The sequence below is a fragment of the Hoplias malabaricus genome, chromosome 2, assembly GCF_029633855.1.
Source record: "Hoplias malabaricus isolate fHopMal1 chromosome 2, fHopMal1.hap1, whole genome shotgun sequence".
In the NCBI taxonomy this organism is placed as follows: Eukaryota; Metazoa; Chordata; class Actinopteri; order Characiformes; family Erythrinidae; genus Hoplias; species Hoplias malabaricus.
In genome coordinates this window covers 50,696,634-50,761,939 of record NC_089801.1, presented here as the reverse complement: position 1 = coordinate 50,761,939, position 65,306 = coordinate 50,696,634, and the positions used below count along the sequence as shown (strand labels likewise).

The 65,306-nt window shown below is 36.5% G+C and overlaps 3 protein-coding genes across 5 annotated transcripts; 1 reads left to right on the top strand and 2 right to left on the bottom strand.

Annotated features, from left to right (window-relative positions):
• Positions 1–23,285: 23,285 nt before the first annotated feature.
• Positions 23,286–31,544, bottom strand: qdprb.1 (quinoid dihydropteridine reductase b, tandem duplicate 1). 2 transcript variants are annotated; one of them, XM_066660036.1, is made up of 8 exons: positions 31,431–31,544; positions 30,432–30,546; positions 29,702–29,794; positions 29,007–29,103; positions 26,935–27,075; positions 25,895–26,003; positions 24,919–25,002; positions 23,286–23,865 (listed from the first exon to the last, which is right to left on the bottom strand). In XM_066660036.1, the coding sequence occupies exons 2-8, from the start codon at positions 30,522–30,524 to the stop codon at positions 23,766–23,768; spliced, it is 717 nt and encodes a 238-aa protein (XP_066516133.1). In that variant the 5' UTR covers positions 30,525–30,546; positions 31,431–31,544; the 3' UTR covers positions 23,286–23,765. The 2 variants fall into 2 exon arrangements, with proteins under 2 accessions (XP_066516133.1, XP_066516132.1); XM_066660035.1 differs by lacking the exon at positions 31,431–31,544 and having other exon boundaries at positions 30,432–30,613.
• Positions 30,630–60,432, top strand: gtf2e2 (general transcription factor IIE, polypeptide 2, beta). 2 transcript variants are annotated; one of them, XM_066660034.1, is made up of 8 exons: positions 30,630–30,676; positions 35,626–35,789; positions 51,826–51,917; positions 55,892–55,999; positions 57,286–57,468; positions 58,179–58,272; positions 58,545–58,660; positions 60,039–60,432. In XM_066660034.1, the coding sequence occupies exons 2-8, from the start codon at positions 35,627–35,629 to the stop codon at positions 60,156–60,158; spliced, it is 876 nt and encodes a 291-aa protein (XP_066516131.1). In that variant the 5' UTR covers positions 30,630–30,676; position 35,626; the 3' UTR covers positions 60,159–60,432. The 2 variants fall into 2 exon arrangements, with proteins under 2 accessions (XP_066516131.1, XP_066516130.1); XM_066660033.1 differs by lacking the exon at positions 30,630–30,676 and adding an exon at positions 31,516–31,651.
• smim18 (small integral membrane protein 18) lies at positions 38,487–48,669 on the bottom strand. Its single transcript, XM_066661521.1, has 2 exons — positions 48,548–48,669; positions 38,487–41,701 (listed from the first exon to the last, which is right to left on the bottom strand). Exon 2 carries the CDS (start codon positions 41,693–41,695, stop codon positions 41,495–41,497), a length of 201 nt encoding a protein of 66 aa, XP_066517618.1. The 5' UTR covers positions 41,696–41,701; positions 48,548–48,669; the 3' UTR covers positions 38,487–41,494.
• Positions 60,433–65,306: the final 4,874 nt, after the last annotated feature.

Below are 65,306 nucleotides of genomic sequence, written 5' to 3'. Positions count from 1 at the left end.
CGCTGCTGGTGGTATATGCTTGGTGGACTAATCTCAGTCCAGCAGTGACATTGAGGGCTTTAAAAACTCGAGCCACAAAGCTGTGTCTGATCCGCTTGTACCAGCACAACACTCTAACATCCACATAATTTCGGTGTCTCTGCAGCGCTGAGAAAGATCCACCACCCAAATAATACCTGCTCTGTGGTGGTCCAGACCATTGAAAAGCAAGGTTAAACTGGGACAAGAGCGTATGCAGAGAAACATGTAGACTACAGCCTGCAATTGTAGATCTACAAAGTACTCCTGTATGGTCAGTGGAGCTGATTAACTAGAAATAAGTGTAGATAGAAAGTAGATGTTCCTAATACAATGATCATTGTATATATTTGAAACCTTCACTAGTTACTTAAGTGTTAGTTAAGTTTTTGGCAAACATTCTGTTTGATCCTGCCTGCCCACTAGAGCTTTGATTTTAAGGGGTTAAGTGTTTAACATTACAGATGACACACATCTTTGGCCTACTCATATCTAAGTGCAGAGAGCTGCAGAGTTGACACCTGTAACTATCTACTCTGAATGATGTGCTGATTTCATATACCAAAACTAACACTAACTAACTGTTCTCCGAGTCGTGTTACATCGGTCAAATCAGCAACTCTCCTCATTTCTAGTGTTTAAAGCAGAGCTAAGTTCAGTAAGCTTGTTTGTTTATTCTGATTTAAAGATTAGATTGTAAGATTGGATATTTAAAGTATGGTGATGCTGTTGCAATAGCATCACTGTTCCTTTTATTTTTCATTTAATAGCAGGAGACTAAATTTCAAAATTTGTTACAAGAGATGTTTACAGTGTTTTGTATTTTTCTGTTTTTCAAAAAGAAAAATGGACTGCTTATACATGGTAGTTTCATATGGTGAAACTACAGTAGCAAGATTTCATTGCGGAGGACCAGAATTTCTTCTTGTTAAATTATTTACACAAGGAAATACTGCATAGTTTCAGAAAGAAAAAAATAAGAAAATAAATGTCTCATTTTTAAGGCTGTTGATTGTCAATTTATTCTATAATTTACTGTAATTAATCACATTGTCTCTTCTTAAGACTGAAGCCTTTATTAATGGATATTCATATGTAAAATAATGAATCAAGGTAAAATCAATACCGTAAAATTAAATTTATATTAATAGTATCTATCAATTAAAAAATGTATTCACAAATATATAGTTAAAATGCTAGTACTTACATGTATATTTTGGGAGGGAGATAAATGTGTAGTGTTATATGCATGACAAACTGGCTGAAGGAAATATTCTTTGTTTATTCTTACTTTATTATAACATATGAGGGTGGCGTGCTGGCGCAACAGGTAGTGACGCTGTCACACAGCTCCAGTGTCCTGAGGTTGTGAGTTCCAGTGACTTTGATGTGTCTTCTGGGTGCTCTGGTTTCCACCCACTGTCCAAAATCACACTTTGGTTGGTGAACTGGCAACTAAAAAGTGCCCATCGGTATGTCTGTGTGAGTGAATGTATTAGTCTGTGCCACACTATGGAGGAATGGCTCCTCTTCCAGGGTGTGCTCCTGCCTTGCACTCAGTGATTCCAGGTAGGTGCGGACACATCACAACCCTGAACTAGATGAGCAGTTACACACAATGAATTAATATAACATATCAGTGTAGTCTGGATAACTTTCAAAATGAACTTCTCTTAATTTGATAGGTAAAAGTTTATGAAGAACTTTAGGTTCAGACACAGACGAGAGAGAGGAGTATGGGATTTAATACATATTTCAGCATAAACCGACAATGATGTTCCAGCAGCTTCCAGTTAATGGATTATCATTTTCTTGGGACAGTAAGACATCCAGAGTTAAAAGGTCTTAGGCAACGAGAGGGACAATATGAAGAAATAAGATAGCAGAGATATGTAGGAGCCACACTGTGTAGAGCCTTAAAGGTTTGAAGAATAATTTAGTACCCAGTAGCAGTTTGGGCTTTCTTCCTACTTTGGCACAGTTAACACAGCTTTAACTAACTGGTACTTACAAACAATCGTTTGATCTTATGATCATGAACCTGTAGTTGGTCCCAGCGATGTTGCTGACATCAGTTATTGTGTCTTAGATCTGCATCTCTGGGCTTTCCCACTGTAATATGCAATGGTCAATCCAAAAAGTGCCAATCATTCTGCCACATTTAAAAAACAAAATAGCTGCAGAACTAATTTAAAGCCAAAATACTTTTATGGCATACATGAAAGAAAGAGTAATGGTTTCAGGGATGTTTCCTTTAGCAAGAGTTATGCCTCATACAGCTATGGCAAGCTGAATGTTAATATGTATCAGAATTTCATTTGGCAACACATGGCAACTGTGAACATCTCCAAATCAGGCAACAATTCTTATATAGGCTAAAGCCCCATGTCACACAGCAAAATGAGAAATGCACTTCCTTGTAACGTAAATAACGAAATGGCCAGCCAAGAGTCCTGATCTAAACTCAATCAAGAATCTTGCTCTCTTGCAAAATGATTAATGGGATTTGTCAGATAATTAAGGAAATTAGTAGCAGGTGCCAGATAGACACTGATTACTCAGTTATCCCAAAGTGTTTTCTAATTTTGATAAAAGAATCTTTTCAAATGTAAGGAGTTCATATGGTAATATAAAATATTTTTAATTATGAAAATTCAACTTTATCACTTCTATTCATGTTAAATTGAATAAGTTTAAAGTTGAGCAATGACTTTGACGTATAGAAAAATATTAGCTTTAATTGGTCAAAGTCAAGTTCAATTGACTTTGAATCAAGTGAATATTATAACAAATGATGCAACTATGCCATGACAGGAGAATACAGGAAAGTAGGATGAGTAAAGGCAAAAATTCAGCAGCCTATAATCCAAAAATGTAAGAAAATTCATTCATTGTCTGTAAACTTATGAAATTCAGGGTCGCTGTGGGTCCAGAGCCTACCCAGAATCACTGGCTGCAAGACAGGAAGACATCCTAGATGGGGTGACTGTCCCTCAGTCAGATTGTTACCAGTATAATATTCAAAAGGTACTATCTCTCATAGAATGAGGGTATTTTAATGCCCATAGCATGTGTAATTGTACATCTGTGAAGGCACCATTAATAATGAAAGATTTAGAATTAACTAGAATCAAAGAAGAATATTTGAAATCAAATATAAGCTTCTGGGGTCTTTGGAACTGTGAAAAAAAATAAGTGCAGACAACTCCGAAAAATGGAAAGCAAGCCTCCTGAACAAATGTACAGAAAACATAGTGAAGACAAACAGCGGGCACATTAAATACTGAAAAGATATAATATTTAGAGGATTCTGTTTACATTTGTGTAATTTCCTGATTTTTTTCATTGAAAAATGGATGACCACCAAAACAGAGACTTTAAATTGTCTCTGACTTTGGAACATTGCTGTATTTAAACATTCAGTTTGTGGTTTCCCAAAAGCTTTGCAGAAATAAAATCATTGTTAAACAGTAGAAATAGAATTACATTAGCATACTCTATCAGTTAAGATGATCTTAATACTATGACGCTTTAGAAAATTACGCTCAGTATTTATTTGTAGTAATTAAGCTTCTCAAACCATTCTAGATGCTAGATTCTAATCTAATATTTGTAACTGAATTAATATTATTACTTAATTATCATTCATTTAAATAAACTGAGCATTTCTGGGGTTGAGGTAACAGGTATTTATTTGTTTATAATGGACAAACTGTGAAGGAAGCTGTAATTTACTTAGTAAATATAGTAAATAAAGTATCCAAAGCTATAAATAAAATATTTTTATAGAACCACTGAATTGGATGAAATCTTGGATCTTGGTTGAATATACAATCATTAAATATATTTGGATTTGGAAATGATCTGTGCTACTAATCAGGACATATCGTAGCATTATTTGTTATAAATCACATGCACTTGAGTGGACAACTGTAAAAAATGCACTGCTCACTTTGTAGGTTTATTAAAATCTTCTGACACTGCTGTCTGCTTTTCATTTATGTGTTAACATTCAGACAGCCCTTGACTTAACCAAATATGCTGATAAAACCAATCTATAATCTAAGTTTTAACATTTTGTAAGTGGAGTTCCCCAAGGATCTACTTTGGGTCCTGTGCTGTTTACGTTACTGAAGTTTGCAGATTAACTAATAGCACAGATTATGATAATGACAGAATATTTTATTCCCATGGGTTCTCTTGCGACTCTTGAGCACCAAATTTTACAAAAAGAATTACAGCAAATATTGTCTCAGGACCTCAAACTGTATCTGAAATACAAAGCACAATGATGTTATTTTACCATATTTGCATCCTGGTATTTGAATGTGTGACAATGTGCAAATATTTGTTTGAGTATGTGGAGATAGAGAGACAGCTCTTAAACCCTACAAGTAAACCCTACAGTTGGGATGCTAGGCAATATGTAAATAAACACAGAATGCAATGATGTGCAAATCATTTAAACCCTGTATTTAACTGAAAACATTCATTCATTCATTCATGTATTGTCTGTTATCCAATTCAGGACTGTTTGAATGTTTATGATATGCAACAGTGTATTTGGGTATATGCAGCAGATTTTGAGCTCTTGAACTAATCATATAACATATATACCTGACCACATTAAATGTGGCCAAATGCCTTACATAAATATTCCAACATCTAGAGTAAAGACATTCCAGTAGATTGATAATAAAGGCTGATAATGAAGCAATGTTGAATAACTGGTATCTGCAAACATTTAGCCATTAAATGTATGTTTACGAAGAAATATTTTTGGTTACATTTAAACAATGATGTAAATGCTGCCTTCATATTCTAGTTCTTTCTTCCCAAATGTCAGAATTACGAGCATGTCAAGTTCAAGTGCTTTGTTGTCTAAGTGAAAACTGTGCACAAGTAAACACATTAGCTAATGTAACGATAATAACTTGCACTGTGATAGAAGTCAATTTACTATGGATAGAATGATAAATAAAATTGTTCTATATCATATTAGATGCACATATATAAACAATGTGCATAAACAACCATTAACAGTGGCTGTAATGTTAGAATAAATAATTATGTACCATCCAATACTGTCTTTTCTCCACCATGTTGTTAAAAAATTGAAGGATACCTCAGCTCAGGTAATTATCTCTAAATTTCCCTCTTTTCCCACACAACTTAAAGGGCGGCATATGAGCAACTTCCAGTCAGAAACTCATATTTACCATAATTTCAATAGCATATTAAGGTATACACACACACACACACACACACACACATCTGGCTCTAGACAGATTTTTTTCCTTTCCATACATCATACCTTCAGGCTCTTTTAGCACTTAGTTTTACAGTTAAAGTATCTTCTCATCATCTTTTCCTTTTAATCCATATCAGGGTTGTGATGGCAACAGGGTGAGCAAAGACGCCCAGGCGTCTCTGTTCCCCAAAATTTCCAACTTTTACAGTTATTACACATAAATTATAAGAGTGTGCAAACACTTCAGCATCTATGATAGATACTGGATATATGAAGGAGTTTAACTGTAGTTCTACACTGAAGAATCACTTGATTATGAACACCTACATTGTAGACAGATAATTATTGATCCCAGAAAGAAATTCCAGATGAACACTCATTGTCAATTTTATTGGCTCAACTGACTGTACAGTAGCACTTTGTAGCCCTACAATTATCTGTTTTTCTGCATGCTTTCTTATGCCCATTTCACCCTGGAGTGAAATCAATGGTCAGGACCCACTGAGCAGGTATGATCTGGGTGGTTGATCATTCTCAGTGCTGCAGTGACACTGATGAGATTGTTTTGTGTTAGTGTGTATATGTTGATCATACACATCAGTGCTGCTGGAGTTTTTAAACACTGTCTACTCATTGTTGACTCTGTTAGACACACTTACCTCATTTGTCCACCTTGAAGATGTAAAAACAAAGACAGTAGCTAAACTGTTGCTGCACAATTGGCATTGGTCTTCTAGTCCTTCATTAGTTGACACAGGACGCTGCCCATAGGATGCTGTTGATTGGAGATTGGTGGATGGTGAAATATTCTCAGTCCAGCAGTGACAATGAGGGCTTTTAAAACTCCTGACCACTAAGGAACAGGGTGAAAGAGGGCAAAAAATATATGCAGAGCAGCAGATGGACTACTGTTTGTAATTGTAGAACTACAAATTGCTTCTGTGTGGTTAGTGGACCTGTCTGTAGTAATTTGTTACTTTTTAACAATGACCTCTCCAATCCATTTGTAGATACTACAAATTACCACAGTTAATCTATTTCAGTAATGTAATTCAAAAATTGAAACTGAAAATTAAATATATTATACAGATTCATTACAACCATGCATTAATTCATTCATTCATTGTCAGTAACCACTTATACAGTTCAGGATCGTGGTGTGTCCAGCGCTTACCTGGAATCACTGGGCGCAAAGCAGAAACTTCGTTATCCATTGACAAATAAACGTAATTCCAATGCATTTTTTGTCTGTATGATATGACAGTTCACATGTACACAATGTCTTTCAGAGCAGTTGACAGCTACCATTATCATCTAATAATGAGCTCTGCACTAATCACTCAGCAATCAGATCACAGGATACACACATTTACTTTTGTTTAGCAGCTTGTCAATAAATGTAAATTCTATATTGATGTACGTATAAATCCTGCCAACTTCTACAACAAAAACCTCAATTTTTTTTTACTATCCAGGACACATGGCTTTGAAGATTTATTATTATTTTTTTCATATGCAATGTTGGTAATGATAACATAATTGTAAATCTGAGTAAGTGTTTTGGGGGTTACTGCTATGTCTAATCATGGCCTGCATGACCCTCTCTACTTAGTATATACATAAAATAATATCTCAGGGATCAGGCAATATATTTATAACCATTTCATGCAATTGTGTTGTGTGAGGACGCTTTTAGAGGTTATAAACCCTTTAAAGGCCCGCCTCATATCACTGTGATCAATTCTGACTCAAGTTCTTTTTAGAACTGAGCATTTCACATCAAACCACTCTGAATGATTGTGACAGTTCTAGCCATCATAAGTGATAAAATGGTTAGGTTTAAAATAGTCTTTAAACTAGCATACGTTGTTTCTTATAATGTATGACAACAGTTGAAACAGATAAAAAAAAAGGCAGCATAGCAAAAAAAAACAAGACAAAAGTTTGTCATTATTTTTGTGAATTTTAATATCTTAGCTTGTCATTCAGTGTCAGAAATTTTACTTAAAGGAGTATATCAGCTTTAAACTAGAGTTTAATATTATTAGGTCTTTACATATCTTATAACTACTTATAAGACCTAATGAGACACCATCAATCGTTTTATATAATTTCCATGATTTGTGCTTTCTCACAACACGCAGTTTTTAATTATGTAGATATATCTCACAATCAATGGTAATTGCTCGTGATGCTAAAATAATCATGAAAGCTTTTGTAGAGGTAAATAAAGCCAGGCAGCATTAGTGATTATCAACAAAACTATCAATATTCAGCCCCCAGGAGAAAGAAAAAATACAAACCGGATTCCAAAAAAGTTGGGACACTAAACAAATTGTGAATAAAAACTGAATGCAATGATGTGGAGATGACAAATGTCAATATATTATTCGTAATAGAACATAGGTGACAGATCAAAAGTTTAATCTGAGTAAATGTAACATTTTAAAAGAAAAATATGTTGATTCAAAATTTCACAGTGTCAACAAATCCCAAAAAAGTTGGGACAAGTAGCAATAAGTGGCTGGAAAAAGGAAATTGAACATATAACGAACAGCTGGAAGACCAATTAATACTAATTAGGTCAATTGACAAGATGATTGGATATAAAAAGAGCTTCTCAAAGTGTCAGTGTCTTTCTGAAGCCAAGATGGTAAGAGGATCACCAATTTCACCATTGTTGCGCAGAAAGATAGTGCAGCAATACCAGAATGGTGTTACCCAGCGTAAAATAGCAAAGACTTTTAAGTTATCATCATCAACCATGCATAACATCATCAAAAGATTCAGAGAATCTGGAACAATTGCTGTGCGTAAGGGTCAAGGCCGTAAAACTCTACTGGATGCTTGTGATCTCTGGGCCCTTAAACGTCACTGCACCTCAAACAGGAATGCCACTGTCAAGGAAATAACAGAATGGGCTCAGGAATACTTCCAGAATGCATTGTCAGTGAACACAATTCAATTCAATTGAAGTTCTTTATGGAACACTGGGACGCCATGTCATCTGGACCAGAGAGGACAAGGATAACCCAAGCTGTTATCAACGCTCCGTTCAGAAGCCTGCATCACTGATGGTATGGGGTTGCATGGGCAGCTTGCATGTCTGGAAAGGCACCATTAATGCAGAGAACTATGTTCAGGTTCTAGAACAACATATGCTCCCATCTAGACGTCATCTCTTTCAGGGAAGACCCTGCATTTTTCAACAAGATAATGCCAGACCACATTCTGCAGCAATCACAACATCATGGCTACGTATGAGAAGGATCCGGGTACTGAAATGACCAGCCTACAGTCCAGATCTTTCACCTATAGAAAACATTTGGTGCATCATAAAGTGGAAGATGCGACAAAGAAGGCCTAAGACGATTGAACAGTTAGAGGCCTGTATTAGACATGAATGGGAGAGCATTCCTATTTCTAAACTTAAGAAACTGGTCTCCTCTGTCCCCAGACATCTGTTGAGTGTTGTAAGAAGAAGGGGGGATGCCACACAGTGGTAAAAAATGGCCTTGTCCCAAATTTTTTAGGATTTGTTGACGCCATGACATTTTGAAACAACATATTTTTCCCCAAAAATGATACATTCTCTCAGTTTAAACTTGATCTGTGATTTGTGTTCTATTCTTAATATAATATTAGATGTTGGCATCTCCACATCATTGCATTCAGTTTTTATTCACAATTTGTTTAGTGTCCCAACTGTTTTGTAATCCGGTTTGTACAAACATAACTAGGGGAGCCATGATTGGTCATCCTAATTTTAACATACCTGTTCAACACAGAAAATAGAACAGGCTCTAAATATAAAATTGATGCAGCGTCAATCAGATTTGGGCTCTGTGTGAAAGACAGCATTAATATACGTTGAGGGGCGGCTGTTGCCTGTAAAAATATGACTTGTGTGAACAGGCATTATCATGGTCCAACTCTTCATCAAGGAATGTAACCTGAAATATTAATATACAAAGACATAAATAAATTCTCTGTAGAAATACCTGTGTTCTCTGGGGCAAAGCAAATCTCAGATGGTCTCCCATATAGCAGGCATGTTTGGGTCTAATCTTTTACTATATAGGCCTAATCAGTTAGGGTACTGGAAAATGTTGTGTGTGCTGGACATTATCTGCCAAATGACATGATCCTGGCTTGACTTGGAGTATGGAACATGTTGTGAAACAGATATGGAGCAGCTAAAATCTTGTATCAAGAAAGAATTGGCAAAAACTTTACTTGCAACAGTTAATATCCTCATTTCCCATATAATGAAACAGCGTAATTACAAGAAAAGTGACTACCTCTGTACCATCTTTTTGGAGTGTTCCAGGCATTCAGATTTAAATGTTACAAAATAAAATTAAGTTGTTCAGTGGAAACACTGTGATCACTTTTCTTTAACTTTTTGTTAATTTTTTTGTTTTATAAATGTTCATAAAAAATTACAACTCACTTTTTTTATTCACCTTTACTAAATATCCCAGATTTTGGAAAATGGGTTTGTACTTGGGAGTTGATAATTAACAGTGGCTATTAATTAAAACCGGATTCCAAAAAAGTTGGGACACTAAACAAATTGTGAATAAAAACTGAATGCAGTGATGTGGAGGTGCCAACATCTAATATTTGATTCAGAATAGAACACAAATCACAGATCAAAAGTTTAAACTGAGAGAATATATCATTTTAAGATAAAACTATGTTGTTTCAAAATTTCATGTCGTCAACAAATTTGGGATGCTCTCCCATTCATGTCTAATACAGACCTCTAACTGTTCAATCGTCTTGGGCCTTCTATGTCGCACCTTCCTCTTTATGATGCCCCAAATGTTCTCTATAGGTGAAAGATCTGGACTGCAGGCTGGCCATTTCAGTACCCGGATCCTTCTCATACGTAGCCATGATGTTGTGATTGCTGCAGAATGTGGTCTGGCATTATCTTGTTGAAAAATGTAGGGTCTTCCCTGAGAGTGATGACGTCTAGATGGGAGCATATGTTGTTCTAGAACTTGAACATAGTTCTCTGCTTTAATGGTGCCTTTCCAGACATGCAAGCTACCCATGCCACAAGCACTCATGCAACCCCATACCATCAGTGATGCAGGCTTCTGAACGGAGCGTTGATAACAACTTGGGTTATACTTGTCCTCTCTGGTCCAGATGACATGGCGTCCCGGTGTTCCATAAAGAACTCCAAATCATGACTCATCTGACCACAGAACAGTCTTTCATTTTGCCATACTTCACTTTAAAAGACCCCTGGCCCAGTGCAAACGTCTGAGCTTGTGGAGCTTGCTTAGAAGTGGCTTCCTCTTTGCACTGTAGAGTTTCAGCTGGCAACGGCGGATGGCACGGTGGATTGTGTTCACTGACAATGCTTTCGGGAAATATTCCTGAGCCCATTCTGTTATTTCCTTGACAGTGGCATTCCTGTTTGAGGTGCAGTGACATTTAAGATCACGAGTATGCAGTAGAGTTTTATGGCCTTGACCCTTACGCACAGCAATTGTTCCAGATTCTCTGAATCTTTTGATGATGTTATGCACGGTTGATGATGATAACTTGAAAGTATTTGCTATTTTAAGCTGGGGAACACCATTCTGGTATTGCTGCACTATCTTTCTGCGCAACAATGGTGGAATTGGTGATCCTCTTACCATCTTGGCTTCAGAGAGACACTAATACTCTGAGAAGCTCTTTTTATACTCAATCATGTTGTCAATTGACCTAATTATCGTTAATTGGTCGTCCAGCTGTTTGTTATATGCTCAATTTCCTTTTTCCAGACACTTATTGCTACTTGTCCCAACTTTTTTGGGATTTGTTGACACTGTGAAATTTTGAATCAACATATTTTTCCTTTAAAATGTTACATTTACTCAGATTAAACTTTTGATCTGTCATCTATGTTCTATTACAAATAAAATATTGACATTTGTCATCTCCACATCATTGAATTCAGTTTTTATTCAAAATTTGTTTAGTGACCCAACTTTATAGAGCAAGCTTATAGAACAAGCAAAATGCTGACTATAAATATGTGGAGGCTAAAGAAAATACAACTATTTTTAATGATATGCAGATGCAGAGCCTCAAACTCCCCCACTGACCTATGGAAAGGCCTTCAGAACAGCTCGTTATACAGCTTTAGATCCTGAATGAGGTGCTGGAACTCCCTGTTGTTTTTCTGTAGGACTGGGTGAACACAGTGTGTGCATTTTTTAATTGCTGTCTTTGAAAGTAAAATTATAAATTCATCGCTGCTTCTGCTACTCAAGGAATCTGTTTCTTCTCCTCTTCCTGCGATTTAGAACGTTTACACAAATAACATATCAGACTTGGTGTGAATGTTCCACTACGTTAAAATTCACATCCTATAAAACATCATTGTGAATAGGTCTATAATGGTTTTCCTCCCAAATTCACGAGTTTATATTCATCACAGTAGCATGGCGGTTTCCCATTCAGTTCTGTGTGAGGGCTTGAATGTTATGCTCATTTAACAGTAGTGTTCAGTTTTGCCCTACACCAACTGAACTTACATCAAATTCCCTTAATTTTTCACAATATTGTGTATTTTAGGTGATGAACGGACTACATTCTTTTCAATCTTGTATCTTATTCATTTGTTTTAATGTCACGTTCCAAAATGGTGAAACCTGTATATTGTATTTACCTCTTATCTGCTCTGCTTATTTGTAAGAATCAAATTCTAAATTTGTCTACATTTATAAAATACAATCACATTGGTCAGTGAAAACATTTGACATTTTTTGTACTATTGTTCAATGATGAGGTAACACTTTAAATTACAGCCCCTTAATTACTGGGTAAGTACCTGTTAAGTAAGCCTTAAGATAATATAAGTACTGAGTAAGTAAAGGGTATGATACTAGAAATGTGTGGTTATTATTGGGTGTCTTACTATTTTGAACTGACTGTAATTATAGATCCTTTATGATTATTTACAGTGCACATACAGGGAAAGACATTGTCAGCTATATTCATTACAGGTACTAGCAGGGTTTCATGGTGCTTTGTACTCATTAGGTCCAGGACATGTGATTTAACATTATAATCATCATCACATAATTCTGAAATATTTTATACTGTTTAGCCTATACGTATTAAGACATATGTACATAGCTGACTAATGATGAAATGGATGTTTCTCTCCTGCTCTTCTTCCTTATTTGTAAAATGTTTGTAAGGTACCCAGTAATAACCACATATTTCTAGTATCATATCCTTTACTTACTCAGTACTTATTTAACTTATGGCTTACTTACTCTGTACTTACACAGTAATTAGCGGGCTGTAATTTAAAGTGCTACCAAAATCACATTCACGTATGAACTATATAGTGTATCAGCCATTTTGTCTTGCTGTTTGAAATTTCAGCTGTACATTTCACTCCTATACAGTTCACTATCAAATATGTATGGCAAAATATAGTGTACAAACAATGTATGCTAGAGTTTCCAGTGTATACCATAATGCAAATCGATGAATTCTTACTCGCGATTAAAGGCTGTGTCTGAATCAACCTGAATGCCGTCTACTAACGCAGTATTCTGAGGGAGTAAGGCACAGAGTTGCATCTGAAATGAATGCTTGTATAAAATGCTTTTTGCTCAACTATCAGTGTTGTAATTATTCTAGACACAATGCCAGCTTTATTACAAATATGAAAATACGTTTTTTTTTACTTAAATAAATATCATGCATACATCAGTGAATTGACAGCACCTACTTATGAAGTTACTTCACAGTTGTGTTTGATTTGTTTATGTGACAGAATATCAATAAGGGCTGAATGATATGGCTAATATTTATATCACAATATATTTATAACTTTTAGTCGATATAATTCCAATATCAATATAAACAACATAAAAGCCACAGAAAAACTGCCCAGAACAAGAAAGATGACATCACCATCAAACATAAACTTCTTGGCTTAGTCAATATTAATATTTTTAAACTAACTTTAAAACTGAGGGCAGTGAACTGGGCTGTGCCCTGTAATGAATGTCAGTCAGTGACAGATACTGTAAATAATCATTCATTCATTGTCTGAAAATGCTTATCCAATTCAGGAACCCACAACCTCCAAATCCCTGGAGCTGTGTGACTGCGACACCACCTGCTAGCCACTGTGCCACAGACTGTATATAATGTATATTGAAATATTGAAAGTGTTTAAAAATCATAAAATTGTTATTGAGGAAATTTAACTGAATGTAGTGTGCAAGACTTTTGGTCATCCCCTGCTCAGTTCACTTGTTGTAAAGTGAATACTGAATGAGTTAATGAATGAAGCAGCAGTAGCCATTAAACCAGAGAATCTCACTGTAGAATAAGAAAGTGTCCCTTTAACAACCCAACATAGTTTGAGATAATAATGTAATTTCTAGACGTAAACTGGAGTAAAAATTTGACATAAAAATTTAGGCTGACCAAGTATGCTTTTACTCAATTTTGCAAATGTGAATTTTGGCTGAGCAAGTAGTTTACAGCTATGTAATTTACATACACAAACTAATTAGCCATAATATTAAAACTAGGGATGCACCAATATTTTATTTTTTGGGCCGATACGATAGCACCTTAGAGAAGCCGATACCGATATTAATAACGATAATTTTATCTTTTTTTATTTAAAGCAAATTCACATTGGATTAAAGCAAAATAATTTTTTTATATAGGTTACCAAGAGACAAAGCTTTTCTTCAGTATTTGCACATTTCTGTACTTGATTTTATCTTTTAAGTATATTTGTTGTAGTTACAGCTGGTTCCACATGAATGGTTTCTAGAGGGGCGCTAATTAGTGCAGCACCAAGCTTGTTTTGGAGACCAACAGAGAGTGTGTTTGAGCGAGTGTTTATAATCTTTTATCATCATGTTTCAGTAATAAATTAAGACGCCGAATGACTATATCTCTTTTCATGTATTTTATAAAAGAATGGCTCCTGCACTGTGGTGGTTGAGAGTTCCTTTCTGTCGTTTAACCTGCTGTGTGTGTGTGTGTGTTTACTGTGCTATCTGTGCGTGTACTGAGCGTTTCTGATATTAAACTAGTTTTCACAACGAAGTTTAATCCCAGAAACTTGTTTCTGCAGAAACTGTGAAAAATGTCCACATGGCAGACATAGTTATCCGTTGTAATATCAGCTAAAATTCTAATATCAGACAGATAACAATCATTTTAAAAATCCACATATCAGCAAATAATATATTTTCCGCTGATATACCATGCATCACTAATTAAAACCTCCTTATTTCTGTGTCCATCCTTTGCTTTCTTTAGGTAGACTTTCTTTGTTTTTTAAAAAAATCTGCAAGGATCATTTTCAAACCTTTAAAGTTTAGTCATAGTGGTTGCACTTTCTGCTTCTCACAATCCACATAATCCCAAACAAATTCAGTGATGTTGAGATCTGGTCTCTGAATCAATCTGAGACAAAATATTTGGTTGCACTGCACAACATTGGTTAATTTTGTGCCTATGTACTTTTCTTATTAATGGCTTGTTATGAATGACAGCAACACCTCCTTTCAATCCAATAATGCAAAGTTGTTTTCTTACACTGGCAAACTGGACAGGAATGGCTGTGGATTTGTTCAAATCTGAAGCAGAACTTTTTTTTCCCTAAATGGGGTCGGCAACCATTTGGACCCATTTCACACAGTAAAAACACTGGGAGCCACAAAACCCTTTTGAAATTTTAAATGAAATAACACTGCGCATAACAAGGTTTTTTGCCTTTGTGCTATGTATAAACAAACTATACTGTGTTACATTTATGAAATCAATGAATGACTGCAGAGAAAATGAAATAACATTTCTGCTGTTGGGTTGACGGTTAAGTAAAATACTCAATGTCTGTTTGAGTCCTTGTAGTAATGGAAAAAAAACACGCCGAACTTAAATTATCCACTGGCAGCAAACAAAAATGCTGTCCTCTCTCTCTGCGTGCCGTCATTATTTTACTGGCGCCGTGCAGTCAGCTGTCAAAAAGTTCAAGAAACCGTACTCTGGCGGGTGTCGCACATTGGAAGTTGTGACATGTATTAAGAGCGACAAAAATATTTTAAATATTAAATAGTAAAATATTTTAGATTTTACAAGATCGCCATAATCTTCATAGAATTATATTTTGAAAATGAACGAACTAAAATATAATAAATTTTAATTAAATACTTATTAATTATTTTCAAAAGCTTAGCCGCATCAGAGGGATCAAAGAGCCGCGGGTTGCCGACCCCTGCCCTAAATGAAATCTTTAAGTACTGTTTATCAGATGGATGTTGGTGTTGCACAGTTCTTAAGAGTACCAATCAATGATGCGTGATGATATGAGAATTATATAGATATTTGCGGAAGATTATTGGCATCTGCGTTTTCTATATTTCAAACCACATATATTTTATGCAGGAAGACTGGTTGACACTTGTAGGAAAATAGAGTGTTGAACATGTAGGAAAAATAGTTTGGCTCAGATTCTTCAACATCTGACAGTATGAAGAAGCACAGAGACAGTGCTGAAACACTCTTATTGTAGAATTAGTGTATTGCTGAATAGTTACACTGCTAAATGTAAAGACTGTTTAAAGGTGGCACCAGTCTGTTTAAGGACCAGTGAGCTAAATAAACATGTAAATATATAAATAAATTACTTATTTTCTTGACATTCCTGTCATTGTGCAAGTGGTCATGCTGCCTGTTATAAATTTTCCATTTTCAGAATTGTTTTATATTTTAAGTCAAGACTTTAGTATCTTGCAGTGCCCCTTTGCAATGAGGCTAGAGTCTCAGTTGGCTTTTCCTTCATGAATAAAGGCTTGAACTGAAGCAGACTTGAACTTCGTCATAAAATGGTTGAGGGAGTGTGCACGGAATATTTTTCCACCGTTAACATTTTACAAAAGCTTGAGCACTTTCAGAAGCCTCACTAGCAGAGAGCGAAGTAAACAACAATGTGGATGTTTACAAATAGGAGTAAACAAGAGTAAAAAGAAAACAAGAGAAAGAACCCCTGCAAGTGCACACAAATCAGCTCAAGAGCTCTTCATACATAGACAGGAGTGCACGCAGACACACAAACAGTAAAAAGAAGAAAGACAGTGGCAGAGAGAGAGAGAGCGCGAGAGAGACGAAGGGAGAAATAAACAAATGTAGGACTGAAGCGCGCCTCGCTGTACGCTTCTACCATTCACTGTTCTTTAGATGTGACGTCGCCATGGCAACCTCAACTCGGTGACCTCGTTCTTTCAGCTCAGAAATTATGGGCTGCCCTACCCGATAACAGGGAGATAGGGAGACAAGGGGGTGGAGGAGTGTGGTGATGGTGGAGGGGGTGCAGATTTCCAATCCCGTTAATGTCTTTTGCTATAATAACAATGTATCAATCTGCTTTTTTTAAACACACATACAATCTATAAAATATTATGGGAATACTAATAATATGTGATTGTATATTCAATCTATATAACAACCTTTCATACTACAGTGCAACACAGTACTGTGTGCTGAGAAACATTTGTATATGCTATCACAAAGAAGTGTGAAGAAACACAACAGTCCCACAGTTCAGCACTTTATTTTGGATTTAACATATATAATATCATATAAAACCCAAATTATACTTCAGAGTCATTACATAGTTCATGATTACGTTAACAATATGCATTTCTCATGGGTATATGTAACAGCATCTTCTTTCTATAACTGCAGAAAGAAAACAGTACTTCACTATCAGCTTAGCCTTCTCTTTCCCAGTTCTACAATCTGTAGGTCATGCAAATGTGGTGGAGGGGCCTTATGTTTTTCAGGATCTGGGCTCAGCCCCTTAGTTCCAGTGAAAGGAACTCTTAATGTTACCAACTTTGTGGGAATGGTCCCTTCCTGTTCCAACATGACTTCGCACCAGTGCACAAAGCAAGGTCTATAAAGACATGGATGAGAGGGTTTGGTGTGGAAGAACTTAACTGGCCTGCACAAAGTCCTGACCTCAACCTGATATGGCACATTTGGGATCAATTAGAGCTGAGACTGTGAGCCAGTGTCTGATCTCCTTGTAGAAGGATGGTCAAAAATTCCCATAAACACACTCCTAAACCTTGTGGAAAGCCTTCCCAGAAGAGTTTAAATTGCTATAGCTGCAAACGGTGAGCTGATTTCATATTGATGAGCAAGTACTTTTGGCAATATAGTGTAGATCTCACCAGTGTTGTGGAGCAGTGGAACTGTGTATTCTAAAAAATGTGCCAGACTTTACTAGTTCTCTTGTGGCTAAACGTTCTCTGTTCCACACAGCAGTGATTTGGCTTAAAGTCTTCCCAGAATAGAGGCTGCTACTCCAGCAAAGGTGGGACAAACTCTTAGTTAATATATTTTATATCATAGGATGTTGAAAAACAGGTGTCCACATATTTTGGCCATTTATGGTGTATTTATTTAAATAGAGAGAACTCCAATCGCTGAAAAGTATGAACCAAAATGAGGATTGCACTATTTCTGCTTCATAGGTGGGTAATGACTTATGTTTGCACAAATTTTACACCTCATTCACATACAAATAATTGTCATTTTTTCTTACAGAAATTACAGAAAACCCGAACCCCGCATTTTGCGGGGTAAAAAGCACAACTTATGTAATCAGCTTTATAATTCTTGATTGTCTGAATGCGTCTGTGAGCTCCTTATACTGTTAGAAAGCGCAGATTCTACAGTTTCTAAAAATAGCGCTCTCATCAGTGCTGTGAAGCCTCTGGGAGTAATCCAGTGTTAAAAATCACATAAAAATCAAGGCACTCCTTCAAAATCTATGTGCTATGTTCTTCTCATTAAGGATTCTAATCATATTACACTATAAACATAAATGAGAACTCTGCAAAGGGACAAGAAAGACGATGTTTACTTTCAGTTTCGTTTTGACTCTCACGAGTCAACCCACGCTGTCTCCGGGCAGAAAAAATATGAGTCATCAGTAAAAACATATTCCTATTATTGATTTATAGTTTTTAAAAGTTTTTGTAGGTTTCACATCAAATAACACTGCATTAGATCAACAAATATAAACTAAAAAGCTTAAATAATTCTTCATTGTGTGTATTCTAAATAAACAAGTATTATTTCATCATATTTTTAAAAGATAATAATAATAATAATAACAATAATAATAATAATAATAATAATAATAATAAATGTTATTATAATAAGCAGCTGAGAAATCTGCCAATGTACCAAAACATTTTTTATTTGTTGGGATATTGTCCATATTTGCCCTGAACTAAATTCCTGAAAGTCTGGGCCTGCTGTGACTGTTAGAACTTTATCAGTCATACATCCCAGAGCTTAGAATATCAAGAAAAATAAGTCCGTCTGATGCTACAAATTTATTTTGTCACAGTAATATGCCATGTAATAAATTAGCATCAAAAATGCTTGCTTTCAACTAACAGACACCTCACACTAACAATCTGTGTCAAGATATCTGATGTGGGAGTATGATTTCAAGGCTGTACATTGAAAAATATGAAAAAAAAAAAAGCAGGCGCTTGGCAAAATTTTGGCCAAAACATGATCAATTTCAAGAAAAATGTATTTATCAGTCAACATGAAAACCTCAAGTGATTACATATTTGAGGACTAAGGGTGTTTAGAAAATAAAACAACATATTGAATATGGCTATGTCACATAATTTCTGTTTAAATACAAGGCACTGAAAAAAAAACGGAATAGCAAAATAACTATAGAGATAGGGTTCTAGGGTTCCCAGAAGCGCAGAAGGTATTAATGTTGCAGGCAGGGACAATTTCCATACTGATATATTTTGATATTTATTTATATTGGATGAGCAAGTGTCCATAAACTTCTGGCTATCCATGGCTTGCAGTCACATAATTTTATTGGCGTAGGTACCATATTGAGGACTGTTTGTCTGGTTTTAGGGCACAGCAGTAATGTAAATGAATGGGAAAGACAGATACATGTATTTCATACACAAGTCTTCTCCCTGTACCGAGGAGGTTCTTACAAGAGACAGAAGTCCACCACCAGAGGTGGAAAGAGTACTACAATATTCTACTCAAGTAAAAGTATTGTTATTTTGATGGCATTTTACTTAAGTAACATGTAAAAGTAAAAAGTAGTACAAGTAGTTAAATTAGTTGCTCTTTTAACAGAAGTCTCTCGTGTAGTGCAAAAAAAGTTTTAAAATTAGTTTTAATTAATAGAATAATTTTACAAATAAAATGCTCATAGGGAGGCCTGAAGATATGAATATGATCATTAAAATAGTTGAAATAAGGTCTATGCTATATTCAACATCATATTCCTATTAAAGGGATATTTCTGTTGTTACGATGTCTGTATGTATGAGGTACTTATGCCTAGTCAGTGTATATATATATATAAATTATACCAACAGGGATATGCTCATGTACAGTGAAGTGTGATAAAGACAACACGTCCCCCACTCCCAACTTTGAAAATCTGATTTTTTACATTGATACCATGTCTGTGTGTTGTTTATGTGCTAGAAGTGGCATCATGAGTGACATAAGCTGAGCACCATTACTGAGTTTTCCACTCTGAAACTGCTGTGTTCCAAAGACTCAGATGGGTGAATTCAGACAGCTAGGTTTTTATTTTATTTTTTTTACACTACAAACCTAAGAAACCAATGCCATCATCTTGTGGGGCCAGGCTTTCGAGCTGCAGAGTATTCATATTAAAAGAAGGCAAAGGTGTAGAGATACATCTAAGCCATTTAAGGGAATATGCAATTTTTTTTTTGGAACAAACTTTTTGGAAAATTTGTGGTATTTTAATAAACAGAGATGAGTTCAGAGAGGTTCAATCAAAGACTACTGGAGCATGTTAAAACAGAAACTCCTAACTTCCAAGCTGCCTGTTGTTATTGCGGAATTGTAAAAGAAGAAATGAAATTGCTTTCAAATGTGTTATCTAACCTCTGGACATGTTAGACTACACTTGGTAGATTTTAAAATCCTTTTTGTTTTCCTTATTTGCCAGAATTATTTCGTTTTTTGGAAGGGTAGGTTGTTTCCTTGCTTTTGCCACAAAAGTACACTTTAATCTCCTAAAGATTTTTTTTTATTATTATGTAAACTTGTCTTTGCAGTCTCATAAAATGCTAGTCCAGCACTTTGATTGGAGAGACTCAGATGAGCAGGCAGGAAAATTCAGTAGTGTCTGCACTCTACGTAGAATGCAGCACAATCAGATAGACTTGTTTTATCCCATATTTAAAGACTAAGGTAATCCACAACTGACTGGGTTGTTTTATTTCACAGTTTGTGGGTTAGTAGGAGCTTCAGATCCCAATATTAATGTGCCCTGAGAATGTGTGGCATATAATGAAAAGACATTTTTTCATAATATGCCACACAGATGGGACACCAATGAGCAAAGATACTTGTAGAATAGTAGGCAGCCCACAAAGCACTATTTCTGGAATAAGGCCATAAACAATAGAGGAGACTATGTTAATATCAAAAGTACAGATTTTTTTTCCAGCCTTCACAGTTCAGATGTGACCTGCAAACAAATATTTTTGCCTCAAGCTAGCTATTACTGACCCCCTGCCAAAAGTGGATTCTGATGGATGATTGGGGGCAAGGGAAGAAAAAAAAACTCTAACTATTGTCATTACTGTCACATTCCCATTTGTAGGATATGTCCACAGATATGGATAGCTGGCCTAAAACCACATTTGAAAGTGGCTCAAATGTGATTTAATAAGATCAGTATTTTGTCTTCACACAAATAAATCCAATCTGTTGCACTGCGCAAGAATTGGATTTGGGTTCCTGTATTGTGAACATAGCTCAACACACTTGACTCCTATTGCCTAAACCAGGGGTCGGCAACCTTTACCACCCAAAAAGCCATTTGGACCCGTTTCACACAGTAAAGAAAATATTGGGAGCCACAAACCTTTTTGAAATTTTAAATGAAATAACACTGCATATAAAATGTTTTTTTTGCCTTTGTGCTATGCATAAACAAACTATACTGTGTTACATTTATTAAATTAGTGAACGACTGCAGAGAAAATGAAATAACATTTCTGCATGCAACAAAACATTTTTAACTCCGAAAAAAAGACGTTGTGTTGACGGTTAAGTGAAATACTCAATGTCTATTTGAGTCCTTGTAGTAATGGAAAAAAAACGCCGAATTACATTATCCACTGGTAGCAAACAAAAATGCGTTCCGTCATTATTTTACTGGCGCCGTGCAGTCAACTGTAAAAAAGTTCAAGAAACCGCACACTGGCGGGTGTCGCAGGTTGGAAGTGGTGACGTGTATTAAGAGCGACAAAATATTTTAAATATTAAAATATTTTAGATGTTACAAGATCGCCATAATCTTCATAGAATTACATTTTGAAAATGAACGAACTAAAATAAAATACATTTTAATTAAATACTCATTAATTATTTTCAAAAGCTGAGCCGCATCAGAGGGATCAAAGAGCCGCGGGTTGCCGACCCCTGGCCTAAACTAATAATCAAGCCCTTTGGGGTTAGGCCTAGAGTTTAAAAAAAAATTCAATTAAAAAAAACACACAACTAGCAGCACTCCAGAACTGGGACAGAGAATATATATATATATATATATATATATATATATATATATATATATATATATATATATATATATATATCCTAAGGCTGTAATGTGAGAACATTACTGGCATCTAGTGGTGCCTGGAGTAGCACAACTATTTCATAACAAAATGCATATGAAAATGTTTGATGGCATTCGGTCACAAGAAACTTGGAGTCAACCTTTGCTGCAGCAACAGCTTCTGCTGTTCTGGGAATGCTTTAGACAAGATGTAGGAACATTATTTGAAGGATTTAGCCACATAAACATTAGAGATATCACCTAATGACTAGCTCTGTGACAATGCTCTTACTCATCTAAAAGACGTTTGGATTGTGCTGAATCATTCCAGAGAACTCTTGCCCTGCTCCATAGTGCAGTGCTAAGAGGTTTTATGGCACATTAGTTTGACGCTTGGCATTGAGCATGCTGACCTTAAGCATAGTGACTTGTCTGTAGCTTTAGAGTCCCCACTTCTCATGATTTTCAGTGGCGATTATACAATTGTGCAAGCATGACTGAAGGTCTTTGTCCACAATGGGTGTAGACTTGGATTTGCGGCTTTCAGTGACGCTTCAAATAACTGAGAATCTGATATGCAATTAAGCATAACAACTGTTTGGGCTGGGATATCATGTATGTATGTATGTATGTGTAGTTTCTGTGGTGGCAATATTTTGTATTTTGAAGGGGGGGTGAATGGTGGATGTATAGGCTACTCAAAAGTGTGAGTGTTTCGCCCTGCGATGGACTGTCACCCCCTCCAGGATGTGTTCCCACCCTGAGCCAAGTGATTCTGAGTGGACTCCGGACCCACTGTGACCCTGTATCTACACTTAATGTCCATATTATCAGCTCCACTGACCATACAGGACCACTTTGTAGATCTACAATTACAGACTGTAGTTCATGGACGCAGGACTCATAGGACACTGTTGGCTGGAAAGTTTTGGTTTGGTGGACTAGGAAAGATTTGAGAGTATAATATTCCACCCTATTCTTACCTGCTTTGTGGCAGTCCTGACCATTGAGAAACAAGGTGAAATTGGCATAATGGAGTATGCAGAGAAATAGGTGGACTATAGTCTGTAATGGCAGAAAAGTGCTATTCCACAGTCAGTGGAGATGATAAAATGGTCAATGACGGTAGATTCAAGATAGGTATTCCTAATCCAGTGATTATTCAGTATATAAGGTTTGATATTAAATAAAAAATAAATAAAAAATGAAGTATAATTATTACAGTATACCTTTATACAACAAATAAGGTTCTACAACTTATGGTTATGGACCACAGCAATCTGAATATGAATTAAACCAGACACAGTGATGATTCAAGATAAAGACATGCTCATATAATATTAAGGAGAAATATATATTTTTTATTTTGCATTAAATCAACCAATGGTCCAACTGCAACAAATCTTGTCACTTTTATATATTAAATTAAGAATGTTTTAACATTTATCAGTTGTGTGTGAAAGGATTTCGGACACCAACACACAGACACTGTGTGCAGTGTTTGAACAGTAAAACTGATTGCAGTACTGTATACAGTAGTAGGATTTGGCTAACATAAAAAATATTGTGATCTGCTGCAACACCAATAAATTTTATCTGATCATGTATATCATGTATAGATTTAGATTGAGTGTAAATATATAAAAAATAAAATGTAGGAGCTGGAAAACTATTTAATCTTCACATTAAAGACCTCTGTTCCAAGTGTAAACAAGTCACCAAATATTAATTAATTATTGGCCGGATTTTTGGCTACATCAACCGATACTACTGGGAAATACAGGAAATAAATGTGTTCTCACTCTCACATACAGATACAGCTATACACAGTTAAACAGCTGTTGCCACAGTCTTGCTGTCTGTGGTGACTAACTGCACCAAACTTCCTGAGGCTGGTCGTTCTTCTCCCATTGCCCACTTGTAGAACAATCTAGAAGACAGGACACTTTGGTAAAGCAACAGTTAATTAAGTTACAGTATACAGCAGTCAAAAGTATTTTTTTTACTTATCTACAAGCATCTCAATTTTCAATAATGTTGCAACAACATTAGACTATTAAAGGTCCACAAGTTAACACAGTTCTCTGGGGTCTCAATGAAACATCTGTGAAAGGCTTTGATTGAAATAAAAGTATGAGGCATACTTATGTAGAGATATTAGTCTCAAAATACTTTACAAATGCTTAAATGTTAATCCACAAATATGTTTCACTATTCACAAATGAATACATCCCAATCTGTGACTCACAGTCTGCAATTTGTACAGTTACATTAAAAAATTTTTTTTTTCTTTTCAAAGATATAATTTTATGTGAGAATACATACATTTGTTTAATTGTACATTGCATATATTTGTAAAGTCAAAGTTTCAAACTTAAAATGTATTTGTAAACTGTAGAATCTGCATTTATGGATAAAGTGGTGGCTTGTTCGCCTGCTGGTTTCCTCCAGGTGCCCCGGTTTCCTCCCACGGTCCAAAACACATTGGTAGGTGGATCGGTGACTCAAAAATGTCCAAAGATGTGAGTGAATGTGTGAGTGTGTGCCGCACTGCAAAGGACTTGCGCCCCCTCTAGGGTGTGTTCCCGCCTTGTGCTCAGTGATTCCGGGTAGGCTCTGGACCCACCGCTACCCTGAACTGGATAAGCGGTTACAGAAGATGGATTAATGAAAAATTAATTTTTGTTTTTCCAAATGTCTTCATTTATGTGTCTATATGTTAATGTGTGGTGAATATTAGGAATATGGACATACATAAATACATAAATGTAGAAATACAGAAGTCAAATTAAGCCATTTAATTATGCACTTATTGGTGTCATGTATATATATATATATAATATACACACACAAACACACACACACACACACACATTATTTATACATACATCATCTTTTGTCCACCACAGCCTAATTCTATACTGTAAATAAACACATACAACCTACAACAACAACCTCACACTGACCAACAGGCCACACTTACTCAGCTATGTACTCCAGTGGTGTCCAGGAACTGACATCAGCATCTGGCATACATTTCCTATTCATGGGTGTGTCCAGAGTAACTCTGTAGAAAGCAAGGAAAAGATGGCAGGTATCAAAATTAGTCTTTTACCCTTCTGTGGTCATTTTCTGACTAGAAAACAACTGATAGCTGGATATTTGTGAGAGGTAGAATATTCTTAACCCAAGCAACTTTGCTTATTTTTCCAGTAAACAGATTAATCATTTCATTATAACTGGTTTCTTTATCTGTGAGGAGTTTTAAGTTTTCTCCCAGTGCTGACGTGGGATTCCTCTGGGTGCTCCAGTTTCCTCCTACAGTCCAAAAAGTGTATAAGAGAGTGTATAACTGAATGTATTAGTGGGTGGTGCTTTAATGATGGAATGTGTCCCATCTGGACTCCTGACTTGCGATAAGCGGTAACAGACAATGAATGAATGAATTAATTAATGATTTCCTTATAAATCATATTCCTGAATATGGCTATTACTGGAGTTATTAATAATATTGAACCTGTCAGTAATTAAGTCAAAATTAAATAGATAAATGGCAGAACAATTTTCTTCACCATGATTGTTCTGCTGTAGCCTTCTCATTTATCAAAGTTATAATTCTAAAACATTCAAACACTTACAGAGCATCTGCTCTGCAAAGATGCTCAAACCTTACCACAAATATTATCAATTATAAAATTAAGTAAATGATTTATACTTGGTCATATTATGTACATGTATATTTCTGCAGTATTTAAGCACAGAATATGGTCATGAGGAGTTTTCTCAAGTGGGAATATCTTTAAGTGGAAGCAATATGCCACCAGCACCAAGGCAGGACTCAATGATTTTTTGTTTTTCCATCTTTGGTAAGATGGAAACAAATCCAGATGTAACTCCTACATGAATGGGTGTGTCTGGGTTCACTGCAAAGACTCTGAGTTTAATATTGTGAGACTTACGGTAGAATGGCTAGGGCAGAAGCTCCAGCAGGAAGGCCACTGTTAGCCTCACCCAGACTTTGACACAGCTGATGAACTGCAGCCTTCGCCATGCCATAACCAATCATGCCTTTGAGGAAATGGAAAAATGAAGGAGGGAGAGGGTGAGAGAGAAAAACATACAGGAATGATGAATATAAAATGTATTAGGGCTATTACATCTATCTAGTTTGTTGCCTAACCAAGTTATGGAGAGGGTTGTTACTATTAAAAACACAACAATAATGTAAATGTTAATGAATCAATTAAATAAACTGTACAACAAGCAATAGTAATATGAACCTGAACCTTGCCAATGATACATCGATGCCCTCTAGTGCCCAAAAGTAGAAAGTAGAAATTCCAGAAAATTGCCACTAGAGCAATTTTTTACCTTAAAATTCCAGCTTTAAAATCATTGAGGCATCACTGACGTAATAGAAAGAACAGAGACTGTGGTTGCTACTCTGGGCTCAGCACTGCAGAAACTGCACTATGTAGTTTTAAGTGATTATATATATATATATATATATATATATATATATATATATATACATATATATATATTATACACACACACACATTCATTCCATCGTTCATTCATTCATTATCTGTAAGCGCTTATCCAATATATATATATTTATATATATATATAAAATTGGCCTTGCGCCCAATGATTCCAGGTAGGTTCTGGACCCACCGCGACCCTGAATTGGATAAGCGCTTACAGATAATGAATGAATGAACGAATGAATGAATGTGTGTGTGTGTGTCTTTTAACTATGTGTTGAATATTTCATGTGATGATTTGATTGCATTCATGCTTAAGAAACGTAGTGTGGTTATGTAGTGATGTTGGATTATTTCTGGATCCCAAATGCTTTGGTATGTGTGTTGCACTAGTACCACTAAAACACACACCATTATATTACCCATGTCACTGTTGTGCTGGGACTGATCCAACACCTAAATTGCACCTATATGACAGGACACAGTAGGTAAAACTGTGCATCCCTATATACCTGGTGTTGGTCCAAGAGATGCTTTAGCCCCCGCCAATGTGAGCAGCCCTCCCTCTTTAAGGTGTTTGGTTGCTAGGTGACTGGATATAGTGGACGTCCATACACTCTGTTTCCACATCAAATCAGCATTCTTATACATCGCTGAAAGAGAGCGACAAAGAGAGAGAGAAATAGTTTTTGAGTAATTTAGTATGTATGTATATATATAATACAAAGTAGAATGATTTCACTGTAAATCATTAGGGTTATAAAGGGTGGGAAAAAATACTGTACTGAAATGCTGACAAACTGCCCCAAACTTATAAATATTTGTAAAGTTGGGTCAGTATACAAAATAAAAATTCAATTCAGAGGGAAACAAAGGAATACAAACCCACTCAGGAATGCTCAATAATTTTTCATTCTATTACATAAAAATACCTTCTCCCGATGAGATATTGGGGTACTAACATTTACTGAAAGAAGAGGCTTTCTCAGTAATAACCCTCATGAACATGGAATATCTTCAAAGATACGGGATTTTAAAAAGTGTGTGTATTTATGTATGCATACACAGATGCATCTCAATAAAATAGAATATCATCAAAAAGTTAATTTATTTTAGTAATTCAATTCAAAAAGTGAAACTCATATATAGATTCATTCTAAACAGAGTGATGTATTTAAAGCATTTATTGCTTTTAATGTGGATGATTATGGCTTACAGTCAATGAAACACCAAAAGTCATTATCTCAGAAAATTAGAATAATCAACAAAAAATATGGTTGAAAAAGTTTCACAAGCTACAGGGATAACCACAGCCTTGTAAGGTTTGTCAAGAAAAGGCAATTCAAAAATTTGGAGGAGATTCACAAGGAGTGGACTGCTGCTGGAGTCAGTGCTTCAAGAGCCACCACACACAGGTGTATCCAGGACATGGGCCACAACTGTCGCATTCCTCGTGTCAAACCACTAATGACCCAGAGACAACACCAGAAGTGTCTTACCTGGGCCAAGGAGAAAAAGGAACTGGACTGTTGCTCAGTGTCCAAAGTCTTGTTTTCAGATGAAAGTAAATTTTGCATTTCATTTGGAAATCAAGGTCTCAGTGTCTGGAGAAAGAGTGGAGAGGCACACAATCCAAGCTGCTTGAGTCTACTGTGATTCCACAATCAGTGAAGGTTTGGGGAGCCATGTCATCTGCTGGTGTTTGTCCACTGTGTTATATCAAGTCCAAAGTCAGCACGCCGTGTACCACGAAATTTTAGAGCACTTCATGCTTCCCTCTGCTGACAATCTTTATGGAGATGCGGATTTCATTTTCCCGCAGGACCTGGCACCTGTCCATACTGACAAAAGTACCAATACATAGTTTAATAACCACAGTATCACTGTACTTGATTGGTCAGCAAACTCACCTGACCTAAACCCTATAGAAAATCTACGGGGTATTGTCAAGAGGAAGATAAGAGACACCAGACCCCAATGATGCAGACGAGCTGAAGGCCGCTATCAAAGCAACCTGGGCTTCCATAACACCTCAGCAGTGCAACAGGCTGATCACCTCCATGCCACTGCTTTGATGCAATAATTCATGCAAAAGGAACCCCCGACCAAGTATTGAGTGCAAATACTGTACATACCTTTCAGTAAACTAATATTTCTGTATTAAAAATTGTTTCTTATATAATATTTTACATTTTCTGAGATAATAACTTTTGGGTTTTTACTGATTGTAAGCCATAATCATCAACATTAAAATAAACCCTTGAAATAGATCACTCTGTAATACATCTATAAAATATACGAGTTTCACTTTTTGGATTCAATTACTAAAATAAATCAACTTTTTGATGGTATAATTGAGATGCACCTGTGTGTATGTGTATATGTACCTTATTACCAGATTTTCACAAAATACTTTCCATAATGATTTTCATGATATTTAGTATAAAATTTAAGAAACAAGGCAGAAATAAATAAGTTAAAAACATAAATGGGTTAATACTCAAATTCTTGTTAATATGCCATTTTAATGTGATATCAGTGGAAGCAAGTGTACCCTACCATCATCTGTGTGTTCTGCTCTGACCTTTGGCTTTAGCACTGCCCCCTGCCCAGCCTCCCGCCACGCATAGAATAGCGTCAACCTTTACTTCTCCCAGCAGCTCGCCTACATCAGCTGTAACCTGAAAAAAATGTTAAATTCTGACTTTACCACCACTCTATACCTGTAGTATATGTATTCATTCATTGTTTGTAACCACTTATCCAATTCAGGGTTGCGGTGGGTCCTGAGCCTACCCGAAATCAGATTCAGAGCTCTATTGAGCACTGAGGAGCATTGAGAGTTGGTGAAACCCACCTGGCACATGGAGCTGGTGGTCACAGCGCTCAAATGAGCCGCTGCTTATTTATCAGTGTGAAAAAGTGGCCACTTTACAGGAAAATAAGCCCAAACACATAAAACATTAATGGATGTCGAACTAGACACAATTGGACCAATGGATCATCGCTGGTCACTGCGCCATGACCCAGTGAAACCATGGCTCAGTGGCTCGTGTCAGAATAGTATTGGTATTACAGACAGAATGAAGAGAGACATCATCTCATAACAACAAGATATGAACCTCATAATTAGGAGATACTTATCTCATAATTACAAGATATGTCGTTTTTACAACACAATATCTCATAATAACAAGATACTCTCTCATATTAACGAAATGCTGCTCATAACAACATACTGAGGAATCACCATTATATATCATTATATATCCATCTCACCTGGCTCGCTTGCTCATTAAATGACTCTGTCATCTTAACAGTGACATTTGCATTGGCTTCTTCATTCAAATTTACATCAATACAGGTAACCCACTGCAAGAAAAGCATACAGTAGAGACACATCAAAAACAAGGCTCTATATGAACAATATGACTTAAGGAGACACTTTCCGACATGGACTATTTGTCAAAGCAAATAGTCTGATCAAGCCATATCAAAAATATTATTTCACATATTTAAGGAACAAACGTGTACAAAATGGTATGTACCCATGTGAAACATTGCTCATTGGTTGTCCCCGGGGCAAACAAACTATTCAAAGCCACAACTGAATTTTAATATCCAACTATGGTAGATCATAAAAGAAGATACCATGGTGACTAACTTAATAAAGTGACCCTTGAAGTTAGGTTGTACACTTTTGTAATTGTAAAATCATTCATACAGAAACCGTTACAAATGATGAACCACCCAATAAATCAATAAGTTAACTGTACTAAGAGCTTATATGGTAATGTTAATGCACATCTTTATGTAAAACAACACATAGAAGTAAATACAAATTGGCATAAGTCTTTACAGTAGCAGTCAGATACTCCAAATTTATGGGTTTAGAGCCCATACAGTTTGTTAATTATTAAGAGTCGTTATCATATCAGTATTTAAGCTGCAATTAATGTAGTGTCCACAATTTAATGCTGAGAGCAGTGCGTCACTGTAACAAACTCACCCACTGCTTAGACTTGAAGAACTCAACACATTTTGAGCCCAGGGCTCCTTTTCCACCGTAAATAATAACTTTACGAGCCTCTCCTGTTGCCATGTTTTGCACAACACCCCGGAACCTGTGAAAAGAAAAGATTATGACAGAAATTTGTTGGAAATATTTCTTCTCTGTCTGTGTTGATATAAATCTCCATCGCCCCCTACAGCAGCGGAGTAACGACACACTGCAGGAAGAGAGAGTCTGAGACGGTCAGTTAAGGGGTTTTGAGAGAGTACTGTAATTTACTTTTTATATTAATAATATTTTATTTTGATATGATTAAAGAGCTTGTGGTAAATATTTCCACAATTATATATTGTCAAAACACTGCTCCAGAGGTGGCGCTGTTTGTTTGTTGGTTCTCCGGAAAGAGAAGAAGAGAGTTGTTTCGTTCATCTCTTCATTCAAAAAGCCTATGCCCTAATCCCTACACTCCATTGGAGCAGTCTTAAGGTTTTTAATTATTTTATAATTGTCCAAGCTGTAACAGAAACTTTCTGCAACCTACCAGAGACTGCTTAATATGCAGGCTTCCACAGACTGCTGGAATTTTCCAGAACTCGGAATAATAAATAAATAAATAAATAGATGTAGAAATAAAGAATAAGTATTTTAGGCAAATGCAAAAATATGCAGATTTAAACACCATTGCAGACATAGGCTGAAGCGTTTTGGTGAATGTCAGAGAACAGTTTGGTGGGCGGCAAGATTTAAGAGTTATCAGGACACGTTAAATCCAAAACTGTGGACTGCCCAGCAGGAATTTCCCTGAGATTTCTTTATCGACATGATTGACTTTGGCCTCAAGTTAATCTGACTATTTGTGTACCTACTAAAGCTGTATACCTTTAATGATTTACAAATAATTAGAAATTCATTGCTCATTGAAGCTAACTTTGATTCGTTTTAAGTTCTTTAACCCTTGGCTTTTGCGCAAAACTGCAAAATGTGAGTCGCTCTTACTTGGCTTAGCTCCCTATGTAGGCTTCACGTAGGCCGTTTGGAACGCACCCAGTCACTACCGCTAGTGTGGAGCGTTGTCTCTGTTGGAGTGGGACGCGCTACAGACACAATCCTTTCTGTCCCCAAAGAAGAAAGGAAGAAAGAAGAAAGCCGATGAGCTTCGAATGAATAAATAGGATATACCAGATCTGTCTCTCGAAGAGAGATCGTGGAGTAGTAAGGTATGTTAATAAGATAAGTAAAAATATATTAAAATCCTACAATGTTTGCGGTAATGTTTCAGTAGTTATAAGATTCGGCAGCCGTTAGCCAGCGTTTCGTGTTTAGCTAAACTTCTTCAGCCTGCTCTCTTGCGCTTATGACAATTTTATATATCTTTAATGTTTTTAAATATGTTGACATTATTCACGCGATACAAAACAGTCCTATTATTATTTTCATTAGGTCAGTTTTAAAGGTAGAATATGAGGGTGAAATATCTAGAGCTATCATTTAGCTAACAGCTAAAACTAGCTAACTTTAGTTAAACTAGATCATTGTAGTATTGTGAAATTATCTGTATTACGGATTATTTCTGTAAAAATAGCTTATCTCAGTAATTAAACGCGTAAGGACACCTGGCTTGTGATTTAGGCTGTATCTCAAATTGCTCCCCACATAGTGGTCTTCATTGAGTTCTGGAATTCAGGCATCACAGCCAAGCAGTTCCTTCCGAGTCCAGTCGGACGAGCTGAATCCCTATGTCGTAATTATTGAACTTGTAAAGATTTTGTTTCTAATATCATTGTTCTAAGCCTGACCTAGTATATTGCATATTCAGTAGGGAGTCATTAGGGATGCAGTTTTAGTTTTATGATGTTTCAGATCCCAAGATACACTCGTGTAGTACAGAAAGATGGCATCAAATCAGTCATTAACATTGTTTTCAGAATATACACTTGGACACCTGACAGCCCACCTGAGTTTGAGGCATTCATCAAGAATAACTGCAATAATTTCAATATCATTGCTTCAATGTTCATAGTTTTGTGCAGTAAGTCCGTTAAATTATTTTAATAGTCTGGGATAAACCCTATGAATTGTGAATATGAAATATCTAAGAGTGAGCTCATATAGAGTGCCCAGTGTTTACTGTGAACCATGAGAGGCAGAACAGTGTGTGAACTGACACTTACTTAGGAGTCATTGAAGGACAGTCCTAACAATGACTAATCCTAACATGATGGCAGCCTAGGGGATGCAAATACTGAAAGTCATGTGGTACTATTCTTGTTTACTGAACAACTGGGATTTTTCATTTTGGATATATGTTGGACACCCCCCTCCCTCCCCAAACCAACAAACAAAAATAAATTCAAATTCCTTTTTTTTTTTTCATTTTGTTGTTTTTTTTTTTTTTGTTTTTTTTTGTTTTTTACATGCAGTATTTTAGATTTCTTTTCATTTGTTAATTTATTTTAACAACAATAAACATAAAGTAAAATAACACTTTTGTGTTTTATTAAATTAATTTTGAAAAATGGTGTTAAAATGGATTATAAATGTAGTCAAAACCAGTAACAGTTTAAATTGTATTTATTTCATTTAATAGCTGTGGGCCCTTAAGAATTTCTAACTGTTGTAAAATTAATATTAATTAAACACAATACCTAATTTCAATGTTTTGCTGTAGTATGTAGCAGTTTTAAGATGGTTTTAAAGCCATTAGGTTTTACAATATAAACATTAGCCCTATAATGAAGATTATTGAATCTTGTGAGTTTTAATGTCACTCTAAACCATGAAATTTTAAACAAATTGTAATTTAATTTTTAATATAATTAATTAATAGATAATGAACTTTGATATTTAATATCATAGGTATCAACAAGCATTATCCTTATTTGCATAAGCCAGTGTGTGTTTTTTTTTTTTATTACAATGTAAGGTATGTGCACAAATACAAAAATATTTCATGCTTTGTAGTACAAATTCACTGTTTCTGGATAATACATGAATGTATGTGATTTTAAGTTTAACTTGTGAAATTATGTGCATTTCCATGAATCAGCAGTGAGATCTGTCATTCCAGACAACCACCCCACCCTCCAATCTCACTATTTGCTACTAGTTCCATTATTTATTTCTCTGCTTCAACAACCATACACACAACACTTAAGTTCAATCAATACCAATCAACCGAAACTATTTTTATTCCATATTTGGTTTCAACCATGTCCTAGGGATGGGCTAGAGATGGGGGCTTTTTATTAGAAGGTTTAGTAACCCAGACCAGCAGGAGAAATGAGGGCAAGAGATTGAAGGAAAAATGCTTTCCCACCCTCAACACCCATGGCTTCCCTTGAGGAAAGAACAGATTCCCCCAACTGCTGCCCAAGCACTATGGCTGGCTGCCTGTTTCTCTGGGTGTGTGCTAACTTCCCCTAGCATGTGTGCAAAATTTGATGACTCATGTTTGTGTGTCTGTGTTTGTACACTTCTAGAGATGGGTTAAATGCAGAGATTCAGCTTCCTCAATGGTATTAATAAAAAGAAAAAAAAAACCCCAGCTTTTCTGGCAGCAGGATTTTTTTATGTCCCATTAGTCAGTGTATTAAGGAAATTTAAAGAACCTGAAAACTGTAAAAAAGTTTCACAGCATGTTTTCCAACAAAGATACATGTCCACACACTCATGGTTTTGCATGTCTGATGTTTCTGTTTTCAGATTATTTGAAAGTTGTACCATTTAGTGTTGTTTTCTCTGACTTAAACTAAGCCTAATATTGAAACATTAAGTTAGTGTTACATATTCTGCCTCAGAATGGTCCTCAGTATAATTCTCTGTCCTCTGAAATACAGTTGAATGCTGGTCAGTATATAGTTAAAAAGAATTAACATTGTGAAAAGTGTGGCTCATAGTCTTTCTGGGACTACTGCTTGGATAAATTGATGCTCTTTTTTGTGAGTGTTTAAATTTGAATTTTTTATGTTCAATTGTTAATAACAGTCAATATGCTTGAACTTTTTGCCTGGTGTCATTTTAATGACACATTGTTTTCAGGCAGTCATCTTACTATCTAATTTCCCCTGTCTTTTCTGATATGTCAGGTCACGGACCAGAGGGCAAGGCAGTCATTAATTCAAGTGTCAGCTAACTAGTGTACATTGAAATTCTGGACACTTCTCATTACTTTCATAGAAAATTATTTTGGTGAAAATGAAGTCATTTTTAGTGTTGCAGTCACACAGCTCCTGGGGCTCTGGCTTTGAGCCCTGCTCTGAATAGAGGTGTGAGTGTGTGCTTCCCTGCGATAGACTGATACCCTGTACAGGCTTTGTGCTCCATGATTCCAGGTAGTGTCCTGACCCATCATTACCCTGAACTAGATAAGCGATTACATAAAATTAATAAAATGAAAGTAATTTTTCAGGATGAAAATGCATCTTACACAGAGTGTTAAAACTTTTCTTCAGGAATGATCTGTCAACTCCATAACATGGCCAGCAAAGTGTCTGGATCTCAGTCCCACTGAAAATTTAGAATGGTAATGATTTAAAAAAAAAAAAAAAAAAAAAAAAAAAGACTTTTTTTTTAATCTCCCTATTGCCTAGATGGACCTGAAATAGAGCAACAAAGTACTAATTGTGATTTTTAAACTCATTTATGATCGCGGTGGTTCCGGAGCCTACTCAGAATGACTGGGCGCAAAGCGGGATCACACCCTGGAGGGGGCGGTAGTCCTTCGCAGGGTGACACACACTCACTCACATCTATGAACACTTTCGAGTTGCCAATCTACCTACCAGCATGTGTAATCGGACCATGGAAGGAAACTGGAGCGCCACACAGGAAACCCCACGCGGACATGGGAAGAACACACCAAACTCCTCACAGACCTGGAGCAGGGCTTGAACCCACAACCCCTGGAACCGAGTGACAGCGACACTACCTGCTGCCACTGTGCAGCGCCTGATTGATTGATTTATTTTGATCATGATTTTATGATTTTTTAAAATTTCTTCTTCATGACTGATTCAGTATTTTTCCCCCTCTTTATCTGGAGAAATTTAGGAAAAATAATAGAACTTAATATGGAAACTTCTAGGTTTGGGCCTTCCAGCACTGTTGCCAGTGATGCAATGGGTAAACTATATATGTTATACTATATTTTTGTTTTCCTAAAATGTAAATTTGATCATACATGTTTCTGTAGGATGGACCCTGCTCTGTTGAGAGAGCGTGAACTCTTTAAGAAGAGGGCTCTGTCCACTCCTGCTGTAGAGAAACGACCAGCATCCTCGGAGGCGTCAGGCTCGTCCAAGAAAAAAAAGAGCAAACCTGACAAAGAGTCGTCCTCTGCTTCCAAAAACAACACAGGTTAGAACGGTCCATCTGTTAAAGCAGCCAAGCAGTACTACTCAAATCTGATCTTAGGGAAACTACACAATGCATGTGATGCAAAATATAATTATTTTGTTTTATATGCATTGAATTGTGAGTAAATGTAAAATGGAAAGTTAAGTGGCCCTCTAGGAGTTGAATAGATTGTCAAGGCTTCATGCTGCTGTCAGACATTTCTAGTCAAACTTAGGACAAACCTGACAAGACCCTGACAATTGTATTTGTTTACTTTTGCAAATAAATATTGATATCCACACACAGTTTAACATGTCCTTATTGACACACATTTAGAAACTTTAGTTTTATTGAGTTTATGAGGATCCAGGCACAGAAAATAATTTTGCAAATTCTGTAGCAAACAGGATTTGTTGGTTCTTTCAGCCAGCCAGCCAGCAGGATAAGCTGATGTATGTTTTCTGCTACATTACATGTTAAATATTGGATAGATTTACTGATGTGGTCCTTGCAGATGGAGCATTGTTGTACGGTTTCTGTTTTTTGTGTGTGTGGGTGTTTTTTTTTTTTTTTTTTTTTAATCATTATTATTATTTGGTGTGTGTGACAATTTAGCCATACAGTCAGCAGACAATCCTAGTTCAGCCTCTAACCTTCAGTACGAACAAAATGTTTTTTCTGAGACAAGATAGGTCTAGGCTGATGAGTTACAATTGGGAAAATTGTATAAATTAAATTTTTTTGTGCTGAATTATTGCTTAAATGTAATGCTTACAATTAGTTATGTATCTGTTCCTTCATTGAGTGTTTATTTATATAATATTATTTATTATTTATTTATATATATATATCTCAACTTGAATGTATCCTCATATAAGGATAGAAATACCCTCACACTGGCATTGCCAAGATGGACAGATTTCCCTGCGAGGACTGTGGCAAAAAATTGGTCTGAGTAGATTCATAACATCCCCTTCATCTGTCCACATGGGAAGAGTCAGACAGAGAAAGATTAAACACTTTAGTCAGTATTACCCACCTATGGAGCAGGAATAGAGCAATAATCCTCATCTCGGTTTGTGATTTTTCTCTGTTGTCAAAAAAAATCCCTAGATGCTTTTTCTGTGCTTTGAGCAAAGATAGAGGAAGCCTAGCATACGGGAACTGAGACCTTTTTTTAGCAATTAACAAACACTGGGCTTTGTAAAAACCTTAGACTAGTTTCCAGCACACAAACAGACTGGAAAGCAGTAAATGATGAGGAAACATCCCCAGAATTGTTAACAAAAAAATAATAAAATAATTTTTTGATTAAAACTATGAAAGTTGCTTTTATACATTATAGGTTTCAACAATTGTGCAAATGGGAAAGACTCATTTTATGGTCCACTTTGCAAATATGTATTTGCAGATATGCTCTTTTTCAGTCTGTTACTCAGGTCTGTTTTGACCTGAAAAACATGAATAAAAGGCACTTTGTTACTCTACAGAAAATGGATGCAAAATAATTTTAATGCTTCAAGAACAATCTCTCTTACAGTTTACAATCGCAGACAGGGATGACCAGTCCTGCTGCTGCTACAAGGCATAGGTTTGGGTGTATTTCTGTCCGTGCATGATTTTCATTGGACAGAAAGAAAAAAAAAGATCTAAACCTGTGTCCTTTCCTTCAGAGAACAGTGTCATTGGAACATTTATCAATTTCAAAACAATCAAATCTAACTGCCAAGACTGATGAGACAGAAATCAATTCAGTTCATAAAAATTCTTGTAATTTACCAACCTTGAATAATCCTGATAGTCCTGCAAAATGGAGAACAAGCTAGAATCAAGCTTGGTCTGTGCATACTGTCTCACCATTGAATGCAATTGTACTTTTATGTCAAATTAACAGGTACATGTAAATATTGAAGCTTATTCTTTTATTTATTGCCATCTCATGCTAAATGCTAGTGCTGACTACCTGTGGTGCTGTGCATCCCTCTTCCTTGTCCTTGTGCCATATTCTTAAAAAATTCAGTAACCATCTACTGAGTAAATACATAAAATATTATTAGTCCCACCTTACTCAAAGTTAATAACTGCTGTAGCCTAGAGAGGAATATGATAATGTTCCTTCGGTTTAGAGAGGAAGGAAGGAGGTAAAGAGAGGAAGATTTTTGTTTACCGAGTCCATGCTTGTAAAATATCCACCACATGACCTTTTATTAACATAATACTTCAGATCATTCTCTCTATTTCTCTCTCTCCTGCTCTGTCTCTCAATGTACCTCACTCTCTCTTTCTGCATTAGCAGAATGTACAGATAGATACATGAGGGATAGTGCCATAAGAGGTTCTCTATTAGTTAATTGATTGCAAATAGCTGTGTGTCTTTGAGGCAAAAAAGGAACATCAAATATACTTTGGCAGCCGTTAATATCCCTAAGCTACCCTGAGTCCATTTCCACTAAAGTTTATTTTAAGAAAATGGTAATTGTAGTGTAATATTGAACAAGCTTTAAGGCGATGTGGGGTTTCAGTCATCATGTGACCCGCAGCAATATTCATTTTGTTGCACATCTTCAATTTCAAGCAGAACCAAATGGGTGCCATTTTATTATTAGTCTCTTTACTTATAATTATCTGTTTGTATATGTCTTGCAGAATTAGAGAAAGAATTTTCGGTGGTGATGGCATAAATTAAACTTTTTTTTATTATTATTACAGGCCATTGCAAAGTCATTGAAACAATACAGTAATATACTTTGCTTGTTTAATTGCTCAGTTATTGAAAATATGAATTGAAATAAAATACAAATGTTGGATTTATGTTTCATACATATCCCATTGTGGGGATAGAACACAGCACACATACAACGAACATTAGCTAGTTACATTTTAAACACTTTGTTTAGTCATTTTGTTCAACTTCAGAACACTGCCAACACACATCTTTGAAGAATTGTAAAAAACATACTTTACAAACATACATTTACAACTCATTGGCTACAGAATTGTAACCCTTTGCCTGCTAGAACAGTACTGTGAAAAAATTTAAATACACCCTTCAAAACAGCCCAGTTAAAACATTCATATGAATTGTTTTCAGGAATTGCAATATAACAACCAGTTTGCATGAGGAAACAAGATTTAAAAGAAAACAAAAAAAACCCCTCAAAACAGAAAAGGGAAATGAAATATTATTCACATTTAGAGAAAATCGGATTGCTTGTACACTCTAAAAACAAAAGGTCATTGGAAGGTCCCATAGGGGGTTATCAGATTTTCACACTGAAGGAGTCCATAAAGGTGCCTTCAGGATATACTTTACATTCTAAAGTTCTTGGAGGAACCCCACATAATGCTCTTGAACCATTTGTAGATTGCTAAAAATCGTAAAAATAATGATGAACCCCCAAGGTTCCTAGTTGAACCATAATTTTTTAGAGTAGAAAAAAACGGTCTCACATTTTTTTAACTTTGTCTTTGAGAGAGGAGATCAGAAATTCAGACCATTCTTGTGAGAAGATACCTCAAAGGAAGGTGTTTGAAGGTATGTGGTGTTGAAAAAAAGAATTGGACAAGAAAGAAAATTGCTGATGATCTGAAGCTACATCAAATAAATGAAAAGTGAATTTTGACCTTTTTGCAGTACTTTACAATATTCAGTGTTAGTTAATAGAGGGATGTCATATTTAACCCACAACTTTTATTAATAATGATCGAGCTAAACTTGTTATTATAGATGTATCTTTTATCAGCTGACAGTGATATTTTGATTGTAGGTGATGATATAATAATTTGTTGATTTTAATAGGGGTGGCTATGAAAGGAATTAGAATACATTCTAAGCAAATAAATATTGATAACTGAATAATTTAGTCACAACACCAAAAACATATTTACTAGAATGTATATTTTAAAGAAAGAAGTCTCCACGTGTTATTTAAAATCTATATGATCTTGAAATTTGAGCACTACATGTAAACTATAATTAAATTGTGAATATAATTTATCACTAGCATCTTCACTGTTTACTGTTCTGACTGCAATCAAGTAAATATGTATTTTGTCTTGGTGCATTGTTTGCGATGAGACTAAAGCAGAAGGCTGTGTACTTCCTCCAGCACATTTTAAAAAGACAATACTCGTGTGGTTCGTGAAATTATTATAGAAACACTAATTTTCATTAGATATTACAGTGATCTGTAAACACAACCAGATTATTAGCCCCACCAGATCAGCTTGATAGCTTTGTAATAAGACAGTGAGTTGATTGAGCTGATATATTGTTTTAGATTTTAATAACCAATGTCGTCATGCCCTATTCATTATGGGTATATTTACATTGCAGAAAGTACTGGAATATGTGGCATTTGGAACCTTAAAAAGGGCTTTTATAATTGTTTTTTGTATTTCTAGATACAAACAAGACTTAGTAGTTCCATGAATGTGTTACGCCAATAACATTTTAACAGATTCTTCACTCTTCCACTAAAGATGTCTATAACATCACCAAGCACAATTACATACATCATAATATAAAATAATGTGGTTTATCGATTAGTAACTTACTATTTTTTAAAACGATTTCTTTTGGTATGGTGAAGTAAGCTAGTGAGAAAGCCTACAGTAATGTTATTATCATCTGTGTTAGCTGTAAGAGCCAGTTTTTGTTTTTGAACCCTTCACTGAAACTCTAAACATTGGAGAAAAGCATGTTTGTGGAATTATTTCGTGTCATCTTATTGTATATATGAACTGTCCAATGTAGTACTGCAGCTAAAGAAGAGTAAAGTAGTGCAGCTACATTAGCCTTTACAGATTGAGTTTTTAATCATATTTTTTGACAGAAGTCTGAACTATGTTTATAGATAGAATTCTGTGCAGTTGTAGCTATATGTGTGAAAAAAAGTAATGCAGTTAAGAAAACTAGCAAGCAAGACTTAATATAGCTATTGCACCAATTGGCACTCACTGTAGAAAAATCAAACTTTGCTTACATGTCATTCTCTGAAAATGTAGACAGATTTATAGGTAGAAAGATAGCTAAATACCCAAATGATACATTTTAACATTGTACTACTAAAGAGACATAAAATAAAAATACACTTAAGTTACTGATTTTCCAGTTATCTGAAGTGAGTGAAAATGAGCTAGTTATATGTGCAGTGGAAAACACTAGGCAAATAAACATATCTTTCAGCCACATTTGTACATTGTTGAATTGCTGATTAGAGATTTTATTTTATAGGTTAGATTGATTCTGGCCTTAGACGTACATGCAGGCAACTGTGTAGTACCTGTAGCAGTTGTATTGGTCTGACTTCATAAATATTGCTTCATTTTAACCATGCATAGGTCATCACCTGTTGTCACAATTCTTGAGTTTTACTAGAGTTGACAATTACTTTCTTTCAGAGGCAAAGCTGATACATTTTTAAAGGCTGTTAGTAGCATTAGAAGTATTTTCAGGGGGGAGAGAAAAACAATGTTACAATTCACCCAAATGTAACGTAGATAAACAACATCTTTTGTTTTTTGTTGTTGTTTTACAGACATGTAAATTAATGGCTAATCAGGAGCACTCAGTCCACTTCTCATTCCTCCAGTCTTTGCATCCTTTGTGTGTCTGTGTTTCAGGACACTGATCACTATGTCCAGTGGCTGTTTGTGGTGTTTTTTCAACCTCTTTGTTTGTCATGCTGCTTGTCTGATTTTCTCTCTTGCTGTAGAGGTCTTGGCTACACCACCTCATCGTTTTGTCTTTCCTGGGCTGTTTTGGTTTTGGCGAAGCAGCCACAGTCGAGTAGCTCATAGAGGAAAGCCAGCGTGGCGAGTGAGAGTACGGTTAGGATGAAGAGCAGGAGGATGATGAAGCAGGCGATGTTCCAGCCATCATGGAATGGATAAACCTCTTGCATTGCACTGTTGGATACACTCATATTTTTCTACAAGAAGAGAGAATAAGTGGCATATATAAAGCCAATGTTAGCTTATTTCCTTGGTTCTGTCGGTTAAAAAAAAAAAAAAAAAAACACCTGCAAGTGTCACCTGCTATGAAATTGCAAGTTTTAACGTTTTCCGTTTGTAAAGCATAGTGTATTTCTGTGTTTCTGTATTGAGCAGGATGTGGTGTTAAATACTGGTGGTAAAAAGCGTTGTTGGGCTTGTACTGGAGAGGCTTGTGCTTCTTGATAATTAAGATGATATTCACATAGGTGATTATAAATAATATTATTACCGGACAAACAAAAAAAATTATATATACAAAGAACAATACATAAACATACACCTGTATGAATGAAGAATTGCTGCATAGAGTGCATCATAATAATAAGTTAATTTATATAGCACCTTTTCACAAACCCAAAGTTGCGTTATAAGTCAAAGCAGTTGCTCAAATTGACTGTTTGTATTGATGATATTGTGTGAAAAAAAAACTTACGAGCCCAAACGCATGAGGTGTTTTGCATCTAAAAACTAATATTTTTATTATATATATATATATATATATATATATATATATATATGTTTACTTTGCTGCTCTTGCCTTGGCACATTGCCACATGGAGGTGCTACTAACGAAGGGTTTATATCCACTCTTTAGATCTGTTTAATGTTGTAGTTTAGATCATTTTATCTAGCCATTGGACTGCAACTGAAAGAAGCATTTTGATCATTTTTAGGTGAAAACTTTTGGTTTCAAATCAGTGTAGTTTTGTTGTTTCTAGTTGCACCCCAAAAAATCTTATTAAAAACAAATGTTGTAAAACTGCTGTAGTGTGGAGATTTTACAGATGGCTAGTTTTCGTTGGAGGTCTGCATTTAGTTGTGATCAACCACACTCTGGCCAATCAGGATTTTACAAGGTTTACACAACATGTTTAGTCCCTACTCAGCTCGCTTGTGACCACGAGCAAGCAGGGACTAAATAAGTATCTAGTTCCAGTCTCAAGGCACCAAATTGACCTAATGGAAAATCAAAACAGTAGAGTATAGCTAAGCCAAGTTGAGAAGGTGCCATGCAGCGGACCAGCACCAATAGATGAGGATACTGTTGAAGATAAATTTGGATATGTAGAATTATTGCGGTAGAATAAGTGGGATAGATGATAAATGCAGAGATTACTGAAGGGACAGAGATGTAGAGATGGATAAATGGAGGAAGAGAGTGTGAGGGTTGAAGGAAGAAGGGTGGAGAAATTATAAGGGAGAATTTGACAGAGATAATTGGAGAGATGAGAGAGACATATTGAGGAATGATGGATAAAGAGTGGAGAAGTAGTGGAGGTGAAAAGAATTTATAAAGGTCCAAAGAGAGGCATATATGGATTTTAAAAAAGTGGGGGATTGAGAGATGGGTGTATGGATGACTGAGGAGATGGATGGGAGGTGGATGAATGAAGAGAGATATGAAAGGATGCAAAACAGAAGGTAGAACATTGCATGTGAGGAATGAATGAGACAAAAGCCCTGACCTGATTTGCTTGAGTGGACTTGAGCTGAGTAATGAAGAGTGACAGTTTGTGTGCGTGGGACAGTGGAAACTTGCATATCTAAGAGTTATATGTGGTATTATTTCACAAGACTGTCATTTGTGTTTCAATGTATATTTTATTATTTGCGGTCTGTAGTATTTTAGCTGCTGTTAAAAATTCTGGTATAGGGTGTAAACTAGTTAACTGCAATATGATATGAGATGGCGTATGTATACTAGGGATCTGTAGTCCTAATGCAACATTAACTTAATACAAGTAGAAAGTACCTTTACTTTGGCTGTAACTCTACACTGTCCTTCTAAAGTGAAACAGTCTTTCCAACCTTAACTCCTTAACAGCCCTACATCGATTCAGAGCATTAATCCATATTGCAAGACCTAATATGCTTCATAATCATACACTGCTTTATTCCCATGTCGCCCATCATCTAGGTCATTTCATGTAAAGATATGGACCGGTTTATCCAGATGCTGAGGAAGAGGCCTGTTGGTCAATCCTTAAATGTGGGCTTAAATAAGCTGGCTAAATGAGAAATCCTGCTTTTTGGAATAACACCCAGATGGTGATGAGAACCCGTGCTTGTTGAGAGAATTAAAAAAGTTAAATATCAAGAGAGAATCAAAAAAGTTACATAAAAATTAGAATTAAAAAACTAGAATTAAAATATTTTTTATATATGTATAGATTTTATGTGTATATTGAGAATTTAGAGAGATGCGTGCTGCCAACGAGGCATTGTCATTTCCTGGAAAGTAAATGGTTATTTCAGCTAGACCATGCCAGACTACATTCTTCATGTGCTACATCAGCATGCCTTCCTAAACACAGTGTGCTTGGCTGGCCTGCCTACAGATGATCAGATTGTTCAGCTAATCAGTTGAATTCTTGTTAGCATCCTCTCATTGTTATTATAATTAGCATCTTCTTTGTGTTACAGGCATCAAACTAAATTTGTTCATAATAAATGTAATGTGGTCAGTGAAAACATAGGAAATATTTTAACTTTCATCAGTTATATAAAAGTTCAAGAGAACAAATGTTGTTTTGTGTATATATAAGCAATAATCTGATTTCTACATTGAGATGATGATTATGTGATCACCTGAACAAAATCCTTTCCTAACGAGCAAAAGTATAAAAACCTCTCAGGGTTCTAGAGTGTGACATAATTTCTCAATGGTGCGACTAAAAAAATATCGGCGGTTGCACCGGTGCAACCAGCAGTTGAGGGGGGGGGGAGAACAAGTCTCCACTACTCATAAAGTCTCCCTATGTTTCAACAACACATTAGGCCACATTATTATGGTCTAAACCAATCAGAGATAGTAAAGGGCCCCTGTGATTGCCAGTGGTCCAGATATTCCTGTACGTGTGTGTACGTTTGAAAATGTTTATGCTGCAGTCAGACAGAACCGAGAAGTGAGAAGCCTATGCCCAGAGCCGGATCTCCCTATACACTCACTAAACACGTTGTGTAGGGCCCCACAAATTAACAAAGGTCCCCTCAAGTTAGGGAGAGTTTGTGTGTAATCGGAAGATAAAGAGAAACTATCCTTCAGAAAATGAAAAGAGGAGGGGAAAAAAAACTGAGCGGTGAACAGCAGTGAGGTAAACCTGTGACTGTTCTTCTTGAAGTTGGATGGTTAATAAATAATAGTCTACGAACACAGCCGTGGGAATATATTTAGAGGTGGCATGCACTGCGCAGCTACTCTCCATGGCCTTAAAAGCCTTGTGTTAATTACAGTACCGGCACAGGACCAGAACTTTGAAGCAGAAAAGTGAAAAGTTAACATATACCGATGTTTTTATACTGTCTAGTACACCTTTAAACTTTCCCAGACCCAACAGTATTGTCTAAAAGTTGTTTACTATTACATTCCACCTTAAAAATGACGTAGATTATTCCAAGTGCTAAGTTGAGTTCTTCTAAATTTCAGTTCCACCTTAAATGCTGCCGCTATATTCACACAATCACACTAATACTGTGGTGACACAAGGTGTCACAAAGCTGCAAACTGGAGTATAAACAGCTACGTTTGTTTCTTTAGCTTCTATTACACCTTAAGAACTGGAGCTGTTACAGAATCAGACATATGCTCACTTGGATTCTGGAGGGCTGATTTACACCTCATTTTGTTCCGTATATAGATGGCTGTTTATTCTTAAGCCAAAAAAGAAGGGAGAGTACTAGTGGATAGTCAGGTGCAACTGCCAAAATAAATTGTCACATTTTGGATCAAAAATGAGGTAGGAGGGACCCCTTGTAAAAGAGCTTGTAAAACTGCTGTGTTAAATGCGATGCAGATGAAAATTTGGGTGCAACCAACTTTTGTGCTGGTGCACCTAAGGAAAAAAAAATTGGTGCACCAGTGCAAAAAGTTAGTCTAGAGCCCTGCCTCTGCTGCTGCAATAGCTATTCACTTGTTATAGAACCTGCTGGGTGGGAAAAACAGTGCTAGGGGTACCCAAAAAGTAAGTAGGTACAAAAAAACAACTATAAACAATATCAAAAGAGTTGAAAAGAAAGCTTCTGAGTGAGGGGAAAAAGGTTACATTGTTAATGTACTGGCAGAGGGACACAGAAGTTACTTCCATCTTGAAAATTTCAAAAACTGCAATTCATAAGAATAAGGTCAAGCAGCAAACACAAGGGACAATAAAGCTACAGACTGGCAGAGGACAAAAAGACTCTCTATTGACTGTGATGACCGCCACCTCATCCGAATGTCACTTAACAACCGTAAGATGATGTTAGTTGACCTACAAAAAGAATGGCAAGTGGCAGCTGGGGGGCTCGTAAGGCACTGGAGGCACGTAAAGCTAAAAACAAAAGCCCTTCATCAATGAGAAGCAAAGAAGGGCCAGACTGAAAATTACAAAAGACCATAAGGAGTGGACGGGAGTAAGGTCATCTCCTCAGAGTGCAGTATTCAGCTTTGTCCAGCACCTGGTCGTGTAATGGTTAGACGGAGACATGGAGGGGCCTACAAGCCAGAGTGTCTTGCACCCACTGTGAAATTTGGTGTAGGATCGATGATGATCTGAGGATATTTCAGCAATGTTGGAATCTGGCAGATTTTTCTTTGTGAAGGACGCATGAATCAAGCCACTTACAAAACTGTGCTGGAAGAAAGCTTGCTTCCTTCTGCTCTGACAATGTTCCCCAACTTTGATGATTGGCTTTTTCAACGGGACAGTGCTCCATGTCACACAGCCAGGTCTGTCAAAGTGTGGATGAGGGATATTCAGATCAAGACTCTATCATGGTCAGCCCAATCTCCAGACCTGAACCCCATTAAAACTTCTGGAATGTGATTAAGGGGAAGATGGATGGTCACAAGCCATCTAACAAGCTACTGGAATTCCTGTGCCAGGAGTGGCATAAGGTTACTCAAGAGCAATGTGAAAGACCTATGCCAAGGAAAGCTTGCAAAGATCTATGAAAGCTGATAAAAAATCAGGGATATTCCACCAAATATTGATTTCTGGACTCATCCTAAGTTGTAATATTAGTGCTGTTTTATTTATAACTTAATATGAGGTTGTTTTCTTTGCATTATTTGTGGTCTGAAATTTCTTTAATCATTTGTCATTTCTAGTATTAGTCATTTTATAAAAATCAGATGTTTTAAAAAACAATATTTTTATTTGGAATTTGGAAGAAATGTTGCCAGTGGTTTATAGAATAAAACAAAACTGCTCAGCCTGGTCAAACACATACTCAATTGTAAAAATAGATATACTTGTACATTTTTTTTTATACAGTAACAATAACCATTTTTAATACAGGGGAATGTTACACAAATATGCTTTAAAACTTATTTGTATACATAATAATAGTAAAAATATAATTATCCATCCATTATCTGTAACCGCTTATCCAATTTAGGGTCACGGGGGGTCCAGAGCCTACCTGGAATCATCGGGTGCAAGGCGGGAATACACCCTGGAGGGGACGCCAGTCCTTCACAGGGCAACACAGACACACACACATTCACTCACACCTACGGACACTTTCAAGTCGCCAATCCACCTGCAACGTGTGTTTTTGGACTGTGGGAGGAAACCGGAGCACCCGGAGGAAACCCACGCGGACACGGGGAGAACACACCAACTCCTCACAGACAGTCACCCGGAGCGGGAATTGAACCCACAACCTCCAGGCCCCTGGAGCTGTGTGACTGCGACACTACCTGCTGCACCACCGTGCCGCCCAAAATATAATTACTTTTTTTTTTAATTAAAACAATAAAATATATTGTAACACATCTCTTAATCTGTGATTCCTGTCTCCAGGTGCTGCACAAATAAATTTAGTGGCTTTTAAATTTGAGTGCTAAGCTTGATTACCAGGAGTCTTTCTTTAAAGTGCCCATCCTTGGCTGTTTTCCTCTTACGTCTTTAACACTCTCTAGTACACTCTCCTCCTCTCTGTGTCTACATAGAGACAGATGGCTCTCCATTTTTCTATATCCCTAAGGACTTCCTCTCTACCAATGGCAGCCCAGCCCAGAAGGTGCTGGAGTGCTTTGTCTGTGTAATTAGTATTTTGATCATTTATTTATTTATTTTTATATATATTCAGGCCTTGTGACAGTGTTTTGTGGTTTGGGCATACTGTTCACCTGGCTGTGTTGTTGTATGATTTCAAATAACAGTACTATAGTAACATTTGAATAACAGTAAATGTAATAAAAGTAATAACCTCAGATTGGTTTGGAGGACTTTGCTGTTAGAGGTGATATTCATTTTTGCAGCATATGATATGTTTCCACGTGTGTCCAATTGGATTTTTTGTTTTGGAAGGTGCACAGTCTCCCTCTACTTTAAGCTCTGGCCTTACCATTTTAATTGTCACTACGTCAGACAGTGAGACAAGAATTTTTATGAAGCATCTGACACTTGTCTGGATGCTGAAAACTAATTTGTAACGTTTTAGAAAACACATCTGTGATTTCAATATTGCAAAAATACCAATGTACTATTATACATTTTTTACAAGAACTGTGTTTATTTGAGCCCCAATATAGACTTGAATGGAAAGATATATCAGATAAAATTAAGACTTTATATTAAGCCTCTATTTTTTTATAGACTAGTTTTTTGCAAAAGAGACCATAGGTTTCACTCTCTAGATGCTCATAGACCTGCTCTGTTAGCGATTCTGCTTGCTTCCTGACAGCTTTTCTCTGTGGGTGTGTGCCTGTGTTTGCAGCACTAGATGACTGTGCTACTTCTTGATGCGCTAACATATAATATAAAAAGACGGGGGAATAAAAAAAGAAAACATACCTGTGCGTCTGAACTGAAGGATGCTGCAAATGCTGGCTCACTCTTTCTATTTATCTTGCCTTTGCCCTCCTTCCTTTCTCTCTCTGTCTGTCTCCCTGTGTGTCTGTTTTCCTTCCTTTTTTTCACCGTCACGCTTTCACTCTGCCCCTCCTTGCAGTATTAGTAGGCTGTTCTCAGCTACTGCTGCTACACCATTGGCTAATTTCTCCATCACTCAGCAAGAAGGCTCGCCTCACTTATTGTTACTGTACAGTAAGCACCACCCACGTATTTGATAAATGATTCTTGAAGCCTACTCTTTTGCTGGCCTCTAGTAGTGGTAGGTGGTGCAGGGCTTAAATTCAGTGCTTATTTTTTTGCTGACAGCCTTTTTTAAAACCTGATTCTAACAGGTTTTACTTATTATTATCATTTAAATGAAATCTTATATTTTATTTATGTCTTTGTTGTTTTTCTTCATTGGCTAATCACAATTCATTATAGTCACACTATTTAAATTTCAATATATTTTTTATTATTTTATTTGAAATGTTTTTTGCGAGTGGCAGGTGCTCACCCATACAGAGCATATTATCCACCTAAAATTAATGTTACAGTATTTTTGCACAGTTGGGAACTTTATTAAACAGAACCCTAAATATTAAACCCCCCTTCTAAGCATAAAATGATAAAAACATCATTCTAATTAGATGGTAAAAGCAATGTAAACGATTCTGGATATTTACTGTTATCAAATGTATTTGTATAACACTTTTTACAACTGATGTTGTCACAAAGCAGCTTCACAGAATTCCAGTAAAGACATAAGTTTAACATGAAATGTATGCAAGCCAGGGGCGATGCTGGCAAGAAAAAACTCCCTCAGAGCTGAGGAAGACACCTTGGGAGGAGCCAACCCTCACAAGGGGGGGGACCTAAACTCTGGTCAATCTACCTACAAATCTATTTACAAATTATTGACAAAAATAAAAGGACCCTATACATCACATAGGTCTGCTGTTATGCTTATGTGTACTGATAGAATCATATAATGGAAACAATGATGATAACATTATTATTGTTATTATTATCATTATTATTAATATAAGCAGTAGTAATAGCTAGGAGTCCATGAAAATTTCAGTGTAGGGTGGGCAGCTAGTCCAAGGCAACTGGCGGTAGCTAGAGCATGGTCAGCTGATTTGAAGCAAGTAGCAGGAAACTTGACAGTTGTCCAATCAGCTTACAGTCGGGCAGGTGGGCAGTCGACCACTCAGAAAAAAAGTAGAGGGATGGAATTAGAATGTGGCTAATGACTCCGGCAGATCTGACTATAACAGCTTTAACTAAAAGGAAAGAACCAGAAGGACACACAGGCATTGGAGCTTGTTGAAATATTGGCATCCCACTGCCTCTCAGTTGACTCTGATCCGAGTAATCGTGGAGGCTCATAATAGGAAATAAGGTCTTGCAGGTATTCAGGAACAAGCCCATGTAAGACTTAATGCATCAATAACAGAATTTTGTAACCAGTTTTAACAAGCAGCCAATAAAGTGATGATATAACTGGACTGATATGATAAAATGTTCTAGTTTTAGTGAGGACTCTGGCTGCAGAATTTTGAACTAGTTGAAGTTTACTTAAAAGTCTGCAGGTGCATCCTGACAGTAGTGTGTTACCATAGTCAAGCCTTGAAGTAATAAAGGCATGTACTAATGTTTCTGCGTCCTGCAGGGAAAAGGCATTTCTAATCTTGGCGATGTTGCGAAGATGTAAAAAAGCTGTTCTAGTGAGACTGCCTATGTGTAGATCGAATCATAATCAGAGTCAATTATGACGCCAAAATATTTTGTTGCTGTACAAGGTATAATTGGAAGTTCAGCAAGATTTAAAAAGAAATCGGATAATTTGTTTCTTGCCAATTTTGAACCCAGAAGCAGGACCTGTTTTATTACTGCTCAGAAGGAGCAAGTTACACAACATCCAGCCTTTCACATCTTTTACACAGTCTTCTATTTTCTTTAATCTGTGTTTGTCATCAGGCTTGGCTGTTGTGTAAAATTGTGTCTCATCTGCATAGCAGTGAAGCGTAATGTCATGGTTTCTTATAACTGTGCCTAACGTTAACATATATAATGTAAATCGGTCCTAAAATAGTCTTGCAGAATTCCAAATCTTAATTTAAAATAATTGGAAGATAAATTGTTTACCTTTATGAACTGATAACTTTCCGTTTAGTAAGATTTGAACCATGATAGGGCTGTCTCTGTGAGTCCAATCATGTTTTCTAACCTTTCTAAGAGAACATTGTGGTCTTATTGAAGTTGTTGGGCCACATTTTTTTTCTAAGATCTTAAGTATAAATTGTAGGTTTGAAATAGACTTGTAATTAGACAATACACTAGCATCTAGTAGCACTATATTTTAAACTAATAGCACTAGTTTAAAAGCTTTGGGTACATGGCCCAGGCTAAGGGGCGAGTTTACTATAGATAAAAGAGGATTGATAATAACTGGTAGTACTACTTTAAGTAATTTTGGAGGAATTGCATCAAGTTGTAAAATATGCAGAGGTGATAATCTTCTCTAGTTCTAGCTGTGGGAATGGGTAAAAAGTTTACAGCTTTTCTTCTGCAACTGTTATGTTTTATATCAATCACATCAGATGACAGCTGGGTCATATTTAATACTGTGGGTTGTTTTTTTTATTTAAACAAAAAAATTCATTATTTCACTGGCGAGAGTCGCTGGTATACGTGGTGTAGTACTGCCTGAGGTTTTTTTTTTGTAATTCTAGAAATCCCACTAAACAGTGCTTTAGGATTATATTTATTATTCTTGATCAGCGAGGCCAGATATGCTGAGCGAGCTTTAGTGAGAGCTTTTCTATACTCTATAAGGCTGTCCTTCCAGGCAGAGTGGAACACTTCCAGCTTGGTTGATCACCATTTCCCCTTTCATGCTCATTTAAAAATTCCACATCTTTCAAGGTGGAACGGTATGTTTAAGTAAGAAACAGACTCTAGCTTGTTTGTGGTTGAAGTTTAACTTCTCTGAAGTTTTTATTCATTGTTTAAATTGCCACAGAAACTGTTTTGTAACTAAAGCTGCTTAGTTTTGTAGCTCTTTGGTAAGTGTTTACTTTTATGCAGTTAGCAGTCTTCCCAATTTGCAGTAATTTTCACTAAATATAATGTAACTTGAGCAACATTCTAATTTCTTTTTATGGCTTTCAGCGTTAAGAGGTCTCTCCACCATCCATGTGTTAATCCTTAATTTTCTTACCTTCTTTTTTCAGACTCCAGCAATGGATCCTTCAATCTCAAAGCTCTTTCGGGAAGCTCAGGCTACAAGTTTGGAGTTCTGGCACGAATCGTCAACTATATGAAGGTAACGCACACATTGAGACAAACTCTGCAGAGCAGTAGTTGACTTACCATGTTCAAGGCATTACCTGTCACTTGCACTACAGTGTGTTAATACAAAAAAAGCTTTGCAGTATCACCTAGTGGGTTGACCTTGAAGAGGCAGATGACATTTGGCCTTTGACTGACTTTGTTAAAATGACTGGGGTAGTTTGGTTTCAGGCTTCAGTTTTCCTGTTTTGGAGAGCTTGTGCCAGCTTCAGTTTCTGCCTTTTGGTCTTGGAAGATAGAAGTGGAGCCCAGCTTGGCGTTCTGCTGTTGTAGCCCATCCACCTTAATGTTCCTGTGCATCCTCAGATGCATTTCTGCTCACTATATGTGTACATAGTGGATATCTTTCAGTGTTATCATAGTATTTTTGTCAATTCAGACCAGTCTAGTCAATTCTCCATTTACCTCTTCTATTAGCAAATGCTATTAGCAACTGCTGCTCACTGGGAGTTAATTTATTTATTATAACAATTATAATTATATAATTATAATTAATTAATTTATTGTACCATTCTGAGTTATACTTAAAGTACAACATCCGTGATATAAAAAATTGCAATTAAACATCTGGAAGTTAAACTTTTATACTTTGGTTGTTTATGATAGTTGATGTGACACATGTCTCTCAAACAAGTAATCTATGTTAGTCTCCATTTAAAGTCCTGTGACATGACGACAGAGTACCTGGGGCAGGGCTAAACACATCAAACAGCAGTCACACGCACACGTGAGCATATTCATCTTTCACCACAAGAACACACCAGTGGACAAGAAGCCACGTGAGTGTATTATTTTGGGACCAGATGTTTTTGGCAGAGTTTTACATTGCATCCGGTGGAATTTAACATTTTAAAATGTGCTTGAGCTGATGACGAAGCAGGCCACTGCGGTTGCACATTTAATAAATTGTATACTGTTTTATGACAGCTGTAACTAATGTTAGAATTTAAGATAAGAATTATATTAGAACACTAAAGGAATACAGGATTTACTAAGAGTACTACATAAAAATTAATTATTAAGAAAATATTATACAGCACTACAGAAGTATAATGCCTTAAAGATCTTTTTAGTAATGGTTTCTATATGTTAAATTACTTACCAAGTAACTGGAATCTGTGATGGTCCTTCAATGTCCATATGCTTTACACACTGGTTCAGACCTATGTGTGAATGGATGAATTCTGAACGTCCAAGTTCCAAAAATTACTTAAACTACAGTCAGTCTCTGGCACTGTACAGGAACAGAATCCGTGCTAGTTAATGTTATACTTTTTAGGTAACACCCTTCTGTAAAATGGCTCGCAATTATTACGTTGTGGAGAACAACAGCAGCAGCAAAAGTGGCGGGGCTAAAAGGGCACCAGGGATACTCTTTAAGAAACTGGTTTGCATAAAGATGAGATGAAGATATCAGCAGCTACAGAAATACTCAAATCTATGGAGTCAACAAACGGTCATAAATATTTTGAGCTTGTGAAATGATGTTCACAAATATTTTCACAGCTTTCAGTTGTATATAACATTTTGTCTTGCGTGTAAAATAAACTGCATCAACGTATCTGAATGTGTGAAAAAAAAAATGCAGGTTAAATTTTGTGAACATGAAAATAGATATGCAGATGTAGGAATATTTTAAACATGTGTTAAATAGTTTTATTCACTCAGATGTAATCAGCACATATGTGCATGTGTGAAAAAATATTTCTGAATTAATGTTTTGCAGAATTGCAAGAATATTTTCAACAGTGAGGTTTAAAGGAACACTGTAAGATTAGGAGTTTTGCTCCTGGGGCTCCCCTGAGTGTTTTTACAGCACCGTAAGATCGGAGGTGGTTTCCTACCCTCTTCCAAAAGTTACATAGTGCAATTTCAGTGCTGATCCCAGAGTAGCAATGATAGAGGCTCTATTCTCCCTATTATAGGTCACTGAAGTATTACAATGATTTTGACGCTGTAATTTTAAGAAAAAAATTGTGCTGTCAACGTTAATGCGTTATCATATGTGATCTGGAAATTTTAACACTAACAGCTAACATTTATATTTAATCTCAATTAGCACTCTCTCTCTCTGTTTAGCAGCTTTGAGAATATCAGCACGTTGTGCGTGGCTTAGTCCATGCATATCTCTTATAAAATTGTTGAAGTTAGAATATGGGATTTTATTTTCAGATCTGTGAGCTGCATGCTGCAACTTTCTCAATTAAAGCTTGTGTCCTAACTTCATTTTGTTTGATGTTAACTCTCTCCCTGAAATATTTAATCAGCAAATTAAAAAAAAATCGAATTTAAATATCATAAAAAAAATACCCTGAAATTTTACCCCCACCGCCCACCAAATAAATAAATAAATAAGGGTGTTTTCTAACCATTCGTGAATACCTCTTAACAATTTTTTTCTTCATACCTCCCTTCCCAAAAAATGGGATATACAGGCATTTTAACTTTTAACAGCATTTAACAGAATTTCATTGTGATTAATGAGTTTGAGAATTAGATGAGATTTATTTTTAATCGATTGACACCATTCGTAAAATTATTAAGCTGCGTTCCTTTAACAAGTCTGAGATATGGACACACACATTTCCAAAATCAGTTTGCAATAATATTATCACCCCCTACTGCGCTCAGTCTGTGTCATAATGCTTGTGAAAATGCAAAGTGAAGAGACGTTTCTTTTTTAAAATTTGGATTTTGCCATCTTTCTAGAGTGGTGGTGAGTGTGAAAATTACATTTCAAATGCACTGTCACTTGAGTACAAATGCATATTAGGTGAATAAAATTTTAATGATAATTTTGACACAGTTGTTGCATGATCAAATGAAACATGTTTATTCAAATTGTGAAATATATGTTAAATAAAGATAGTCAAAGAATTCAGATACCTGTGTAAATTAAATATCAGTACAATCCTACCAAATTGCAAATGTTAATGGGAATTATTGAATTTAAATTTCGAGCTCAAACTTGCCTGTAGGAGTTGACCATTTAAATTCAAGTTTTGTATTTCATTTTCATTTTGGTACTGACATGCTTCCAGTTTAGTTTCCAGTCCTTTAATAAGCTTAGGAATGTCCTCAAATCTGTATTCTTGTGTTAACTTGTGGTTTAAACAAGCTGATTGTGCATTGCTAAAGTGTAATATTTCTTATAAATATACACAGTTGAAAATAACCCACAATCAGAGAATCAACATGTTGTCTTTTAGTACTTTGTGTTCACCACCTGCTGTTTTCCAATTTGCTCAGATTTCTGCCTGCCTGTGGATCCAACCCGAGCATCTTGATTACCAGTTTGTGCCAGATTTTTCCAGGAGAAAGTGTGCACACTTGTGCTCATGCTTATGCATCTGCTATCATTTGCACCCTTGTGACTAATCCAAAACTCTTTTGTGGGAATTTTTTTTTTTTTTGTACAGCCTGGGATTTTTTAAAAATATATTTATCACAGCAGTTATCTGAAAAACAACATGGCAGTAATCATGAGTACAGCTGTCACTGTCAGTTATATTGCTAATCAAGTACTGATGGTTTTTGATGAATAATCAGTCAAGTAATACATTTAAAATTAACAAATGATGCAGAGATCTTTCCTTTGTTATTTGTGTTATGAGCAGAGGGGGGGGGGGGCCTAGCCACCATATGTATGGAGTATTTTTGTTTGTTTTATGTAGTTTTATTTGCATCTATATTTACCCGAATTTTCTTACTTATAATTTAATTTGCTCAACCTTGTCCTTGGGGTACGTAGGATGTTGCTTAGAGCCTTCACCCCCCCCCCTCATGTTTTCAGATTATAACTAAACAGATTCATCAAAAAGGTAAATGTTTGGCTTATTAGTAAAAATGAACAGGGAAAACATTTTTGTGTTAAATTACACTATGTAATATGATTTGAAAAAATTTCTTTTCTCTCTCTCTCTCTCTCTCTCTCACACACACACACAGACACGGCATCAGAGGGGTGATACTCATCCTCTAACACTGGATGAGATTCTAGATGAGACCAAATTGCTGGACATTGGCATGAAACAGAAGCAATGGCTTATGAGTGAGGTATTTGTGTGTGCATTTTCGTGTTTAAACCTAAATTCTGTAAATGTTGAAAAGTCCACTTTTTTCCTTCATTTAAATGAAAACAGCATTAAAACAATATGTTTAATATTTTACCTCATGAAATGTATTATTTCTTGTAAATATACACACACTCTAGAATGAATGATTGTATATAATTGCATCTGTACCAAAGTGTTGGTACCAGAATGACTAGAAAAAAATTATCTTAAATTAGTATTCCTGTTATGCATATAAAAGAAACATCTAGAACCCTTTGCAAAGCAATAACCTGGAGGAGCTGTGTGCAAAAACAAATGTCTAAATAATTTTTACCAGACTTTTTCCATACTATATATATATATATATATATATATATATATATATATATATATATATATATATATATATAAGAAATATCAAGAATGTGTTGGAAATATTTCCTTCAGTGCATAATGCATAATAATATCAATAGGTTCCAGAAATCTAGAGTGATCTCTTTGTGTAAAGGGCAAGGCTGATAAACAACAGCTGAATGCCACTGACCTTCAGTCCCCCAGAGAGTAGTGCATAAAAATGGACATGCCTCTAGGATGGATATCAGTCAGTAAACACTGGTCCTCGCTACATCCACAAGTACATACTAAGACTGTACTCTCCAGAGCAGAAATTGTATGTCAGAGACATCCAGAAACATTGCCTACTTCTCTGGGCTGGAGCTCATCTGAATTCTGACTGATGCACAGTATAATATACTGTATATATTTGCTGTCCGAAGAAAAGCCTGTATCTCCAAATACTATCTTTACAGGAGAAGGCACAAGCTTTGTTAACTTTCCATGGAAGTCGCTGTAAAAAGATTTTCTAAGAAGATCCTAAGAAATTTTCCTAAGAAATCCTAAGAAAGAATTGAAGAAGATCCTAAGAAATTTCGAAGTATTGAACAAATGAAATTTTAAATGAGCGTACTGTAGAACTGCAAACTTCTTTGAAGAACCAGGAGGTAGCAGAGTATTACTTCATTACAAAAAAATAAACAAAAAGAACAAAGAAAAAAGATAACATATGTTTTTGAATTATTTCTTATTTAATTTTAAGGTTGAAGTGAATTTTGTAATCACTGCTTTCTGGTTTTGACTTTAATTTTCACATTCTTTTTCTGTTTTTGTAAATTTCTTTTTTGTAAATTTTCTTTTTCCATTTCATTTATTCATTCAATATTTTTAATAATTGGCATTTTCTCTCTCCCTCCCCATCCATCTCTCCCTCCCCATTTTTCTACTTCCCAGGCCTTGGCGAGTAATCCTAAGATAGACATACGAGATGGGAAATATGCCTTTAAACCCAAGTACCACCTGAAGGATAAGAAAGCTCTGCTCAGATTGTTAGACAAGCATGACCAGCTGGGTTTGGGAGGAGTGCTCTTAGACGATGTGGAAGAGGGCTTGCCCAATGCTGCCAAAGCTATTAAGGTACAAGCATTTTAAAATCTTTATTTCTGGAAATTCTAACATACCAAAAAAAATTCCCCAAACGATCTCTGGTAGCTCCCCGCACATCACTGGGGTGATTTCCTATTCAGTATCTCTTCATAATCTTTAATTAGGGATATTATTTATTTCAGATTCCACTGGAACATAGTTTTGAGTAATTTTGTATATGCTGTGTGTTTTTTTTCTGGCTGTGCACAATGTTCCCTTAATACTATGATTATGAATATGAGTGTGTGTCTGCCATGTATTAAAATATTTGCATTATTCTATTGAATCATTTGTTTGTTGCATTATATGAATATTATGATAAATATTATATTTATATTTTTCTGAAAATATAAAAATGCTCACAAAGTGATATAAAAAGAATGTTAAAGGTTACAGTACCCTTTGATAATTTTGCAAAGAACAAAATCACAATAGTGATTACTAACCATATACTGAACAGCCCTAATTACACAATGACTCAGAATGAATGCATGTATGCATTATATGTTCTTTATGCTAACCGGACACTAATGTTGTTTGGTATTTATAATCATTTTAGCATTTTTTTTTTATGTTTAAAAGATTCATGCTGTGGTAAAGTTTTATTTTACTAACTGCCACAAAATGACAGCAAGTAAAGTTATTTGTCTCACCATAAGGATGTGCATCCTGTAATTTTGCTTCTTTTTATCTCTTCACAGGCTTTAGGGGATCAGATCATATTTGTTACCAGACCAGACAAAAAGAAAATCCTGTTCTACAATGACAAGCACTGCCAGTTTGAAGTAGATGAAGGTCCGCAAGAATAAGTATAATGGTGGGGTTAATGGTAATGAATGTTATGAAATAGCAGAAAATGGCCCACCCCAAAAAAAAAGACCTCATGCAAATCATGGAAGTCTCAAGGAAACTTATCCTGCTTACTCTTTGCTATAAATACATCTGTAAATATTATATTTTTTCAAGTATGCTTTTGTAAAATGGCTTATTCCACACATTTTAATTTAGTTTTTCTTCACTGATAACAAATATTTAAAAAGCCAATATATGTGTTCTGTGTTCTCCAGAGTTCCAGAAGCTGTGGAGAAGTGTTCCTGTGGATTCCATAGATGAAGACAAGATTGAAGATTACCTGAAGAGACAGGGCATCTCCTCCATGCAGGAGACAGGACCAAAGAAAACAGTAAGTTTGCTTTTTTTTTTTGCCTGCTGTCTTTGTCCAAATTGAACCATTTTTCTGAAATCTGCAAATACCCTGCCCTTGTTAGAACATGTCATTTTTAAAGAGTGTTTTCCAAATTTTGTGAACATGCTCCACTTAGCCACAAGATTAAAATCACTGACTGTTGAAATAAATAACATTGGTTCTCTCATTACATTGGCTCATGTCAAAGTGTATATATTAGGCACCAGGTGAAGAGTGACTAAAATCACAGCTCCAGGGTCCTGGGGGTTGGGGTTTGAGCCCCCACTCGGGGTGGCTGAGGAGTTTGGGATGGACAGGTGCCGCCTCGAGGACATGACCTCGCTTTGCACTCTGTTTCATACCCACTCCGACCCTGAACTGGATAAGTGGTTACAGACGATGAATGAAAGTGAATTATTATTAGTTTTAGTCAATGAAAAATAAAAACATTTTAGTGTAGTTAGTCCTTTAATTAAAAAAAAAAACATAACGTTCCTATTTTAGACATTAACATTGAAATTAATCAATTCCTTGACAGTCGACTCCTTTCACTCTTCTGCCCAGCCGAAGTTTCCTATTCCTTGCAATTTTCTGTTTTTAATTAGAAATAATGGGTCCTTTATCACACTTACACATTAAAATACCTAATAAAAGTTGCCCATGGATTGACAACCAGTGAAAGAGCAGCAGGGTCATGGGTACCCAAGGCTCAAGGTTAGTCCAATGTTTCCAATCCCACAGAAGAGATAATGTTGCACAAATTGCTGTAAAACCTTACAATGAAAATGTGAGAAAGGTGTCCAACAGTAAATTGCAGCTTGCTGCATATGGGGCTGCATAGCTGGAAACCTATCAGAATGCCCATGCTGATGCCAGTCCACTGCCTAAATTACCTACATGGCATCCTCTTTGAGTTTTTTTGAGGAACATGAGAAAGTGTTCAAGGTATTGACTTGTTGTCCAACTTCCCCACATCTCTGTCAATTTGAGTAAATGAGGGATGTGTGAACATTATGAGGATCCCAGCATGCAGCTTACCCCACATACATGCCTTGATAAATTTGAATTTGTTTTTGCTGCAGGAAGGGGACGTACACAATAGTAGGCAGCTGGTTTTTATCATTTAGCTTATCAGGTTATAGTCAGTATAGAGTATTTGCCATGGTACGGAACGACATTCCGTTATGATTTCTGATTCTTACAGATTGTTTAGATTTTAGAAAGGGAACTGACAATGCAAGATTTTAAGCTTCTCAGTTTTAAGGGGATGATAGTTATCTCTCGATCATTATGAATGTACCTAACTGTTAGTGTTGGAATCCTACCTTTCACTAACCCTGTTCTGACAAAGAGATTTTGTGTTTGACTGATGCAGATCCCTGTGCAGAAGAGGAAGAAGCCTGGAGCACAGAAGAAGAGACGGTTTAAGACCCACAACGACCATCTGAATGGAGTTTTGGAGGACTACTCTGATGGAGTGCCTGCCAAGAAGTGACCCCATCAGTTCACAACTCGTATTCGAGATAAAGACTCAGAAAGAGAAGACTGATAACATGTGTTGCCCTCAGTACACTGTGTATCTGGTCAGAGCGGTCTCATTGCCAAAACCACAGTCAGGCACACATAGGCAAAAGGACTAATAGAGACAAAATGTCAATGTGAACTGACTGTAAATAGTTTATTTTAATTTTATTTGCTTCTATTTTTGTGCCAGTGCTTTGAAAAGTGTGTTGAAGGCTCTTTTTTGTTTTAGAATAAAACGTCAAATGGGGGAAAATGTAAACCTCTTCTTTCATTCTTCGGTTCTGAAAGGGCATACAATCATGTACCTACAGTGGTATAACACATTCAAATTACAAATTATGTTTTGCTAATAACTAATCCTATACAGGGGTAGGGTGAAATGAGGTACATTTTCTGCATTTATTTGCTGACAGTTAACATTGAAAATGTTCCTCTTTAATGTTCAATTCAGCAAATGTATATGTTCTCTGCAGACAATGTGACAGGCATATATATATATATATATATATAGCACACACTCCTGCATCTGTGTCTTGGTGTTTACTGATTTAATCTTGTAGTGTACCATATATATATTAATTTATAATTTGTTTTATAGCGTTGACCTTATTCAAACTCCTCCAATCTCTGATATTTGACTTAATGATATTAATTAAAATTAATTGGCTTAGGCAATTAAAACATTAATAATTAGTTTGAGAATGAATAATAATCGTGCTAAATGAGTACGTCAGGATTTTCAGGAAAATAATGAACAAATTGCAAACACTGTGATTTCAAATAATGAGAGTTTTATTAATAAAGAGAAGATATTTAATTAACATAGCTTAGCCTTATAATCTCACGGTATCACCGCAGGGAAACCCGATTTTGACCTTAAGGTGGGCTAGGCACTGCTGGCTTGTGATTAAATTGTTGCTAACTAAGGTTTAATAAATGGTAAATTATAAAGTGATTTACTTAGACATCAGCTCCTGGTAAAGTGTGAAATACGCTAGCTTACTCGTTCGCCGTTTCACCGAGCCGTCGCGTCCTGCTGTTTAATCTTCGAGTTCTGGGGTTGTTCTCGTCCTTCCCACGTGGTGAGAGACAGGCCCGCTTATGGAGGAGATTTCGTTTCTGTTGAGTTTTAAGCTCTCGGCTTCCAGGCAGAGCTGCGTCGATCGAGGTTTCCCCTCTTTTAGAGTTTCACAGGCGTGGCTGGTTTCCACCGGAATGGAGCGGCTTTCTCCGAGTATTAGCTTGTCTCGTTGTTCAGTTTTCCAGGAGTAATGTCTTCAGGAATCAGCTTATAACGTTAATATATCTGCTATCGACTAATCAAAAGGTTGATATCTTATTCTGGCCACAAATAAGTTTCACCTACTTTGATCACTCGTGAGATCACACTTCGATGGGTAAGAAAAACATAAACAAGATTAAAAGAAAAGAGATATTCAAAACGCTCGACGCATTATTAAAACTTTATACGATCAGCTAATTCAAGACGTCTCTTGTGAGCTTTTTCTAAAGTCTGAGATTTTCCTTTGTTCCGTTGTCTGCGTGGAGAAGAAAGCGTTTCTTTGTTGTTTCAAAGTTTCTCGGATCTTCTCGTTATTGTCGTCGGCGTCCTCTCTTTTTCGCTTTCTTTCGTGGTCCGTTACTTCTGTCGAGCTCTCGTAACTGAACTCCACTCTTCACTGATCTCCGTTGAGCTGCTCTGTGTTTTCAAAGCTAGCGCGGTCACGCCCTAATGGGAGGTGTCCTTTTCCTGATTGGGCACAAATTCAGGCTCACGTGACTGACTTCATGAGACAGAAAAGGGGGAAGGCTGGATCAGAGATTTAAACAATAAGTAATAAGATAGACATTTCCCGTATCTAAATTTCCTATTCGTATTAGTAACATACAACAATGAGTATACTGGGTTATTAATATCAAACAGTTACATAAGGTTTCATCTTTAGTACGTTGTTTTACGTCCAATTTGTGATGATACGCTGGAAAAAAATATTAATCCGTTTTCTCTTATTCAGAGGTAGAACTTCTTTTCATGATAGAAACAATCAACAATATACAACATTTCATTAGGAGGTAGGCATTCATCTGAGGTTACAGAAAGTGACATTAATACATTTGTTTATACACAAATAATCAGAGTTTGATTATTTTCCGCTATTGTTTTAGGCGACCCAGAGCGAGGCTTAGTTTCGCCAGTGTCCATTTGGGGTCGCTGTTGGTCCATGTGTAGGTTGTCGTTTAGATGAGTCAATGGGGTTCAACTCGAGGTCACCCCTTCTGAACATCTGCTGATTCCCGTGGGAGATAACGAGAGACATTGAGGTGCCACTTCGTCATAAACGGGATTATAACCCTTCCTTTTGTTTGAGGTTCCTGTCTCTTAAGAGCATTATAAAAATTGGTTATCTTGACAGTTCCTGGCCATGTGTCACTTGAAAGTGTTCTTAGGTGGGTGCGTGTGTGGGGGCTGCAAGGCCTTTGCTCCCTGTGGTTCGTGGAATGCTGACTTCGGGACCAGATGAAAGGTCCTCTTCAGAATGGAAAAGTTTTAATTCAAAACTTTTCATTTCTTCATTTCGATCTGGTATTTGGTCTATACTCCACTACATTCCCCCCTTTCTTTTCAGTTTTATGGTTCGGCAGGGATCATGGAGCTGAAAAGAACTTTTGCTGTGGAGGAAGGTGAGATCAGCAAGCATATTCAAACACATTTCCAGAGCTGATGTATTCCTATTAGTGTATGGGTGTATATGGGATGTGTATGTTTGCATGCTGAAGGGATTCTAGTTATTTAGGGGTAGGTCTTGTTCAAACGCAACCTCGAGAGCTGATTCTTCGACATGGCCTTCGGCTTCATATCGAAAACTTGGGGGTTCACCTCTCTGGGCTCTTTTATGTCTAACGAATTTAACCATTTTATTAGACCAAGTTTCTAACCTGCTCTGGAGGGCTTGAGTGCGTTTGAAATAGAACCAAGCTATACCAAAGGTCAAAAGATATCCTAATCCTACCAGGGTAACTAGTAAGGTGTCCGGGGTGGACCATGCATAGGTGACAGGCTGAACTGGCCATAGGGGTTGAGACGACAGTTCTCTAAGAGTGTTATCTATGGGGGTTAGGTCAATGACTTGGGTTCCCTCATATTCTAGGCGAGTTAGTGTTTTAGTATCTAGCTCGATGGTGTGTTTGGAGAAGAACTCTGAGATTTCTATGTCGCTCTCATATTGGTCAGGGTTTAGGTGATACAGGGCCAGGTCTCCTACATGTAAGATTGCGTTTACGGGGACGTCTACCCAGAAGGTTTGGCTAGGAAGGAGTACCCTTTCTGAGGTGTCATGTTGATCATAGGTTAGTAGGGCCTCTCTAAAGGGGGTGTTAACCAACCAACGATTTCCAACAATTTCAGCTTGAGTACTGGTTACCAAACGTCGGGGTGTGACGACTACCGGGCATTGAGTATTACTCATCATAGGCTTAAGGCCACAGATCCCATTTGCGCTGTCACGAATGAAAGGTTTGCTAGGGCACAAGTAGTGAATGTCTTTAGTGAGTGTGCACATAAGCAAATTGGGTACCAGATATAGGTCAGGGTTATCGTCTTGGTATGCTACAAGAGATGTTGTTTTCACACGAACGTAGGCAGAATCTTGCCAGAAACCAACGTTGACAACATCTTTCAAATGGTATATGTTTTCAGGCGCCATTATGGGAAGGTTAATAATGAATGCTAATTCTCGGTCTTGAGGATTAACATAAATTGGGATGGCGCTACCTAAGGTATAGGCTAGGTGGGCCTGGAGGTCAGTAACTACTTCTCGAGTTGCTGTAGATAAAATCTCCTGTACTAAGGATAGAGGCACCAGGTAGGGAGGAATTCTCCCCATGGCTAGGCTATCTACAGAGGAGCTGATTTCTTGTAGCATATCAGACAATAACATATTCACAAGCTGGATGTGGGCAAGGTCAAGTTGTACTACTGAAAGCATGGAGTTAACCGTCTGGAGCGTTTTGTTCAAGGCGACACTGTGAGCGTTGAGCACTACGACGGTGCCACGTAGGGTTTGTCCAATGGTTTGCAGGTGCTGCTGCTGTTTGTCTAATTGGGTTTTAATGTTCGGAATTTCCGCTTGCAATTCCCCTACTTGACGTTTAACAGTGGCTACATTGACGGCATTGACGGCGGACGTTCCGAGACTCAGTAGTGATCCCACAGTTGCAGCTGCCATTAACAATCCGCCTATGAAGCGTTTAGGTCGTTTATTAAAACCATTTAGTTCTGATTGCGTTACGGTGAACTTTTGTAGCTGGTGGAGCATGTGAGTTACGTCTGCTTCAGCATGGCTGATAGCTTCCTCAGTCCATCTAACTCCATTCCGGCCAGTCTGCAGCGTGGTTATCGGTAGGTTTTTGCTACACGCTTCGGCGGGATTCAACCGTACAAATACTCTCTGGGTATGGAGGCGGCAATTAGTGATTAGCAGTCCTGGCTGGTCTTTCAGTATTATTCCTGAGTCAGGACCCGGTTCAATCACTTCAGGGAGCACGGCGGTTCCTAGGGAGCCGACGATCAGGAGAATGAGCAGCGGGGCCATCCTACCGGAAGAGATGCTCATGGTTAGATTTAGGGTATTTACGGCGAGTCGTTTAGACAAATTATAAAAAAAAAAAATTTTTCCGATACCCCCCTTTTGATAAAAGTTTCCTAGGGTAAACACACTATAATAATTGACGATGAGGGACTAGGGTCTTGCACCCTGAGTGTCCTCAGTCTGGTTAGAAGCTCGTTGCCTGCTAAAGAGTGAGAGAAAAAGAGAAAGGGGATAGGAGAACTAAGGTGTGAGTAGAAGGTTGTAGTTGTTCGTTAACTAACACCCTTCCTGCCTTTGGTTCTGTCGTTTATGATCTAACACAAGCGTTAGTATCCCCTACAAGTCCCATGGGGGTTGTGTGTGGTCGGATTTGGTTGCGGTGGACCCATTTGAGTTCAGTACTGCCCCGAGCTTTGTTTATTTTGATCCTGTAAACAACGGGGGACAGTTTGTCTGTTATCTTATAGGGACCGAACCATCGGGGTAGGAATTTGCGGGCCAAATTCCCCCGTTTTTCGCGACCTTCCAAC

Excerpts from the sequence above, each read along its gene's own strand:
- qdprb.1 (XM_066660036.1), bottom strand. The coding sequence starts at position 30,524 with ATGGCAACAGGAGAGGCTCGTAAAGTTATTATTTACGGTGGAAAAGGA. Across the intron at positions 29,104-29,701 it reads TTAATGAGCAAGCGAGCCAG|GTTACAGCTGATGTAGGCGA; the intron begins GTGAGATGGATA and ends CATTTTTTTCAG. Across the intron at positions 27,076-29,006 it reads GGGCAGTGCTAAAGCCAAAG|CGATGTATAAGAATGCTGAT; the intron begins GTCAGAGCAGAA and ends GCTCTCTTTCAG.
- gtf2e2 (XM_066660034.1), top strand. The coding sequence starts at position 35,627 with ATGGACCCTGCTCTGTTGAGAGAGCGTGAACTCTTTAAGAAGAGGGCT. Across the intron at positions 35,790-51,825 it reads TGCTTCCAAAAACAACACAG|ACTCCAGCAATGGATCCTTC; the intron begins GTTAGAACGGTC and ends TTCTTTTTTCAG. Across the intron at positions 56,000-57,285 it reads AGCAATGGCTTATGAGTGAG|GCCTTGGCGAGTAATCCTAA; the intron begins GTATTTGTGTGT and ends TCTACTTCCCAG.
- smim18 (XM_066661521.1), bottom strand. The coding sequence starts at position 41,695 with ATGAGTGTATCCAACAGTGCAATGCAAGAGGTTTATCCATTCCATGAT.